Here is a 72,089-nt window from a genome sequence, read left to right as displayed (position 1 = left end):
TCAGTCCTGTCAGACTCTTTGTGACCCCATGGACTATAGCCTGCCAGGCTCTTCTGTCCATGGAATTCACAGGGCAAGAATACTGGAGTGGGTGACCATTCCCTTATCCAGGGCATCTTCTGGACCCAGAGAATGAATCAGTGTCTCCTGCATTATAGACAGATTCTTTACCACCTGAGCCACCAGGAAAACCCTCAAAAGGCCAGAAGTTGTTACAAATATTCCTGGTTTCAGTCAGACTTTGGAGGGGATATGCTAATTTCTTCTTTCTTACAACCATTCACAGGTGAGCTGAGTCACAATGCTTCCTGTCACCTGAACAAAGGTATTTTAGGCAGGGGAGGCAGGGTCCCCTGTGACAGGCCATTATGTATACTTGAAGCTACATCCTCCAGTGATGCACTTGTAATGGAAGCAATAGGAAAAGAAAGTTAAAGTAAAGGAAACAGATCCAATATGGAGTCAGATTTGTTCTTCCCTGTTACAGTAAGTCAGTAAGATTTCTCTGCCAGAGCCATTGCTAACACCTTAGTTGGGACTTCCCTGGTGGCTCAGTGGTAAAGAATTTGCCTGCCAATGCAGGAGACACAGTTTCCATCCCTGATCTGGGGAGATCTCACGTGCCTTGGAGCATCTTAAGCCCGTGCGCCACAACTATAGAGCCTGTGCCCCAGAGCCTGTGCTCCCCAAGGGAAGCCGCCGCAAGGAGAAGCCCGCACGGCAACTGGACCGGAGCCTCCCCTCACCGCAACTAGAGGAGAGCCTCGCAGCAGGGAAGACAGCACAGCCAGAAATAAAAATGAAAATAAAAAGGAAGACAATACCACCGCAGTCACTAAATACAGAGGCTGTTTATTATTTTGTAGTCTGCTCCTTGAATTCTATTTTTTTAAATTAATTAATTTATTTTAATTGGAGGCTAATTACTTTACAATATTGTGGTGGTTTTGCCATACGTAGACATGAATCAGCCACGGGTGTACATGTGTCCCCCATCCTGAACCCCCCTCCCACCTCCCTCCCCACCCCATCCCTCAGGGTCAGCCCAGTGCACCGGCCCTGAGCGCCCTGTCTCATGCATCGAGCCTGGTCTGGCGATCTGTTTCACATGTGAGAATATACATGTTTCAAGGCTATTCTCTCAAATCATCCCACCCTCTCCCTCTCCCACAGAGTCCAAAAGACTGTTCTATACATCATTGTCTCTTTTGCTGTCTCACATATAGGGTCATCGTTACCATCTTTCTAATTTCCATATATACGCATTAATATACTGTATTGGTGTTTTTCTTTCTGGCTTACTTCACTCTGTGTAAGAGGCTCCAGTTTCACCACCTCATTAGCGCTGACTGAATTCTATGTTTAACCCTTGGGACACTGCACCATAGCCACTGCACGCTCCGTCTTTCTTCTCTTCTTCCCCCTGCCCTATGCCCTGCTCCACTGTCCTCTCCTGGGTCTCCCTCTCCGGTTCCTATCCCTTCCTCCGCTCATCTCCTAAACAGGGCCATTTAAGAACCTGCTGTTTTCCATGTTACCATTCTCCCTAAACTCTCTCCCTGGGCAATTTTACCTGATACAGAACTTCGGCTCGTGTCCAGGTGACTGACTCCCCACCTGCATCTCTAGCTTTGATGGATTGTATTATGAGCCTGAGTCCCAAGGCTGCTACCTCACAGGAGACTCACATTCATCACCCACTGAACCCTAAATGGTCCTCTGTCTTCTCCAGCCCTCATTCTTCCTAAGGCATCCTATTTTTGTTAAGGACACAGTAATTCTACGAGCTACCCAGAATTGAAGTTGTAGGGCCATCTCTGCCTCCTGCGGGTGACCGGCCATCCTGGCTTGCCCAGGAGCGAGAGATCACACAAGAGCAGGACTGTTTGTGCTGAAAATGCGAAAGCTCCTGGTAAACCCAGGTTGGTCATCTTACTTGCTCTTCTTTCATCCCCCAGAACTAATCAGCCATCCCTCTGCTCCATCTCCAGCTCCATTTCTGCTGTGATGCCCACGCCATGAATAATGGAAGCCATCACCCCTTTTTCTAGGAGCTATGGCCTTTTGAGAGCAGTGGAGCCACTAAGACAAACACAATGGCATGTTATTTTCTTCACCCCAGAAAGGTGAGAAAGGGGCATTGTTCAAGCCCAATGTAGGGAGAGCTTTTTAGAAAAATCGTGTAATTTTGCCAGTTGCCTCCCAAGTTTTCCATAACCGTGTAATTAAAAGAATTAGGAGAGAGTTCTGGTCCTTTCTCATCCAGAGGCATCACCTCATCCTCTGGTTTTCCACGATTTATAATGCCATGGACAGTTCTGAAAATCGGGTTATTGTGTTTATAGTTTAGTGGAGTTGTTTTCTATCCAGGAAGGCTGGAAAGAAATAATTGTCTTAGAATGCACCTCTCACCAGCCTTTCCTGGGTAGGATCCAGCTAGTTTCAAGATGGATGTCATCCCTCTCCTCTAAAGTTCACTTTGTTTATGCAGCTTTTACGGTGTCCCTCATTTCCTTATCTTGTGTATTCCACATTTTTCTGCTCACACATGTCTTTGGCGCTCTAAATCCCTTCTTGAATTTTTCCTTCTCTCTTCAGTGCTCCGGTTGGAACCCCCTGGGCTCAGTCCTGAGTCCCTGCCTCATTGCATTCTGCATGTCCTTTTCAGCAATGTTACCCTTGTCCTTAACTTCCATTAATGCTGATAAATGACAACACTCAAATTTATCTCTTCATTCCAGAGTCTTTTATGCTCAGACCTATATATCTCATGGCTTGTGTGACACAAGCCATCCTTAACTTGATATTCATCTTCACTTGAATATCATATGGCATCTCAAATTTCACAGCTATAATGTTGGATAATTCCTTCAGGATTTATTGCTATACCAGTGATCGCAGCTCAGCTAATGACCCCACCATTTACCCAGTTTCTTGTGCCAGATTCTGACCATCATCCTTTCTCCCCCAGTTTGTTTGAAGTCCTGTGGATTCTATCTCCTATAATGTATCTTAAGTCCTTATCTTCATCCCTACCATCACAATCATCATCTCCCATTTACTGAGAAACACTTTCTTTGATTACTCAATGGAAAGTAGACTTTCCATGCATATTCCTAATAGGAACTTCACTTTTTCTTCGTAGAATTTACCCTTATCTGTAGCCATAACCTGTGTGAGTGAGTGTTTTCTTTTCATTGTTGGTCCGTAAACTCTGCAAGCATAGGAGTTATGCCTGCTGTGCGCACAATTGCATCCTCAGCTCCAGCCCAGTGCCCACAACAAGCATTTGTTGAATGAGTGAATTAATGAATGAGCCATACAGGAAGTTCTTCCTATTAGTATTTGCCTATCACTGACTCATTGTTGTTGTTTGGTCACTCAGTCACGTTCAACTCTTTGCAACCCCGTGGACCGTAGCCCACCAGGCTCTTCTGTCCATGGACTTTTCCAGGCAAGAATACTGGAGTGGGTTGTCATTTCCTTCCCCAGGGGATATTCCTGAGCCAGGGATCAAACCTACATCTCCTGCTTGGCAGGCGGATTCTTTACCACTGAGCCACCTGGGAAGCCCATCGCTGAATAAGCTTTGCCTCAAAACCTTTTGCCACAGGTAATAATCCATGAAAATCTAATTGTCAAATGCAGGAGAAAACAGTAATGTATTCATAAGGTTAATTGCACATGATCACTTCTACTTAATAATGTGTATGGAATGGTTTTGAGCTTTAGGGTATCTTTCCTTGTGTGTGTATGTGTGTTAGTTGCTCAGTTGTGTTCAACTCTTTTGCCTCTCGATGGACTGTAGCCTGCCAAGCTCCTCTGTCCATGGGATTCTCCAGGCAAGAATACTGGAGTGGGTTGTTATTCCCTTCTCCAGGGGATCTTCCCAATCCAGGAATTGATGAGTTCTCCCACATTGCAGGCAGTTTCTTTACCATCTGAGCCATCAGGGAAGCCATTCTTTCCTTAGTTAAATAATATTTAACTAGCCAAATAACCCAAATGAGAGAGCAAAAATCAGTTCTCAGTATGACATTGATTTGTCCTCTTAACTCGGACCCTTAGCTGGTGATACTCCCCAGCGCTTTGGCTAAAACACAGCAGTGAACAGATTGCTAGAATCTACTGAGGCTAGAAATGTCCACTGAGGACAGGTCGGATAGGGTCTCGGAACACATGCCTATGTGGTACTGTGTAAACAAGTCCATAAAAACCTGTTATCATGTTGGACTTAATCACATAGATGTAATTTCAGCCTGAAGCTCTTGTTAGAAAGGACTTGGGAGGCTCTCTATTTTGGTACACCACGTTACCTTGTTTTCAGCTGATGTTTCCTGACGCAGTTTCCTCTGATAGATCCAGGAGGCTGTAATTTATGCAGAATTCAGGAGTTTTGATTTTTGGCCTCCTTCAGGTACATGGGGAATAATAAGTCCATGATTCACTTTTTTACCTGTTAATAGCTGTGCACATGGATATGTTTATTTTAAACTCCCTATTGAGGGCAGGAGGAGAAGGGGGCGACAGAGGATGAGATGGTTGGATGGCATCACTGACTCAATGGATATGAGTTTGAGCAAACTCTGGGAGATAGTGAAGGACAGGGCAGCCTGATGTGCTGTGGTCCATGGGGTCGCAAAGAGTTGGATATGACTGAGCGACTGAAAAACAACACCCTCTGTCTCGGTCTCCTGAATCTTTTTTATTTACTGTTTATCGTAAGCTAATTTTTATTGGAGTATAGTCGCTTACAACACTGTGTTTGTTTCTGTGTGTGTGCTCAGTCGCGTCTGTCTCTTTGTGACTGCGTGGACTGTAGCCCGCCTGGCTCCTCTGTCCATGGGGTTTCCCAGGCAAGAATACTGGAGTGGGGTTCTATTTCCTTCTCCAGGTGACCTTCCTGACTCAGGGATCAAATTTGCATCTCCTGCTCTGCAGGAGAATTCCTTCGCCACCTGGGAAGCCTCTGTATCTGGCACATAGTATGTGCTAAATAAATATTAGTTATTATTCATTTACTCTTTCTGAAAAAAGTTTACTTGAAGACACATATGATCATCTATTCAATAGAGATACAATCAAAATAAGGAATTCTAGTTGGGAAGCTAAATACGTGTATGTGTAAATATCTTTTCTATTTTATACACGAAAACCAGTTATAAATGACAAAACTAAGAAAACATAATTAGGTATAATGTTTTTAAGCTTAGAAATTTAATTTCAATATAAAAATAATTCTTAAAATACAAAATATATAATATTTTCTATTAAAATTATGTAGGTCTTAGTTGCATTATAAATCAAAGGACATCAAAGATTTTTGCCTTGATTTTTTTTTTTAATAGAGAAAAGGAAAAAAATTAAAATTTAAGAAAAACAGTTATGTAGGTCTAAATTCCAGATAACATCAACAAAAATTGGAGGTTCCTGAAGTGGTGGTGTGGGAGAACCAAAATGACTTTAAATTTCTCATCTTACATATTTGACAATAATTAGAAATTAATGGATCCATTATTTTAGAAAAATATTCTCCATCCATAAATGAGAGATACATTCCTTCCCTACTCAAAGTGTATTCCTTCTACAAATGGGATAAATAAATATGTATTTCTTCTTATATACAGATATATTTCTCAGATGTCTAATTGTACCTTGCTCTTGTTTTTTTAAACAATGTTCCCAAAACTTTACTGGCACAAAAGCATGAATGAATGAACAATAAAGAATTTATTCAAGTAATGTAAATGAGAAGGGGAGTAGAATAACATCACATAGCAAACAATAAATACTGGTTAAATATCCTGGTGGTTTCTTCCTGTTTCTCCTTTCCAGTAAGTCCAATATATATTTCAGTAAATCTCCCCTTCCTTCGTCCACAGTGGAGAATGCTCAAGATGCACCTTAGACCATTCAGTGGGTTTGCCAAAACATCTTCTCCTTAAGGCTGCTCTCTTCCATAGGTCACCTGTTAAGAGTATATACGTCTCACATCACTGATATACATATACATACACATAGAATATGGGCTTCCCAGCTGGCGCTAGTGGTAAAGAACCCGCCTGCCAATGCAGGAGACATAAGAGTCTCTGGTTCCATCTCTAGGTCGGGAAGATCCCCTGGAGGAGGGCATGGCAACCCACTCCAGTATGCTTGCCTGGAGAATGTCATGGACAGAGGAGCCTCGTGGGGGACCGTCCATAGGGTTGCAAAGAGTCAGACATGACTGAGGACTTAGTGTGCACACAAGCACACACAGAATGTCTATGTGTATACATGGAAGAGTGTTAGGAAAAAGAGAACAATATTAGAACTTGTTGTCTCTGGCTGGTAAGATTACACATTATTTTATTTTCTATAATTTCTTGCAATTTCCAAATTTTCTACGATGCATATATAATGTTTTTCATCATAAAATGATATTAAGATTGAGAACAAGTTCTACATACATTTCCTGTGTCATATCCCCATTTGGAACTTCAGTGCCTGTAGAATCAAGTCTTGATGCTTTGTATGCGAACCCTCCCTTGCTTTATCCCTATCCCTCTCTGACTTGTAATTCATGTCTTAATCATGTCCCACCAGGCGTGTCCATGTCTCTCTGCTCACATGACTTCCACCCAGGATTTCGGTTCCCTTATCCTAGCTATTTCCGCCTTCTTCCACCCATCTGATCAGGCAGCAGCTCTTGGGAGCTTCACTGGGGCAGCTTCCCTGGGCCCAGCTGCATTTTACCCCCGGGAAGTAAAGCAATTGGTACGACAGTCTTGATCCTCCTCTAGTCTGTAAGGTCCCCAATATCAGCTGCATATCTTATTCATCTTCATATTAATAGCTTCCAGAATGCTCTTCAAACATGATTGAAGCTGCAAATGAAACTAAACTCCAGTGACCCTGGTAAAAGAGTTTTCAGTTTAGTTGAGTAGTTCAGTTGTGTCTGACTCTTTGCAGCCCCATGAACCGCAGCACACCAGGCCTCCCTGTCCATCACCCACTCCCGGAGTTCACCCAAACTCATGTCCATTGAGTCAGTGATGCCATCCAGCCATCTCATCCTCTGTTGTCCCCTTCTCCTTCTCCCCGCAATCTTTCCCAGCATCAGGGTCTTTTCCAATGAGTCAGCTCTTCACATCAGGTGGCCAAAGTATTGGAGTTTCAGCTTCAACATCAGTCCTTCCAATGAACATCCAGGACTGATCTCCTTTAGGATGGACTGGTTGGATCTCCTTGCAGTCTGAGGGACTCTCAAGAGTCTTCTCCAGCACCATAGTTCAAAAGCATCAATTCTTCGGCACTCAGCTTTCTTTATGGTCCAACTCTCATATCCATCCATGACTACTGGAAAAACCATAGCCTTGACTAGATGGACCTTTTTTGACAAAGTAATGTTTCTGTTTTTTAATATGCTATCTAGGTTGGTCATGACTTTCTTGCCAAGGAGTAGGGGTGTTTTAATTTCATGGCCACAATCACCATCTGCAGTGATTTTGGAGCCCAGAAAAATAAAGTCTGACACTGTTTCCACTGTTTCCCCATCTATTTGCCATGAAGTGATGGGACCAGATGCCATGATCTTTGTTTTCTGAATGTTGAGCTTTAAGCCAAACTTTTCACTCTCTTCTTTCACTTTCATCAAGAGGCTCTTTAGTTCTTCTTCACTTTCTGCCATAAGGGTGGTGTCATCTGCATATCTGAGGTTATTGATATTTCTCCCGGCAATCTTGATTCCAGCTTGTGCTTCTTCAAGCCCAGCGTTTCTCATGATGTACTCTGCATAGAAGTTAAATAAGCAGGGTGACAATATACAGCCTTGACGTACTCCTTTCCCTATTTGGAACCAGCCTGTTGTTCCATGCCCAGTTCTAACTGTTGCTTCCTGACCTGCATACAAATTTCTCAAGAGGCAGGTCAGGTGGTCTGGTGTTCCCATCTCTTTCAGAATTGTCCACAGTTTATTGTGATCCACACAGTCAAAGGCTTTGGCATAGTCAATAAAGCAGAAATAGATGTTTTCCTGGAACTCTCTTGCTTTTTCAATCATCCAGCAGATGTTGGCAATTTGATCTCTGGTTCCTCTAAAACCAGCTTGAACATCAGGAAGTTCATGGTTCATGTATTGCTGAAGCCTGGCTTGGAGAATTTTGAGCATTACTTTACTAGTATGTGAGATGAGTGCAATTGTGAAGTAGTTTGAATACTCTTTGGCATTGCCTTTCTTTGGGATTGGAATGAAAACTGACTTTTTCCAGTCCTGTGGCCACTGCTGAGTTTTCCAAATTTGCTGACATATTGAGTGCAGCACTTTCATAGCATCATCTTTTGAAATAGCGCAACTGGAATTCCATCACCTCCACTAGCTTTGCTCCTAGTGATGCTTCCTAAGGCCCTCTTGACTTCACATTCCAGGATGTCTGGCTATAGGTGAGTGATCACACCATTGTGATTATCTGGGTAGTGAAGATCTTTTTTGTACAGTTCTTCTGTGTATTCTTGCCACCTCTTCTTAATATCTTCTACTTCTGTCAGGTCCATACCATTTCTGTCTTTTATTGAGCCCATCTTTGCATGAAATTTTCCCTTGGTATCTATAATTTTCTTGAAGAGATCTCTAGTCTTTCCCATTCTATCGTTTTCCTGTATTTCTTTGCATTGATCACTAAGGAAGGCTTTCTTCTCTCTCCTTGCTATTCTTTGGAACTCTGCATTCAAATAGGTATATCTTTCCTTTTCTCCTTTGCTTTTCTCTCCCCTTCTTTTCACAGCTATTTGTAAGGCCTCCTCTGACAGCCATTTTGCTTTTTTGCATTTCTTGTCCATGGGGATGGTCTTGATCCCTGTCTCCTGTACAATGTCATGAACCTCCGTCCATAGTTCATCAGGCACTCTGTCTATCAGATCTAGTCCCTTAAATCTATTTCTCACTTCCACTGTATAATCATAAGGGATTTAATTTAGGTCATACCTGAATGGTCTAGTGGTTTTCCCTACTTTCTTCATTTTAAGTCTGAATTTGGCAATAAGGAGTTCATGATCTGAGCCACAGTCAGCTCCTGGTCTTGTTTTTGCTGACTGTATAGAGCTTCTCCATCTTTGGCTGCAAAGAATATGATTGCTCTGATTTTGGTATTGGCCATCTGGCGATGTCCATGGTAGAGTCTTTTCTTGTGTTGTTGGAAGAGGGTATTAGCTATGACCAGTGCGTTCTCTTGGCAAAACTCTATTAGCCTCTGCCCTGCTTCATTCTATAGTCCAAGGCCAAATTTGCCTGTTACTCCAGGTGTTTCTTGACTTCCTACTTTTGCATTCTAGTACCCTATAATGAAGTGAAGTGAAGTGGCTCAGTCGTGTCCAACTCTTTGTGACCCCATGGACTGTAGCCCACCAGGCTCCTTCATCCATGGGATTTTCCAGGCAAGAGTACTGGAGTGGGTTGCCATTTCCTTCTCCAGGGGATCTTCCCGACCCAGGAATTGAACCCGGGTCTTGCGCATTGTGGGCAGATGCCTTATCATCTGAGCCACCAGGGAATTGGGACATCTTTTTTGGGTGTTAGTTCCTAAAGGTCTTCTAGGTCTTTACAGAACCGTTTTACTTCAGCTTCTTTAGCATTATTGGTCGGGGCATAGACTTGGATTACTGTGATATTGAATGGTTTGCCTTAGAAACGAACAGAGATGATTCTGAAAGAGTTTTAGCCATCTGTGAATAGAGGATAAAGGACAGAAATTGTATGGACCTAACAGAAGCAGTAGATATTAAGAAGAGGTGGCAAGAATACACAGAAGAACTGTACAAAAAAGATCTTCACTACCCAGATAATCATGATGGTGTGATCACTCACCTATAGCCAGACATCCTGGAATGGGAAGTCAAGTGGGCCTTAGAAAGCATCACTATGAAAAAAGCTAGTGGAGGTGATGGAATTCCAGTTGAGCTATTTCAAATCCTGAAAGATGATGCTGTGAAAGTGTTGCACTCAATATGCCAACAAATTTGGAAAACTCAGCAGTGGCCACAGGACTGGAAAAGGTCAGTTTTCATTCCAATCCCAAAGAAAGGCAATGCCAAAGAATGCTCAAACTACCGCACAATTGCACTCATCTCACATACTAGTAAAGTAATGCTCAAAATTCTCCAAGCCAGGCTTCAGCAATACGTGAATCGTGAACTTCAGTTGTTCAAGCTGGTTTTAGAAAAGGCAGAGGAACCAGAGATCAAATTGCCAACATCTGCTGGATGATTGAAAAAGCAAGAGAGTTCCAGGAAAACATCTATTTCTGCTTTATTGACTATGCCAAAGCCTTTGACTGTGTGGATCACAATAAACTGTGGACAATTCTGAAAGAGATGGGAACACCAGACCACCTGACCTGCCTCTTGAGAAATTTGTATGCAGGTCAGGAAGCAACAGTTAGAACTGGGCATGGAACAACAGACTGGTTCCAAATAGGAAAAGGAGTACATCAAGGCTGTATATTGTCACCCTGCTTATTTAACTTCTATGCAGAATACATCATGAGAAATGCTGGGCTGGAAGAAGCACAAGCTGGAATCAAGATTGCCGGGAGAAATATCAATAACCTCAGATATGCAGATGACACCACCCTTATGGCAGAAAGTGAAGAAGAACTAAAAAGCCTCTTGATGAAGGTGAAAGAGGAGAGTGAAAAAGTAGGCTTAAAACTCAACATTCAGAAAACGAAGATCATGGCATCTGCTCCCATCACTTCATGGCAAATAGATGGGGAAACAGTGGAAACAGTGTCAGACTTTATTTTTCTGGGCTCCAAAATCACTGCGGATGGTGACTGCAGCCATGAAATTAAAAGATGCTTACTCCTTGGAAGAAAAGTCATGACCAACCTAGATAGCTTATTGAAAAGCAGAGACATTACCTTGCCAACAAAGGTCCATCTAGTAAAGGCTATGGTTTTTCCAGTGGTCATGTATGGATGTGAGAGTTGGACTGTGAAGAAAGCTGAGTGTTGAAGAATTGATGCTTTTGAACTGTGGTGTTGGAGAAGACTCTTGAGAGTCCCTTGGACTGCAAGGAGGTCCAACCAGTCCATTCTGAAGGAGATCAGCCCTGGGATTTCTTTGGAAGGAATGATGCTAAAGCTGAAACTTGAGTACTTTGGCCACCTCATGCAAAGAGTTGACTCATTGGAAAAGACTATGATGCTGGGGGTGATTGGGTGCAGGAGGAAAAGGGGACAACAGAGGATGAGATGGCTGGATGGCATCACTGACTCGACGGCCGTGAGTCTGAGTGAACTCCGGGAGTGGGTGATGGACAGGGAGGCCTGGCGTGCTGGGATTCATGGGGTTGCAAAGAGTCGGACAAGACTGAGCGACTGAACTGAACTGAACTGAGCTGGGAGAATCCTTAGAATAAAGGATGTTCTTCTCTATTCTCTGTGTGTTCAAGAAACTGTTTCAGTTATTCAAAGAACTGGAGCGGCAAGCACCAAGGCCTAAAAACATCAGTCTCTTGAGAGATGAAGAGGCTATATTGGTTGACGATACTACCCTGCGCTGTAGTTCTGAAGTACCGGGACTCCTGCCATTAGCTCTGTTAACGGCAAATATGGGGGAAAGTTGAGAAGTATGTAATATGTGAACGGACAGAATTTTAAACTTCTTTTCCTAGGTTGCTTGGGAGAATATCCTTTACTAAAACTGCTGAGTACAGATAAAATTCTTTGCTGCTCTTTAAATCACCCTAATCTTGAAAGCAATTAACCACGCTTTGATAATTGAATTGATTTTTCCTTCCTCATTGAGGAGCACTGACACCGACTAGGGAACCAAAGGAAAATCTCTTGAATATCATGAAAAATGAGCTTTATTGAACAGCTTAGTGCATATTTCAGATACATTTTTAAAGTGAAATTATAAAACTAAATCAAAAAGTTACACATGGTCATGCGTGTTCCTACCTTATAATATTGAGTTAAAAAGGAATGAATAATTCTGGACACTTCAAAAATAATTTTTGTTTTATATTGGAGTACAGTTGGTTAACGATGTTGTTAAGGTGAAAGTGTGAGAGGCCCCTGTAAGTTAATGATTACTTAAGAAAGTAGGTTTTCTTAACCACAGAACCAGGCAGGCTTGGTTAGCAACAAAACCATTTAACTGAAGCACGAGAGCTGCCCCCAAACAATAGAACTATGAGGGACTGACGCCCACATCCTGCCCAGTGAGCTCAGTAAGTTAGTGATTCCTAGGATAGCCTCCTCTACGCACCCTCAAAAGAAAATACAAGGAAAAGGTGATATTATACAAAAGCCTGACATGATTGACCTATTTTAGTATGTGTTAGCCGCTTTTTGCTCATTTCCATTGCTCCATGACAGTTTCAGTTTGACCATGTGGGAACAAGAAAACTCCCCCTCCCAACGTGGAGGAGGAACGGATCATGGAAGCATGACGTCTGCTCAAGAAGGAGGAAGAAGGTGGTCGTCTCTCCTTTCCTACTTTTCCTTTGATTATAAAGCCGTAGCCCACTCAGTTCTCAGCATGATACTCCCTTGCCCACCCACTTGTAAGCCTCACAAGCGTCCTAGTCTAGTAAACCACTTTTTACTTTTTGCTGTTCCACGTGGCATGCAGGATCTTAGTTCTCCAACCAGGTGTCAAACCCGACACCCCTGCAGTGGAAGGGCAGAGTTTTAACCACTGGGCCATCAGGGAAGTCCTAGGAAATCACTTCTTATCTATCACTTTGCCTCTCTCTGAATTTTTTTCTGCATGGAGCTCCTCGGAGTACCCCGAGACACGTTTCTGCATGTTCAGCACGGCAATGACTTTCTCATTGTGGGAGGTACCAAAAGCAGAAGTTGAACAACCACTAACTAATGATAACATAGAGAAGACTCATGTACTACAGGAGGACTGACCAGGTGACCTACTCTTGGTCCCTTTAATGCTGGGATAAAGTTCCAGCCACCAGCAAGGGGTCATTGCATGGACGTTAATCATCCAGCTCTGTGAAGGAGAAGATGAGCCTAAGGGAGAGTCAGAAGGCAGCCCTCTATTGCTAAGATGTCAACAGCACCAAAAGCTATCTGTACCTTTGAGGCGATCCCTATGAAGATTCCAATGACATTTTTTACAAAAGTACAAAAACTAATCCTAAAAATCTATATGTAATCCCAAAAGGCCCTGGATAACCAGTGCAACTTGAGAAAGGACAAAGCTGGAAGCATCACAGTTCTTGATTTTAAGCTATACTACAAAGCAATAGTAATTAAAGCCGTGGGACTGGCATAAAAATAGACACACAGACCAATGGAACAGTCAGGATCTCCAAAATCAACCAAAGCATATATGGTCAACTAATGTTTGCCTAGGGAGCCAAGAATCTGCCTTAGGGAAAAGATAGTCTCTTCAGAGAATGATGCTGAGAAAATGAGATATTCACAGATTAAAAAAATGACACTAGGCCCCTCTGTTACACCACTCACAAAAAGTAGCATAAAATGGATTAGGGATTTAAATGTAACACCTGAAACCATAAAACTCTTAGAAGAAAACATGAGAAAAATTTCCCTGACCTGGTCCTTGGCAATAATTTTTCGGACATGACACCTAGAGCACACACAATAAAATAAAAAATGAACAATGATACAACATAAAACTTAAAAGCCTCTGCACAGCCAAAAAAAAATCAGACCTTCTAGGGCCCATATTTAAATGCTGTGAGTGTTGCCAATAGGGAAGCAGAATCAATTTTTCGTCTTCTGATCAGGATGTGGAACCAAGAAGTAAGTGTCTTGACCAGGTTAGTTTAGGAGAGGAAAGCTAAATATCCTGAAATCATCCCTTTTACTGAGACTGCCTGCTGCTGGGCTAGCCGGAGAAGCATGTCCACTTGGCTTCCAGAATGGCGAGATCAGCCTGTTGTTGCTGTTTGGTTGCCAAGCTGTGTCCTACTCTTTATGACTCCATAGACGGCAGCCTGCCAGGCTCCTCTGTCCATGGGATTTCCCAGGGTAAGTCAGATACCGAGTGTTAATTATTGTACGGCTGTCCTGGACGACAGATGGGCAGGAAGAGCTAGTACCCAGGTTTATGAGGATGGGGAAGGTGCGTCATGGAGTTTCAGTCTGGAGAAACCTCCGTCCCACAAAAGGGCGTGCCTGGGCTATCCAATTTGAAAATGAAATGAAGTTCAGTTCCCCTCCCCAGGTACCCTACCATGGAATGCTGCTTTATTCATTCTGCTTTCCTAACAATGGGAGGTGTCAAAATGAATGATGTGAAAGTGGTTATTGGAAAAGTGCCATGTACTACATTTGTGTGATATTGTTAAAATGGAAATCAAGTCAGATTCATTAGAATGCTTAGTACTTACAAAATGAGGCCAGAGTTCTTTCCTAGGCTCAGTTCCAGCTGGAAGGGTACCTTCCCTGGCACAGCTGGCCATGCTCCTAACTGTTTCAGGCAAGATGGAATGTGAATATAGATTTGAATATATTGGACGACTGACAGATGCTCTCAGGACATGTTAGACGTCGGTTTTCCCTCCTTAGGAAATAAGTTCTGTTCATTCGACTGACCTTGATAAAATACGAACCCTGGCAGCATGGGGTGCTATGGAAACATGAAATGCCATTGCTGTGCTCACCAATTGTGGTTGTATAGCCACGGCCCTGGGTTTCAATTAGGTGGAGGGTGAACCCTGGGTCAGGCAAGTGCCTGCTGCAGTGGGGGAATTCTTCCTACTCTGCAGTAACACAGTTTGAGGGGCGCTGTCTACATGAGGAGCAGTTGGCCTGCCTGCGTCAGGCTCCAGTGGTTAGGGCACAACTTGATTAAAAAAGTACCTTTCCAGGTGACTCACAACGCGACCACAAAAGCAGCTTGGGACACACACACAGGTACACACGGATAACACAGGAGCTGGCGCAAGGGTCAGAGAAAACCAGGATGGAAGTCGGATAAATAAGGGACTTCCCTGGTGGCTCAGCGGTAAAGAATCCACCTGCCACTGCAGGAGACACGGGCGACCAGGGTCCAGTCCCCGGGCTGGGAGGATCCCCTTGAGAAGGGCATGGCGACCCTCTCCAGTATTCTTGCCTGGGCCCACGGACAGAGGAACCTTGTGGGCTGCGTGCAACGGGGTCGCAAAGAGTCGTCCGCAACTAAGCAAGTAAACAACAGCAACAACGAAGGACAACATGAAAGCCAAGCCTTGAAGAGGGAGGTGGTGATGGTATCAAGGGCCACACGAAGATCAATTCATGAAAACAGTTCAAAAACGCCCCTTGTATTTGTCGATGAGATCATCAGGGACTCTAAAACAGGGGCTGGCCAGCTATGGCCACTGTTTGTCTTTGTGTGACCCACAAGCCAGCTGTGTTTTTTTCATTTTTAGATATAAAATATACTTTACAGATTTCATTTATTTTGGCTGTAACGGGTCTTTGTTGCTGTGCATGTGAGCTTTCTCTAATTGCAACAAGCGAGGGCTCTTCTCCAATTGTGATGCTCGGGCTTCTCATTGTGGTGGCTTCTCTTGCCGCACGGCCTCTAGGGAGTGTGGGCTGCAGTAGTTGTAACGCATGGGCTTACCTGTTGCAAAGCATGTGGAATCTTCTTGGACCAGGGATTGAACCCATGTCTCCTGTTAACCACTGGACCAGCAGGGAAATCCTAGACATAAAATATTTAACTGTGATCATGGCTGCTTGGGCTTCCCTGGTGGCTCAGCTGGTAAAGAATCTGCCTGCCATGTGGGAGACCTGGGTTCGATCCCTGGGTTGGGAAGATGCCCTGGCAAAGGGAAAGGCTACCCACCCAGTATTCTGGCCTGGAGAATTCCATGGACTGTGTAGTCCATGGGGTCGCAAAGATTCAGACACGACTGAGTGACTTTCACTTTCACTATGGCTGCTTGATGAGTTGAGGACATTGTCTCTTGCGCTGAAAGCCTAAAATGTTTGCTATCTGGCCCTTGACAGAAAAAATTTGCTTACTCCTGCTTTGAAAAGATATTCTAGGAGATTGAAAGGGAAAATTGAAGGAACATGTACCAGATGTCTTCCATCATCTCAGCAGCACGGGAGGAACTTATCCTGGTCCTCTCATAACTCAGGTGAGGAAGATGGGAAGCGGAGGGAGCTTCTGGACTCTGACTGCACATGAAAATCCCCTAGAGAGATTCTTTGGTCCTGACCTCAAGATATTCTGGTCTAATAATTGGCCTGGAATGGAGCCTAGTATTTTTAAAAGGCAGGAAGGATTGAACGTGAAAGTGTCATACTCCTGTTGCAGTGTCAGTATAACTCATCTGGAGTTGAACTGGAAGATTTTGAAGCAAGCTTAGCTGATGCTAAATTTCAGCAGGTTTTAATGGATTCAGTCAAGACAGCTGTCTTATTTTCTTCAGCAGCAGGTAGTGGCAAGATGGGAAGTCAGTCAACAAATATTTATTGAGTGCCTCAATTGTGCAGGGCACAGCAGAAAGATGACGGGATGGGATGGGGTGTCTTAGGGTACTGGCCAAGACACGCTAAAATGGTTAATTCTGTGGTCCACAGTATAATGGGAACCAAGTGAGGTTAGGATAGAATGGACAGAAAAGATGGACTGATGGATGGATAGTACATTGGATGGATGGATGGAAGGATGGATTGATGGATGTGGAATTCAACAGGACTAAGGGTCTGGAGATGACTGAGGGAGAAAGGGAAGATTCAGTGTATGTGAGAAAATAAAAACATGTGAGATGCTAATAACCCAGAGAACACTCATGATCAAGCATTTCGGTGGACATGTTTCCATTTCTCTTAGGAAATAAGAAATTCCTAGGAGTGAAATTGCTGATTGATGATGAATTTATATTAACTTTTAAAGAAGTTGCTGAACTGCTTTCCAAAGTGATTTCATCATTTTACATTCCCACCAATAATATATGGGAGTCTTGTAGACTTAATTTTAAAAGGTTAAACAAGAAAGAAGATCTACCAATATATAAATTTCAAGGTTGAAATTCCATTTCCTGGCATGTATAATCTTCAGTCTCCCTGTTTAATGGAAGGAAAATTGATGGATTGAGTGTGCCTTGCCTTTTCTGGAGTCTCACTTCCCACATTTTGCTGTTTGGCTGGAAAAACAGTTTTCTGAGCCCATTCAGTGCTGTAGGTTTAGGGAAAGAAACCCTGGGCTCCTCCACTCCTAGCAACCTTAAGAGACCATCTGCAGAGCAAAGAACGTTGAATGACTGAGAAATCTCTCCTAGGCTACAGCGAGAAAAGAGTTAATGCAGTTTGTAACAATTATTGACTACAAGATCTGCAATGATTGCATAAAATTTCTGAAATATGCCTGCAAGCTTCTGTTATTGATGCGGTGCCCCCCAGGGATGCACATGCGGGTTTAAGTGTCTAAGCTGTTTTATTAATTAAATTGCTATGATTTACCTCTCCCATGTTAGCATTTACAGGTTATGAAACAGCCCTGTAATTAGAAAATGACGAGTGTGGCTTGTTTACTTTGTGGGTGAAATATTATATACATAAACACTTATATATGTGTACACACACACATACACAAAACTCTGTTTTCCCCGGCCAACCCTCACAGGCTACTTTATTTCTAGTCCAATTAATAGGCAACCTCCAGTGGTGCATTAAATTGCTTTTTAGGGGGAGGAGGGAGATAGCTGGGAAGTTCATTGTTCCTGCTGAGGTGTGTGATGGCATCCATGAATGTTTATTTGTTTTCCCTCTATAGACAGAACACTGAAATCTTGAGATTGTAAGAAATACGTCTAGAATGGCCCCAAGATACCTAGAGGATTCTAAAACTGTAGAGCTATTTTTAAAAGTTTTTATTGAAATACAGTTGATTTACAATGTTATGTGAGTTTTGGGTGTACAGCAATGTGATTTGGTTACACGTACACACACTGACACATACGTATGTACACATCATAGGGTATTACAGGACGCTGAGCGTGGGGCCCTGTGCTTTACAGTAGGTCCTTGTTGATTATGTATTTTATATATACTAGTGTGTGTATTTTAATCCCAAAGTCCTAATTTTCCCCTCCCCTTGCTCCTCTTTGGTAACTATAAAGCTGGTTTTCTATGTCCATGAGTCTGTTTATGTTTTGTAAATAAGTTCATTTGTATTTTGTTAGGATTCTACATATGTGATATCATATGATATTTGTCTTTCCCTATTTGGCTTGACTCACTTAGTATGACCATCTCTATTTTAATTGTACAATGTCTATAATCTCCACTCTCCATTTGAAGGTATTTCTAGGAATATACAATACATATCCTATGCTAAAAGACAATAAAGTTGTTGTTGAAGCACTTTTTGCTGACCTTTATTTTATATGTATTTATCCATGCCTTCTGGAGAAGGCAATGGCACCCCACTCCAGTACTGTTGCCTGGAAAATCCCATGGACGGAGGAACCTCGTAGGCTGCAGTCCATGGGGGTCGCTAAGAGTTGGGCACGACTGAGCGACTTCACTTTCACTTTTCACTTTCACACCTTGGAGAAGGAAATGGCAACCCACTCCAGTATTCTTGCCTGGAGAATCCCAGGGACAGAGGAGCCTAGTGGGCTGCTGTCTATAGGGTCGCAGAGTCAGACACAACTGAAGCGACTTAGCAGCAGCATGCTTTTTTACTGTTATCGGGGGAAAGTGGGATGGGAAGGAGAGATAACCTGGGAGACTGGGATTGACGAATACTCACTGTGGGTCTCCCTGGTGGCTCTGATGGTAATGCGGGAGACTGGGGCTTGACTTCTGGGTCAAGAAGATCCCCTGGAGAAGGTAATGGCTACTCACTTTCACGCCAGCATTCTTGCCTGGAGAATTCCATGGATAGAGGAGCCTGGAGGGCTATAATCCATGGGGTCTACAAAGAGTCAGACACTCCTGAGCAACTAACACATGTATAAAATAGATAACTGTAAAGACCTACTGTGTAGCAAAGGAACTCTACTAAACATTCTGCAATGACCTTTATGGGAAATAAATCTGAAAAAGAGTAGATATATGAACATATTCCGAGAATGTTCCTTTGAATGTAATTGTTCTTTAAAAGTCTTTTGAGATTAAGCGAGGTTCTAGTAGGAATTGGGGACTTTCCGATGGCTCAGCAGGTAAAGAATCTGCCTGAAATGAGAAGACACAGGAGATGCGGGTTTGCTTGGTTCAATCCCTGGGTGAGGAACATCCCCTGGAGGAGGAAATGGCAACCTGCTCCAGTATTTTTGCCTGAAAAATCCCATGGTCCATGGTGTCACAAAGAGTAAGACACGATTGAGCGACTAAACACCTTTGTGGGAATAGGCTCAGTTTTTGTATTGGCTTTCCTGATTTCATTTAAAAAAAAGTCTTGGATGATGACATCAGCTTAACCAGTGTCTGGCAATGGCAGGATGCGGGTCATTAAGGTGAAAGAGTGTAAATGCTTCCCAGCTTCTAGTCCACGACACTGACAAATCTGCGTAGGGAGGAGAGAAAGAGCGATAGAACCCCGGGAAGCGCAGGATTTATAGCCAATCACCTTTAAACATGAAAAGAGGAGCACTGAATTCTTTAAAAACAGTTTAAGTAAGTAAAAAATACAAGATTTGTAACAGCAATTAACAACAAGCTAACATTTGTGGGGAAACGTGAGAAATACGCATATCTTTGTGTTTGCTTACATTTACAAAAAGAAATGTTGGAAAGAAAAGCAAAACCAGCGGGACTTCCTGGTGGTCCATTGGTTAAGGCGCCTTGCTTCAGATGCAGGGGCGCGGGCTCAGTCCCTAGTTGGGGAACTAAGATCCTACAAGCTGCACAGTGTGGTCAAAAAAAGAGAAAGAAAACAAAAAGGGAAAACAAAACTAGTAACAGTAGTTATTTGTGTGTGTGTGTGTGTTTGTGCATGCCTGTGTGTGTAGAGTACTTGTGTAGGAGTGTGACTGCAGATGGTGACTGCAGCCAGGAAATTAAAAGACGCTTACTCCTTGGAAGGAAAGTTATGTCCAACCTGACAACATATTGAAAAGCAGAGACATTACTTTGCCAACAAAGGTCCGTATAGTCAAGGCTATGGTTTTTCCTGTGGTCATGTATGGATGTGAGAGTTGGACTGTGAAGAAGGCTGAGCGCCGAAGAATTGATGCTTTTGAATTGTGGTGTTGGAGAAGACTCTTGAGAGTCCCTTGGACTGCAAAGAGATCCAACCAGTCCATCATAAAGGAGATCAGCCCTGGGATTTCTTTGGAAGGAATGATGCTAAAGCTGAAACTCCAGTACTTTGGCCACCTCATGCGAAGAGTTAACTCATTGGAAAAGACTCTGATGCTGGGAGGGATTGGGGGCAGGAGGAAAAGGGGATGACAGAGAATGAGATGGCTGGATGGCATCACTGACTCGATGGACGTGAGTCTGAGTGAACTCAGGGAGTTGGTGATGGACAGGGAGGCCTGGCGTGCTGCGATTCATGGGGTCGCAAAGAGTCAGAGACGACTGAGTGACTGCACTGAACTGAACTGAGGAGTGTGACTTGCAAAAAGAACAGGTGTAGAGAGAGCGCCTCTTCACTGTAGGCATACACGAGGAGTTTCATGGCATATGAACCACTTGGGGATGCTGTGAAATTCAGGTTCTGATTCGGTCAGTCTGGAATGTGGCCTGAGATGCTGCATTTCCAACAAGCTCCCAGGCAATGCCTGTGCTGCTGTTCTATGGACCACACTTGCCTACAACGACAGAAATTTGTATGTGACCTTATACTGAGTGGTATTGAAGCGTTAATACTCCTTTGGCTGGTGTGGTAATGACATAATGCTTCCAGAGAACCTACAAAGATGTGCAATACAGGTTAAAAGACCCGAGTCTGGGACTTTTTAAAATACTTCGGAAATAAGAGGCACAAACAGCTACAAGAGGATAGATGAAGCATGTCTGGCAAAATCTCGATCTTTACTGAATCTGGGTTCTGGGTGTGATGGAGTTCATTATACTATTCTCCACTTTTGTAGGTTTGAAATTTTTCTTGATAAAATATTTTAAATTGTGTGCAATTTCTGTTTCCTACAAAAATAGCCCTCCTTAAGAAAGTGTTAGTCACTCAGTCGTGTCCAACTCTTTTCGACCCCATGGACTGTAGCCCACCAGGCTCCCCTGTCCATGAAATTCTCTGAGGAAGAATACTTAGAGATGTATTGGTAGGTTGCCATTTCCTCCTCCAGGGGATCTTCCTGACCCAGGGATCAAACCCAGGTCTCCTGAATTGCAGGCAGATTCTTGACCATCTGAGCCACCTTCAGTACTGAGTTGATCCTATTGCAAAATCTAAATTAAAACCTGGTCTTCATTTTACTCGATTTTCAAGAAGCCTTGGCACATTTGACCACTTCAACTTTCTCAAAACATTTCTCCTCTGGTTTGCTGACACCACTCAGGTATTCTTGGGCTTCCCTTGTGGCTCAGCTGGTAAAGAATCCGCCTGCCATGTGGGAGACCTGGGTTCGATCCCTGGGTTGGGAAGATCCCCTGGAGAAGGGAAAGGCTACCCACGCCAGTATTCTGGCCTGGAGAAAGAGTCAGACAAGACTGAGTGATTTTCACTTTCGTTCTAGCTTCTTATGGTGGAACAAGGGAGCACTCAGGAAAGGGTCTTGCTGTTGGAAGAATCTGAAAGCACATTTCTTAGCTTCCAGCTAAGATGTGTTTAGGACACACTTTGTGAAGATGAGCACGATGGAACATGTGACAGTCCCGGGTTATCGTCCCAGGGTGCATCTCTTTAGAATTTTCGTTTCTTAGTCACTGGAAGGGTGTCTCACGTTTTCTGTTTGTTCTGCAGACCGCATGTCAGTGGGAGCAGAGACACAGATATAGTACCCCCAGTTCTCCCCTGGAGAGTTAGCAGGAGCCTGTCAAATGTGCCAAAGGGCTTCTTGGAGGTGGTGACGGGAGAGTTGGGAAAAGGTAGGTGATCTGCTTAATGGATTGAGGCCTGTGAAAACTAGACCTCAGATCTTCAGGTCTCAGGCTGCTGAGAGGATGTAGAAAGCTTCTAATGAGAATGCTTCACTTTTGAAATTCAGAAAGGTAAATTTCCCAAGGGACTGTAAAATGACTCACGTCTCCTATATTGATATTTTTCTCTGCGAAATAAATGTCTTTTTGCATTATTTAAATAGCACATAATTAAGTACTGAGGGCTCTCCATTCCTTGTAACCAAAGCACAGCCAGCGAGGTATGGAGGCCTAGAGGCCTGGGGAGAGGCATCATCTCTTTGAGCGGAGAGAGAGGAAAAAACAATAGGGAGAGAGACAGACAGAGACCAGGGGCAGGAGGAAGAGAAAGGAAGTGTTTAACATTCAGAATTTGTCCACCGCCGATAATTTATTGGAACTCATCTGTAACAAGGCCTGGCACTGATTTATAAGTTGATTTGAAAAATAAATAAAAGTGATAGAAACCTGCATTTGGTTTTAATGATAGACTGTTGCAGCGTGAAAAGTAAGGATATGAAACATTGCAAGGAAATTAGATAGTGTGCCCTGAAGACAATTGCAGCCACCAGCCCATTAATTGTTAGATATTTATTATTAAAAATTTCTTTTCATGAGTGACTGCAGAATATTTGTGCTACTCAAGCTGTTGAGTTCTGACATGAATGAAGTGTGGGGAGCTCATTTGCTTGTGTGTGCGTGTGTGCACATGTGTAACCAACAAGGAAACTGGCCAAACTGGGTGGTCGATCTTCACGGCGAAAACACAAACAGAGGGGCTGCTTTTTAAACAATGCAGAACAGAGCAGGGGACGCTGGAGCACTTGCCTTTCCTGAAGCTGCTGCCATCATCAGTAGCATCCTCAACATCACTGTTGTCAGCCTCAGCATCAGCAGCATCACCAGCCTCAGCATCAGCAGCATCACCAGCCTCAGCATCAGCAGCATCACCAGCCTCAGCATCACCAGCATCACCAGCCTCAGCATCAGCAGCATCACCAGCCTCAGCATCACCACCATCACTCTCATCATCACCAGCCTCAGCGTCACCACCATCACCACCATCATCATCCCAATTATCATTTTTAACCCTGGTAGAAACCCAGGTATACACACAAATTAGACCTCTCCAACTCAGAAGATGTAATTCTAAAGTCACTGGCAATAGTACCCCAAGAGGACTCAACCTATGAATATAAAAAACCATTTTGCTATCTCAGCAGCATTTACCTTATAATGTTTTATTTTCATCTGAGCAGAATCAGAAGGATTGCTACTTGAACATGTCAGGGTTTACATGATTATACACAATGGGGGAACTGAAGACAATCATAGTCTTACCCTCCAAGTTACAAGGCGTCTGAAACTGCTGTCTTTAAAAACGTAGCTAACATTTGTTTTCTCATTGAGAAAAAAAAGAGAGCAGGTCTTTGATTAACTGGAAATTACTCATCATTATAGACTAATATCGTAATGCTTTTCACTCCCTCTTTTATTCATATTTAAAATTTTGTGTTTGTAATTATCATTTGCCTGATATTTTTAGGAAAAGAATATGTTTGGACAGATTTCCATTTATCTTAGACATGTGATTAACTGACCCTGATACATTTTCTTTTTAAATCAGAAGGCATTTTATAGCCAGTCTTAACTCATGATTCATTCTAGGGATGTTTTCAGTTTAATTTTTCTGCTCTACAATGAGGAAGCACATGGAGAGATAATTTACAGTGGAGAAAGTTGACATAGCAAAGATATCATGGTTTATGCAAATGCTATGTTTAAAAAATAGCTGTGATGAGTTGTAATGCAAATAATAAATTTAATTTGCCATTATTTAATATCTAATAAAAATATGGTTCAAAAAATACTGCCCAGGTGGCCCATATACTCCAATGTCAAGCTTTGCCATCCAGTGACTGACAGATGCCATTGCTGCACACTTTGTTTTACTGATGGCTCTTGTCTGCTGCTGCTGCTAAGTCGCTTCAGTCATGTCCGACTCTATGCGACCCCATAGACAGCAGCCCACCAGGCTCCCCTGTCCCTGGGATTCTCCAGGCAAGAACACTGGAGTGGATTACCATTTCCTTCTCCAATGCATGACAGTGAAAAGTGAAAGTGAAGTCGCTCAGTCGTGTCCAACTCTTAGCAACTCCATGGACTGCAGGCTCTTGTCTAGAGTGTTCCAATTTCTTGAGTCAACCACTGAAGACTCAAGCACATGCTGGATTCAGACTTTGGCTAGATCGTAGGCTTCCTGAGGATAGACTGTGTATTTCCTTATTTGTGACTTCAGAGCTCAGCCTCGTGTCTGCTGCTGATGGACTGATGAAGATCTCTCAGCCTACAGGCTTCATTTTGATGAGTTTGAGATATGCAATCAATAATCACTTGTTGCTTCCCATCCCTTGTCCTCCCCGCAGTGAGGAGGTTATTACACAAATGTTGCCCGCTTGGTCGAGAACCAGGCTTACATCCTGGAGTGAATGCTGTTGTTGGGTTCAGTCTCTAAGTTGTGTCTGACTCTGTGACCCCATGGACTGCAGCATGCCAGGCTTCCTTGTCCTTCACCATTTTCTGGAGTTTGCTCAGACTCATGTCCACTGAGTTGGTGATGCCATTCAACCATCTCATCTTCTCCTTTTGTCTTCAATATTTCCCAACATCAGGGTCTTTTCCAATGTGTTGTCTTCAGACTGTGAAGGAGTAAATGTCTGTAGTTGAAGCTGTCCAGTGTGGTCTCGGTTAGGGAAACTAATTCACGGTCTTTCCTGGTTTTATCTCAAGCAGTTTCTCCTCCAGTGTGCTGAGGAGGAGATTGGCCCCTGGCCCCACCCCTGCACAACTACCTTGGTGGATTTTTATTAATTGTTCATATGCTAATATACATGACATATGTCTTCAAGCATGCGCTCTGATTCTGGAGACTGGGCAAACTCCAGACAGTGCCCATCTTATTTTCTTGTCACCTAATCAATATATACTTATTGATTGATTGGTTGTAGGAAGAATGCATTTCAGGACTTCATATTCTCTGCCAAGTGTGTTAGATGTGCGTGCATGCTAAGTCCCTTCAGTCACGTCTGACTCTTTGCAACCCTATGCACTATAACCCGCCAGGCTCCTCTGTCCATGGGATCCTCCAGGCAGGAATACTGGGGTGGGTTGCCATACCTTCCTCCAGGGGATCTTCCTGATTCAGAGACTGAAGCTGTGTCTTTTGTGTCTCCTGCATTGGGAGGCATATTTTTTTTTTACCACCATCACCACCCGGTTGTTGGTTATGTTAGGTAGCCCAACAATAATTTTTCTCCTTAGATAAGCAAAGCAGGTTTCACTGTAAGCCTGCATTAGGCATATAGTGGTGCTAAGGCTCATGGTTTAATACGGATGTTTGTAAATTCCATTTTGGGGATCCCAAACTGTGGCAACAAGTGAACCTTAAAGTCTTGCCTTTAGATTTGCTTTGAAAATGTTGAACTGCTTATTTTATTTGATCTCTCAGCCCCCTTCCATCCCAGTGGGGTAAGCAAAGATTCTGTTTTTCCTATTTGAAAGATTAAAAAATGAGGTTCAGAAAAGCCCTTAAACAGCTAGAAAAGCACATAGGAAGCTCCTGGGACACTGACCACTAAATTGGCAACCCACTCCAATATGCTTGTCTGGAAAATTCCATGGACAGAGGAACCTGGTAGCCTACAGTCCATGGCGTTGCAAATAGTCAGCCACGACTGAGCACTCATGCACACACAGGTCCTGTGATGAAATCACCCCTGAGTAGTTTTCATAGGAGGAACACTTTTTTCTCTTACATTTCTCTTCACCCCTTAACAAAAGTCCCCACTGCAACATGCGTGTGAACAAGCCAGAAACTTTTTCAGCTCTCTATGCCACAACTTCTTAGCTTTAAAACCAAAACTTGAATGTAATCTCCGTAGAATTTCTCTGGGGAGAAATGACCTACTTCATTTCCTATGCTCTTCCTTGTAGTCACTCTGAGTCTTGGGAATTACCTTGTCCATGTATTTTCATTCAGAATGAATGCTTTAATATATTTCTTTAATCATCTGTTGCATCCGAGAATATTGTTTCATGCATATTAAAGACTTGGGCATGTAATAGACCAGGGCTCTGACTAATAAAAGCACTCAAAGCATGTCACCAGTTCTTATTGCTTTTCTTGGCTTCAGGATAGATGTGTTTTATTTGGCAAATCAAAATAATAATAATGAAAACAATAATGATGATAATCATGCTTATATTAAACAAAAGGAATCATTTTATTTTGTAAGAGTGCTATGGCCTTGTATAGATCATTATTCTTTTGAAGGGATTGACCTTCCATCATATTTTCAGAGTGGGAATCAAGCAATGAGTATTAGGAACCTCCTATGGCTATATAGAGAGGCTTCTCAGGTGCTACAGTGGTAAAGAATCTGCCTGCCAATGCAGGAGATGCAAGAGACATGGATTTGATCCCTGGGTCAGAAAGATTCCTTGGAGAAGGAAATGGAAACCCACTTCAGTATTCTTGCCTGCAAAATTCCATGGACAGAGGAGCTTAGAGGGGTACACGACTGAGCATGCACACACACACACACACACACACACCCCTCTACTAGAAGTAGAAAGTCTTCTAGTCTGGTTTGTGCCTATGGGACTTTCACAAAATAAATAGTTAAATGTACAAACCACATGCTCTACGAAAATAGAGAAGGGAAAGTGTTTCCCAGGGGATGAGGTTTAAGTGTGATTTTGGAGAGAGGAGAAAGAGCAAGATGACTGAGCAAAGGGAGAAGGGGATTTGGGGCAAGGGATGAGAATTTAAAGATAAACACAAAGTTGGAATCACTGAATAAACGTTTACTAGGTGAGGCGGCCCCAGGACCATGAAAGATGGGGTCCTGGTTCTAGGCTTATGAGTAGAGAAGACCCTCGGAGGTGTTGGAGGCAGAGTGGGAAGTACCATGTTGGGTCTGAGCCAGGGATGCTCCCTGACCTCAGAGGAGGCTGCACCACACAGCTGGGGGAGAAAAGAGAGGACATAGAAACCTTTCTCAGAGTTGGCAATGGCCAAGAAGAAACTTAAGGCATGAAGGAATTAGCCAGAGGAAGGATATTCCAGGCAGACGGAATCGTTTGGTGAGAGCAGGAGGAAAGAGAGAAGAGAGAGCTCATCATGTGTCTTAGTTTGGCTGGAGGGGGCATGTGTGCCAGGAGAATAAATAGGCTGGGGGACCAGGGAGATTATAGTAAAGAATCCTGACTTTACCCTGAGAGCAGTCAGAACAAATGCCATATTGGTAGAACAGCTGGAAGAAAGAAGGTCTGATTAGCGCACAGAATTCTGCAGAGGTTAAAAAAAAAAAAGAAGGAAGAAAGAGCGTGGAAAGGGAATGAGAAGGAAGACTTCACTGTCTTTCAAGAGATCAGGATTAGAGCCAGGAGGTTGCGTGGTCACTGCAGGTTCATGTTCTTGCTCTGGCGTTTATTTCTGAGACCCATTTGCTGTGACTTTCATGCATGTGATAACACACAGTCAAAATAATCAGACCAGGTTGTGTGAACAGGGGCCATCAACGTTGTGCGGTCTGATTTAGCTAACGTCATCTAATGACAACAGGTGGAAGATTAGTGTTGTGCCCTCCATAATCTCAGTGAGTGCCAGTCTTTCTCGAATCATGTTTTGTCCCAGTTTCTGATGTGTTGAAACTCCTCGTAGGAAAGGACATGTGCTACAGTGGCTCTGAACATCACGGATGGTATGTATTTCTTTCTTTATTCTTAATTCCTATTTGTAGATTCAAAAATCTTTGGGAGCAGGTTTACCTGGTGGTGGTTTAGTTGCTAAGTTATGTCTGACTCTTGAAACCCCACAGAGTCCGCCAGGTTCCTCTGTCCATGGGATTTCCCAGGCAAGAATAGGAGAGTGGGTTGTCATTTCCTCTCCGGGGGATCTTCCCGACCCAGAGATGGAACCTGGTCTCCTGCATTCCAGCCAGATTCTTTACTGACTGAGGGCAGACATAGTCTTCTTTCCTTGATCTCAGTCAATCAAGTACATTTGAATTGTCTTTTAACATTCAGATAATGGAAAATTGAAAAGTACAAGAGAGACTAATAATGGAGTGTTTCACCATGATCCTTTAGTAGGATTCTGAAAATAAATTCACACAATCTTGCTATTCAGTTTACCAGCCAGTAAAATGTCCTTAACAGCTTTCCTACACAAATGCCCTGGGGATGGATGATGCAACTAATGGCAAATTTCTGTATGACTTCAGGATTTATCGCTGAAAAAGGAATGTACTGTGATTCAGAGTCTTCTGGAGTAAGTGACTATTGTCAGTATGTATCCGCCTGTAATTTAGAAGTGGGGTCTTGATATGAGATGAGAGAGGTAGTATAGCTCTATAGTCCAACAGGCTTATGCAACAGACAGAAAAGAGCATTTTCAAGGAATATTAAAGGATCAAGGTTAAAAGGAAATTAAACTGCTAAAAGTTTGGTGTAATGAAAATATAGGGTTTTATAAAACATAGAGGCCAATTTGAAGGAACTCTGAGATGTAATCTGGGAACTGCTGTAAACTGAGAAGCCATGAAAAAGAAGAAAACCCCCCCATAGGTCAGGATTCAAGTCAATGGCCTTATTTCCATGGCCCTGTTATGTAGTCAGTTCATTTATTTAAAAGTAATTGAATTTTAATTACCCCAGTACTGTTTCTGCAATGCTCCCGTTAAAAAGGACAGACTAAATTTCAACTGTGTTGAGAACAGAATGTTTTCTTTAAAAGCATCAGTTTTATTTAGCAAATGCAGTTCTTCATTTATTAGAGAATTCAAAATAGGTACACTTCTATGGGACATGTGTCATCACAGAATGACACAGTATATGGCTAAAATTTGTACTTTTTAGGACATGCATGACATCCAAATATGGCAGATGTCAATCAAATTGCATGCCTTACTCAATTTTTTTCTCAAAGGATCATGTCCCATAGGCACCATCAGTCAGTATTAAGAGATGGTCACATCGACTGATTAGAGCCCGTCTCCTAATCTGACCTGAGAACTGCTTAGTCTGGCATTGATTTGAGCTCTGGTGTCATGCGGATGTAGTGCCTGGATCTCCTTGAGGGATCTTCTTGGGAGGGCCTGAGAAAGCTGCTCCGCAGGAAGAAAACCACACACACACACAGAGAAGCCGGAAACAGCCATGTGGGCAGAAGGGACGGAGGAACTGCCTGGGATCCTGGTGACTTCCTTTATCCTTCTCCCATCCAGTGGGAGGCCAGTTTGCATTTCCTGCTCTCGGGTTCTTCTAAGAGATATCGTGATGCCCTGGTAATAAATCCACTCCCACACTCTCGACAGACTATTTAAAGATGACTTTTTAGCACTTGTACTCACCAATCCCTCTATCATCAAACTTTATCTTGGCGAACCAATCTAGAATTAACCACATTTTTATTATTTTTTCAGCCAGTGTCCCCTTGTTTGCTCCTCCCCTAAGCAATTGTATATAAGTTGTTTAAATACTGTGCTAATCTGGCCAAGCATGGCCATACACTGGATTTTAAGGAGCTTCTAAGCCCAATTAGTGCTTTCCAGGTGGCTCAGGTGGTAAAGAATCAGCCTGCCATTGCAAGAGATGCAGAAGACGTGGGTTCCACCCCTGGGGAAGATCCCCTGGAGAACCCACTCCAGTATTCTTGCCTGTAAAATCCCACGGACAGAGAAGCATGGTGGGCTACAGTCCATGAGGTCGCAGAGTCAGACACGACTGAGCACAAACACACACACAAACGCAGGTAGTAAATTTGGTACAATTTCCAACAAACATATACCATCGGTTAAAAAGAAGTGGTTACGTTTCAGAAAAGACATATCATTGCAAATCTATCAGTTGGAAATCCAACAGAAGATGCCCAATGAGTGTAAGTTAGTGTCAGTATGGGAAATGAATGATGTTCTTACCACGTCTGTCTTATCTATGAAATCATTTACATCCATAAATGCTTTATGATTGATTCCTAAACCTCTCCAAGGTTAGAATTACCTGGGAACACTTTGCAAACATTAATTCCTAGGTCTGTCCCAAAACTATAGAGTAAGAACGTAAGGGACATGTGATCTGGAAATCTGTGTATTTATAGCTCTGTAGGTGATTCTAAGGCTCAGCCAGCTTTTAGGATCATTGTTCTAGAGTACATATAATGTCTAGGGAGAAGCTTGCCATTGAAAATAAAACACCAATCAATACAGAAAAAAATCAATTATATTTCTAGATATCAGCATGGAACAATTGGAAACTGAAATTTTAAAAAGTGTAGTTCATAAGAGCACCCAAAACATTAAATACTTGGGTATAAATCTACTGACAAGTGCAAGATATATATATTCTGAAAGTTATCAAATACTCACAAAAGAAATCAAAGATCTAAATATATGAAAATAAATACAATATTTATAGGCTGGAAAATTTAATATGGTTAAGATGTCAATTCTTCTAAATGGATCTGTTGTTCCTACCGAACACCAATTGAATCCTAGCAGCAACTGTAAGTTTCAGATGTGCATGTGTGCTAAGTTGATTCAGTTGTGTTCGATTCTCCAGGCAAGAACACTGGAGTGGGTTGCCATGCCCTCCTCCAGGGGATCTTCTCCACCCAGGGACTGAACCACTGTCTCCTTTATCTCCTGCAATTCTTTTTATTCTCTTTGCTTATCTCTTTTGTTACAAATTAGTGTATATACGTTGATCCCAGTCCCCTAACTTATCCCACCTTCCCTTTCCCACCTTGGGTTCATATGTTTGTTCTTTATGTCTGTGTCTCTAGTTTTGAATTTTTTGTCAGCTGTAGAATTTTTTTGCAAGAACCAGGTTGAATTCCTACTCCCATAATGTACCGTGAATACATCGTGGGTCAACCCAAGCCATAGGTGGGAAAAAGGTCCTTGAGAATAAATGAGGGTCTAGACACACCCAGAAAGGCCAAAGAGGGTCACTTGGTTGTCTAGAACCAAGTTGCGACCAGCTATAGTGTCCCTTGACCACATTCTCAACATTTGATGAAAAATAATGTTCCATCAGGGAAGGATAAGGAGTCCACATGGGATAAGACCAAAGTTAAAAGAGAAATTTCTGTTTAATGGATGAAAGCAAGATGTTTTGGCCGACTTTTTTCTTTTAATGGTAAACAAAAAGAGGAGTTGATGTTAGAAGCAGAGTGAATTGTGTGACCCATGGTTTGGAAGAGTTTAGCCAGCTGAAACCTTAAGAAAATAAATGCTTTGAGAGTGCTTTCCAGTTTTTTGCTTCCTGTCATCATAGCTCCTTTTTTAAAATGTATTTTTTAATTGGAGGAAAATTGCTTTACAATGTTGTGATGCTTTCTGCCATACAGCAATACAAATCAGCCATAATTATATCACCTCAATCTTGAGCCTACTCATTCTTATCAGATGTGTCGGTACTATAACTGTTTTAAGAGTGTTTTAAGATTTTGAAAGTATATTTCTGAGGGTAATAGAGTGATCAGAAAAGATCTTATGGTGAATATATAATGGCTTTCTTCTTCTTTGCTTTAGTGAAATGCTTGAAAGCCTACTCTTTGTGCTGAAAGGATGATTTGCTATTTTAAAACTATTATAGACTCAGTGAGATGGAGTTTGCGCATGCATTTTAAATAACCAGGGCCGATTCCCATGGGACGAGGGTGGTGGGTAAAATGCATGATTCATGATAAGAAGCTGCTGCCTTGAAATCACTTCTTACCATAACACTGGCCACTTCATTAGAGTGGTAATTAGAAAGAAAGAAGGAAGGAAGGGAAAAAACAGACAAGGCCATTTGAGGGGGAAATTAGCGCTTAATTTCCAAGACTGTTTTATTTTAATGAATGCAACCCTGGCAGGATTTGGTACTTAAACTGCAAACTGAAGAATGATAAGGCTAGTGTTTTAGATCTGTCTTCTAAATGGAAAACGCTTAATGAAGAATGTGATGAAAACGTGTCTAATGAGTGAATTCATCCCTACAGTCAAATATAGTGTCTTTGAAGAAGGATTTAAGAAATAGATGTATGTAGGTAGGCATGTGTGTGTAAGTCACATCCATTTAATCAGTTGCTACTGTCATTAAGCAAAGAAGGACTCTTTCGGCATGCATCCTTAGCTTGCTAAAGGTACTGGTAGGTCCAACCTTGTGTGTTTCTTTTGGCTGTGCTGTGTGGCGTGCGGGATCTTCTCCACAACCGCTGCTTTGGGAGCACAGGGTCCTAACCACTGGACCACCACGGAATTCCTAGATCAAGTCTTCTTAAGAGAAGACATTTCATTTGACTTCTTTACTGACAGGTGTCAACATCAAGACAGTCCTGAGATTTTATCATTTTGTGCTGCTTAGCAGAGAGATTGCAGAGAAACATTCTATCAATTAGAATATAGTTAGAAACTAGAGAAAAATGATTACCTACCTTTATGAATCTTTTCTGAATATATGTACAAAATATATTCTTAACAGTTAGGATACGTATTGATAGTAATGGACATTTTCAGAAGGTACCAAAAAAATCAGTCCCCAAATGGTCATACTCTGTTGAGTCAGAGATGAAACCCAATATACACTTGGTGGCTCAGATGGTAAAGTCTGCCTGCAATGCAGGAGACCCGGGTTCAGTCCCTGGGTCAGGAAGATCCCCTGGAGAAAGAAATGGCTACCCACTCCAGCATTCTTGCCCGGAGAATTCTGTGGACAGAGGAGCCTGGCGGGCTACAGTCCATGGAGTTGCAGAGTTGGGCACGACTGAGGGACTAACACTTCTACACACTTGGTCGTTCATTCCTTTCACTGTAACTGGCATTAGGAGGGGAAAAGAAAAAGAGAGGGCAGTGAGACCTGAAGGAAATCCATAGACCTTCAGACCGCGAGGTCTCATTCTGTCATTCTCTACCGTGAATAATTATCCACGTTTTACTTATTTCATCTATTTAAATCTTATCAATCATGTCAAACTGATTAAAACGGTCTAATTAATTATGTTTTAGAAATTTTGGGGGGTATCATAGGATTAAGGCATTTAATAAAACACGTTTTGTGATTAAAGTCTCCGAAGAATCCCATAGTGTTAAGCCCTACTTCCTGAGCCCTCTGTAATATACAGTTCATTCTGAAGCAGTGGTAAATCATTGCAGTGAATGTTTTCTTCATAATGTCACTGCAAAATAGCATAAAGAGTATTCTAACTACATGCCATGAAATTAAAACAACAGACCATGACTGGTAGGAAATTATGGGTTTATCTTAACTTTTGTGAAGATTTAAAAAAAGCAATGTTTATGGAAAAAGTAATGAATATTAAATCTTTCATACACCTGCCATGATTAAAGAATTCTTTTCACTTATAACAGCAGTGACTTTGCAACATGGTAAGATTTCCATTCGGTTTGAACAAAGAGACCCAGACAAGTTAAACAGGCTCAGGCCACAGAGAACAGTGAGTCTGAAAAGCAAGCAGAAGTCTATCGGGTGAAAAGTATTCAAGTAATTCCAGATGTCCTGATAGTGAAAACATCCCGAGTCTGTAGCTAAGACCTCCACACTGGCGTGTGGTCCATGGACCAGCATAACCAACGCCTCGTTGGTAAAATTTCAGGCCCCAAGCTAATCTTACTGAATTAAAGTCCTGTTTTCAAAGAAGATGCTCAGGTGATTCATCTGCATACTCAAGTTTTGTAAGAGCTACCATTGTGGGGAATTATCAATTATCATTCAAGGCTAGCAAGATCTTCCTGGAAGGAAATCAACGTAAGTTTATATATTTTTATGTAGACATTACAGCAAATCTTCTCTAGAATGGGTGTACCTTAAGAGGTTCTTTATGTGTGGAATCTAAAAAGAAATGATACAAATGAACTTCCAAAACAGAGAGAGACTCAGATTTAGACAATGAGCTTAAGGTTGCAGTGGGCAGAAGGATGAGGGGAAGGGGAGTTTGGGATGGACACGTTCACTCTGCTGTATTTAAAACGGATAACCAACAAGATCTACTGTGTAGCACATGGAACTCAGCTCAATGTTATGTGGCAGTCTGGATGGGAGGGGAGTCTGGCGGAGAATGGATACATGTATATATGTGTGGCTGGGGCTTCCCTGGTGGCTCAGATGGTAAAGCATCCGCCGGCAATGCAGGAGACTCGGGTTCAGTCCCTGGGTTGGGAAGAAACCCTGGAGAAGGAAATGGTTAGCCATTCCAGCATTTTGCCTGGAGAATTCCATAGACAAAGGAGCCTGATGAGCTGCAGTCCACGGGGTCGGATACCACTGAGCGACTAACACCTTCACTTTGTCACTTTCACAAGTATGACCGAGTCCCTCTGCTGTTCACCTGAGACTATCACAACATTGTTAGTCGGCTACACCCCAAAATAAAATACACAGTGTTTTCCTAAAAAAATGAGGGCTGTATTTGATTCTTTTTGTGCATGAAAAAAGTGAAAGTGAAAGTTGCTCAATCATGTACGACTCTTTGCAACCCCATGGACTAAACAGTCCACAGAATTCTCCAGGCCAGAATACTGGAGTGGCTAGCCTATCCCTTCTCCAGCGGATCTTCCTGACCCAGGAATCGAACCGGGGTCTCCTGCATTACAGGCAAATTGTTTACCAACTGAGCTATTTTTTGTGTGTGCATGCTCAGCATCTAATATAATGCTTGGCTCACATTTGGTTCCGTGAGAGTGAATGAACGAATGCTGTTAAAATAAAAATAGAGCAGCCAAGGGATTTCCTTGGTGGTTTCCAGTGGTTATGACTCCGTGCTTCCACTACAGGGGGCACAGGTTCAATCCCTGGTCAGGGAACTAAGATCCCTAAGATCACTCTGAGGTGTGGCCAAAAAAAAAAAAAAAAATAGAGCAGTCAAGTCAGTGATGTTACAGCATTTGTTACAAAGGTTAGGACGGTTGGTTCAATGGACAAGTATTGATACAAGGACATCCCATGGGCATACGAGAAAAGCAGAATGTGTACAAATGAGACAGTTTTGCTCAAATGAATAAGGGAAGCAGACTGTTATTTAATTAGTTAGGAAGGAAGCACACAAGTTTTGAGCATCACTCTGCTTCACCTGATAATTTGAAAACCATGTCATTTAAAGAGCAGTTGTGACGCGAGGATGCATAAATATTTTCATCATGCCAAGTCATACTGTTGGTTCATAATCTAAGTCAAATTTTACTAGAATTCTGTGTTCTCTGACCAAGGAAAATCTAGAATATAAAATGGGTTAAAGATAAAAGTCACTACAGGAGGGAGTTCAAACCTGGTTCTCTGTGGCAACCAAGAGGGAGCAGACATATGTATACTTAAAGCTGATTCATCTTGACGTATGGTAGAAACTAACACATTATTTTAAAGTGATTATCCTCCAGTGGGAAAAAAAAAAGACACACACAAAATCACTGTAGGAAATTAAGAGACTTAGATAACAGTCCAGCGAATGCCAGAAGTTATTTTAAAACATCTGTTAAGCCTGAAACCTGCAGGGTAGTCCTATCTATCTGCAGCAGGGTAAGTGTCACAGGTTAGGGCCACGGTCCCCTCAAGACTGCCCTTGTTTCAGAACCAGCTGCAAGCCCTGAGGACCCCAGGCCACCAAGCGGTAATAAATGTGGGGTGTCCCCACTTCCCCCTCAGGTTCCACACTTTGCTAGAACAACTCACAGATTCCGGGAAGCACCGTAATTCCACTGCATTTTATCACGTGTGTGCTGTTCTGCGCTCAGTCGTGTCCGACCCTTCGTGACCCCAAGGCTTGTAGCCCGCCAGGCTCCTCTGTCCATGGGATACTCCAGGTAAGAATACTGGAGTGAGCAGCCAGGCACTCTTCCAGGGCAATCTTCCCAACCCAAGGATTGAATCTGAGTCTCTTATGTCTCTTGCACAGGCAGGCGGATTCTTTACCACTAGCACCACTTAATCATAAAGGGTACAAAATCAGGAACAGACAAGAGACCCGTGGAGTGAGGTCTGGCAGGATTACAAACACTAAGCTTCAGTGTCTACAGGAGCATCACCCTCCTGGCACATCCATGGGTACCTCCAACCAGGAAGCAATCCCGAGCCTCAGTGTCTAGGGGTTCTACTGGGTCTCATTACATAGCCACGATTTGTTGAATCACTGACCATACAATTGAACTCAATCTCCAAACCTCTTACTTTCCACAAAATTGAGCTGATGTCCTGAGGCTCAAAACCCTGAATTGTAGTCACATGGTTAGTCTTTCCAGCATGGCCAGCCCCCACCCTGGAAGCACCACGACTGGACCGCCAGGGAATTCCCGTAGTTAATTTTTTAAATTCCCTTATTGTTAATTTTTGGTAGTGAGGCTATATATCTGAAAGATCATGTTTTAAGTCTGGCACAAAGTACACATTCAAATGTTGATTTCCTTTCCTATAGAAATGAGTATTTTACACTACTACTATTCCATGGATACAAGTAAGTGAGATAAAGTTTATGTCCTTCTGATGGCAGGTCAAAAAAGATGGGAATAGAGTTAGCCTGACAAACTGACTTTTAAATAAAATGCTTTACTGTTTAAAATTGGGGGTAGGGTGGGTGGGATGGGGAGTTTGTAACAGGCAGACAGTAAAAAAAAATTAGAGAAGTATGGGGATAAAAGGATGGATAAGTTAAAACTAGTATTTCATCAAGGATTTAGAAAAATGTTTTGTTTTTTTTTTAAAGCACAAATCCTTATTGTCTTAGAATTTAAGGCAGTAGTATAAAAAGCAACAAATTAACTTTTCCCTTTAAAATATGAAAAGTTTCAAAATGATTACCATTTGGGGAAAAAGAGACCCACATTATTTTATTTAACATATGATACATAAGCCAACTCATTGGAAAAGACCTTGATGCCGGGAAAGATTGAAGGCAGGTGGAGAAGGGGATGACAGAGGATGAGACGGCTGGATGGCATCACCGACTTGACGGACATGAGTTTGAGCAAGCTCCAGGAGTTGGTGGTGGACAGGGAAGCCTGGCATGCTCCAGTCCATGGGGTCACAGAGTTGAACATGATTGAGCGACTGAACTGAACTGAGGGAAGCCTGGCGTGTTGCAGTCCACGGGGTCACAAAGAGTCAAATGCGACTGAGCAACTGAACATGAAAATCAGGCAGAATTTCTTGGGCTAGATCCTTAATTATCATGGGTTCTGTTGTACCCATGTATGCACATAACAGGTTAAGGTCACCATCAGAATATGATGTAATTTTAAAAATGAAATTAAATATTCCAAGTATACTATACTCACAAAATGTAAATGATATTACTAAGAGCGTGGATATCAAGCTGTTTTAGCCAGTATTACTTACAGTGAAAATGAAGATTAATAGGATTTAATACAGTTAAAGCAATTCCAAAACTCAAGTGCTAAAAAATCAGGGCCCAAATCTTTCTGAACTTAAGACTCAAAACTGTGCATGCAACATACTGTGCAAATCTGCTAAATTTACTTGTGCTCTTAAATTTATCTCATTTCATCTTCAAGCTGCCAAATTAAATTTCACTTTAAGAGAAACTATGATAATTTTATTATTATTTAAAAAAACAATTATTTTCCCTTCGGGATTCCCTGGTGGCTCAGTGGTAAAGAAACCTGCCAATGCAGGAGACATAGGTTTGAACCCTGGGTCAGGAAGATCCCCTGGAGCAGGAAATGGCAACCCACTCCAGTACCCTTGCCTGGAGAGTCTCATGGACAGTGAAGCTGGGAGGCTACACTCCACAGGGTTGCAAAAGAGTTGGACGTGACTTAAGAGACTAAACAACATTTTCCCTTCAACTTAAAATTCAGATCATGACGTTTCCTAGCACCTCTGATGAGTAGTAGGAAATGTGTCTTGTGATATATATACTTATAGGACGCAGGATGACAACTCTTCTTCCTCTATCCCGTATATTCCACAGAAAAATTAAAGCACATTTTATGTATACTTTTAAATGATCAGAGAAAAGCCTAAGATTTAAAGTTTAAGTATACTTTACTTTCCCTCTTCATAACAAAATCCAACCTTTATTTCCCCTCTTTATAAAAAAACTTCATCAAACACATTCTTTAAAAAAAAAAAATCACAGAATAATTTTTATTTATAATGAAGTTATTCTCTCTGGACTTTAAATCATCAGTTCACTCTTACAACAGAGATTCAGTTTAAATAAGACCACCACAATGGAATGGAAAGAGGACAGCAGTCTGTTTTTACATATCAATCTCTCTGATATGTCTTAACGATACACTCAGTCCTACCCCATGGTCCATCTCCAGCGAAGTTCTCAACAGACCGCAAGCATTCAGGGTCCTTCATGCTGACGTACCGGGCGTGCCGGGCGAGGCCCTCGATTGCTCTGGAGGTTAGACAAACAGGGTTCTGAACAAAGGCCGACTTCACACGTGATCCATCCACAAATGGACAGCATGCCTTCAGAGCCTTTGGTTTTTATAAGTCCCTTTGGAAAGTTAAGTGATTGATGAATTAATTCTATTTTACAAATAGAATTTTACAAAACGAGCCACTGCCTATACAGTTTGTGCCAACGTCCTTGACTTCCTTAGGTCCATCACTCTGTTTATCAGATCATATGCTGATGGCAGTCTCATTTTATCCATATTTTTGCTGTAAACATTGAGAAATATACCAAGGACAACTAGGAAACCAGACCACACATACCTAAGAGAAAAAAATAAGGAAAAAAAAGATTAATGTCAGAGTAACAATTTATCATTAACCATAGAGTTTGATGGATTTCACAAAAATTCTTCAATATTTTGCTACTGGATACCTAATCTAAAATAGCACTAAAATAGTATTTGTTTTATTTTACAAATAATATTTAGGTCATAGTAGATGGAATTCTGTATTTTTAATGTTTAGTATGTATGTCAGAAAAGTATTTTACAGAATTTTAAATATAGTGCACTTGAATTTTGAGGATAATAGTAAATTCAAAGTCCAACATCTACCAGAAGTCTCATAAGTATGTTTAAAGCACTGGATACATACATCTGTCAGGGAATTTGACACAGCGGCCCAACTAGTTACCCCAGAGCGGGTAGAATATACCCAGGCAGACAGGGGCGCATCCTGAGAAAGCGGAACGGGCATGGGCAGCACAGTGAGCGCCTGCCCCACGCAGAAGGAGAGGCGCTGACAGAGAACCAGCCCCACAGCCGCCCCTGCCGTCAGCTGGGCGCTGGTTCCAGACTCACCCCTCCACCCAGAGGACACTAAAATCTGTGGAGGCTAAGGTCGTTTATATAAAATGGCAAAGTATTTGCATATGTGCACAGCCTGGTGTGTACTGTAAATCATCTCTAAATTACTGTAAGACCTGACACGATGAATCTGCCATGCAAGTTCAAACTGCACCTTTTTCAACGTTCTGGACTTTCTCTTTTCTTGAATATTTTTGCCCTGCCGTTGGTTGAGCCTGCAGATGCAGATACCTGTGGGTACAGAAGACCGACTGTACAGGGATGATGATTTATCGTGTGGTTACCTTTACGCTTGTACACCTGACACTTTGAGGTTTGAAAAGCACAGGTCCACTTATACGTGGTTTTTTAAAAAATAAATACACAGTCGGTCCTCTGAGTGCATATGTGGAATCTGGATGCAAAGGGCTGACTGAAAGGGACTCCAGCATCCTTGGATTTTAGTCTATCGTGTCCTGGACTGGTACTCTGTGGTTTCTGAGGGATGACTGTACAATGACCATGTCTAAGTCTGAATCTTCTCAATTACCAACCAGTATAAGTTTAAATGATGCTAATTTCAAATACATAATAGACAGTAAAGAAAACAGTCAGTGTTTCTACCAGAAGCCAGAAATTGATAAAACCATTAGGGCACAATTTACAGAATATTTCTCTACCTCAAATCCTTTGTAGGAAAAGGCAGCAAATAACCTTAAGAACCATCTATGTAGATATTTATAATTTATATATCTGTACCAGGGCAAGGGGAATCCCTTAATCTCACCACATCATTCACATTCATTTATATGAGAAACAGGGTCACAAGTGCATTGGGACTGGTTAGGCAATTTAAGTGTACAAAATGATTTCTTCAAAATAATTACATACATTTCTGAAACAGGAGAAGACACATCCATAAATGTGGGTCAAGATGAAAAGGTTTCTTTATAAAGAAATTAAGGCTGTTTAAGAAGAAATGTGAAAGTACCCAAAGGTAGAGAGACTTGTTGAATTGACAAGTACTTACTGGAATGTGAATGGTTTGGCAAAGAATATAAATGAAAGAACAATGGTCATTGCTTTTCTCCCTGTTGTCACTGTAGGGAGAAAAAGGTAGGTTTTAGAATGTGCCTACTATTGGTAATACTTTGGAAATCATATATTTGACAAATCTTTACAGAGCCTACTGTGCACCAAGATCTACATGAGGTGTCAAGGAAACAAATTAAAAAAACAACAACAGAAAGTCACTGCTCCTGCAACCGTGGAGTTCACAATTGAGCAGGGTTACAGACATTAAATAATAAGGCTAAATTTTACAGTACAACTGTAGTAAGTACTTGATGGAGGCCATGTTGCTATGGAGCTTCACCATCTTTTAGAGGACATTCTTAGTCTGGCAAGAAACATTTTTCCAAGGAAGATAGGATTAGGTAGAATGGGGGATATTCTTTGAAAGCGACAATCTATAGGTCATCCTAACACTCTAACGGTGGGCACAGCTGGATAAAACCATGAACATCTTTCCTGTCCTCTGTTCACTGTCCTTCAGGGGTTATGGCCAGAAACCCTCCTCCCCGGTCCCACCCGGGGGGGACAGGAACTCCGCATGCGGCTCCAGGACACCTTCCTCCCCTGGACCGTGTGCTGCTCAGCTCTCTCTCTTACTGGTCCTCCATTCCCAGACTCTACGTTCAAAGCATGAATGAATGAATACCAGAACTATTTTGGAAACACATGTCAGAGCCTGACTCCCCAAATCTATTTTTCCTTCTACCTTAGTAAAAGGATCCCATTTTTTAACCAGGACACCTGCCCAGCCTCTCCTACAGTTGCTGTGGTCATGGAACTGGGTTTAGTCAACCAAGTGTCAATTCAAGTGTCAGCAGAAGTGCTGTCTCTAGTGTAAACACTAGGGAGTTTACAGAAACAGACAGGATGTGGGCAGAGAGACAGAGGGACTGGATTCCCAAGGAGCTGGAGCCACCACGCCAGCTTGGGCGGCGCTGGGCATACGGTTAAAAGGACAGGTCTGGAGTCACATGCTTATTACATAATCTAATTAAGTACGTCATTCTTACCTGTTACAGCAAGAAGTGCACCAAAAATTTTAATCAAAGCCAGAACAAAAGAGATTCCAAAATACCCAGTGAGGGAAAAAAGGAAAGCATAACCATAGGTCCGAATTGGATCCTGTAACATATAAAAAAGCCTTTTCTAACGAAAAATGCAAAACAAACTCTGAGGTATTATAAATGAAATAAAATTACAGATTTTAATCAACTTCTTGAGCAATCATAAGCCATTCAACAATGCAATCAAGCAAAGATTCTTATTTAGTTCTGATTTAATGGAAAAATAATAATGAAATTAAAAATCCCCAACTTATACATTATGAATAGTTTAAAAATTAACTTATAGAAAAGAGCAAGGATAAAATAAATTTAAATATAAATCATTTCATTTCTAATTTCTGATCTATATATATTGTATTAAAGGAGTCATCAAGTTAAATGAAATACAGTCTTTTTGAACAAGGAGAATCAGAAATACAGAGGAAACTATTTAATGGAAGATGTTTATTTTACAAAATGTGATTAGTGTTTACCTTTGAACAAAATGTTACTGCAGGGCCTAATCCACTAGTGCATGTCAATCCCAGTAAAATGTACACAAAACCGATTGAATACGAATACAAAACCTAGAGAAGAGAAAAATAAAGTGGAAAAGTGGTATTGAACCAAAGGCGGAAATGAGTAGTTTTCAATATGCAGCTCAATTAATCTATTCAATTAAATTTGCAGAAGAAACCACTTTAACAGTAACATCATTGTTTGGACATGGCCTAATTTTCTGGAAATGATGGTTGATCCTGTTTGTAAGTTTTAGGTACAACATAACCTGTACAACAGAGAAGGCAATGGCACCCCACTCCAGTACTCTTGCCTGGAAAATCCCATGGACGGAGGAGCCTGGTAGGTTGCAGTCCATGGGGTCACTGAGGGTCGGACACAACTGAGCGACTTCACTTTCACTTTTCACTTTCATGCACTGGAGAAGGAAATGGCAACCCACTCCAGTGTTCTTGCCTGGAGAATCCCAGGGACAGGGGAGCCTCGTGGGCTGCCGTCTATGGGGTCCCACAGAGTTGGACACGACTGAAGCGACTTAGCAGCAGCAGCAGCAACTTGTATAACAGAACTCAGCAGTTCTAATCCTTTCATATATGACTACCTAATTATTCATTTTTTGTTTAGCTTAATTACTGAATTCAAACCAGATTTTAGTGTTGGGATCCTAAAAACATACACAAGACAAAGATACTCTGAAAACTACATATTAGATATGAAAAATCCAAACATTAAGCTTGCAAAGACTATTAAAATATAATGAAAATAAGCAGTATATGGCATATTTATTAATTTCTCAACTTTCCTACCAATCTTTCTATCCTGGTTTATTATACTCCTTATAAGCAGAATCAGCATTATTGTCAAACTTCAAAACCTGCTATGTGTCAGGTACTGTGCTAATGATGCTCTATATAAATTAATCCTTTTTATTTCTCACAACCAGCTGAAGAGACAGGCACGTTTTTTATTTCAGGCTATATATATATTTTTTCTTAACCTTTTAATTTTGCATTGGGGTATAGCCGATTAACAAACTGTGATAGCTTCAGGTGAGCAGTGAAGGGACGTGGCCATACGTACACAGGTGTCCACTCCCCCCTCATCCAGGCTGCCACATAGTACTGAGTAGAGTTCTTTGCGCTGTCCAGTAGGTGAGTCAGGCACTCCTGACCATCATTTCCTACCAGTGTGTGGATGGGAAAACTAAAACTTAAGAGATGGTAAGTCATCTTCCCGAAAGAGGAGAGCTAGTACAGGAGGATATAAACCGAGGCTACCTCGGATCACAGTGCACGTTGTAACCACCGTACTGCACTAACTTTCTAGTTACCCACAGTCCCTTAATTCTCGGCTCTTTCCCTTATCTAGGAAGAGCGGTGATGATCAAGAAAACTCCTGACCAAGATTAAGGTTCCTGTGTTCTCAGAGACTCTGCAGAGATGCCCCACCCTGCTCCCAAGGTAACCAGCCCTACATATCCTTAATGCAGTGAGCTCTGTCTGTCTAGCAAGGTGGTTGGCTGTAAAACTAATGCAAACACACACATGACGTATTTACTGCATACAAATACCAACCAGTTAGAAGACACATGGGAAGAAAAGATAATATTTGCAGTAATAAGGGCAAAAAGATGAAACACCTAACAATAGCTTCAGTTAAAAAAATAACTGGATTTATACAAAGAAAATTGTACAAAGTCTAAGGGACATTTAAAGGAAACACTTGAATAAAAGGAAAGTCATACCTCATTCTTGGACTGAAAGAATCAAGTGTATAGATGCCATTCTCCCTAAATTAATTTATAATTCAATGCCATAGCAATCACAATACCAACGGGATTTCTAGTTTATCTGGGGATATGGACACCCAAGAGTAACTACTGGTAGTAAAATTCTGAAAAACAAAAGGAATGACAGTGGCTAGTCCTAACAGATGGTAAACGTCTGGGGATAAAGCTTCTGTCGTATAGTTCCGGAGCAGAAATAAACTGGAAAGGATAAAATTCTAAACTCTGCATCAGAACATGAGAGGATGGAAGAAGATATTTAAAATAAAAGTTGGAAAAGTGAACTATTCAATAAGTGATACTAGTGCAAGTGGATAGTCATATGGAAGAAAATTTTTAGAAAGCTATGGCTGGATCAAAGATTTCATAAATAAGGAGATTATAAAACTAGGAGGCAACTGGCATAAAATTCTTAAAATTTGAGAGTTGGAAAAGCCCTTTTCAATAATAATGCACAGCCAGAAGCCATGAAGCAAAAGATAAGCTAAACTACATGCAAATTACAAACTGCTAGATGGAAGATAATACCAGATACAAAGAGAGAATAAAAATGATGCAACAGAGAAAATTTTTTAACATGCCCCAAACTCCTTGAATCAGAGAGGAAAAAATGATCAAATGCTTATCATACGGTATTAGTGGTGGTGATGATATTTTACTTTTTACCTTCGTATGACACTTGAATATGCTACTTTTATGAAAATAGTGATGATAAACCAGTTTAAAAATGCAATGCAAAAATGCAAGTCTTCAGTACTATAATTATGTCATAAAACTAAGGACATCATCATTTTTGAGTCTGTCTGATGTGATGAAAAAGCACGAGAGCATTTACCATTTCTGAATTAGAAGCATTATGCAGCTTCATAGCTTTCTCTTGGACATTCCCAATTACAGCATCTGCGCACAGGGCCAGCGAAATGAGGACCACACCTTCAAGAAGGCATAAGAAAAAATAACCTCCTCATTCAAATGCATGAACAGTAATCAAGACTTAGCAGAAATTTAATTGGGCTAAAAAAACAGCAGACCTTAAATTACACTTGCTCAGTAGAATACTTTTATCCACATTCAGTTGTAACAGGCATGTAGATATTATTTAAGAAAACAAAACTAATACTAATAAATTGCATTAATGCCATCACCTTATTGTGTTTAATAATCACATCAAATAATAGTTTTATGTTTAAAGTACTGATTTTTAATAGGACTTGAGATCATTATTTTGAACAGTTATCCTGGATTTTATATGTGAAGTAGTTGACATACACATTTTTGTTTTAAAAGGCTCTTTTGGAAAGGCTCATAACACACAGAAGTGAAGTCAGGCTGTTTAAGAACTTTAGTGATTAGGTTACAAGTCTCAAAGAAACACTGTACTAAACGAACATGGTGAGAAGTTAGAGCTGCTGACACCGCCTCTCCTTGTCGTCATCACCCACACCCCACGGGCAGGTGCTTTCACATCCACTCCTCCAGCATCTCACTTCTATGCTCCCACTACCTTCGTGTGAGGCGAGCTATTATCTCTTTTTATGTGAACCACTCCTACCCCTGGTGGCTCAGACGGTATAGTCTGCAATGCAGGAGACACAGGTTTGATCCCAGGGTTGGGAAGATCTCCTGGAGGAGGAAATGGTAATCCACTTCAGTATTCTTCCCTGAGATATTGCATGGATGGAGGAGCCTGGCGGGCTATAATCCACGGGGTTGTAAAAGAGTCAGACACGACGTAGCAACTAAGCGTGCACACGCCTCTAAAGTCACTTTTCCCCTCAGACTCCAAATATAATTTTCCTTTTGTGGGTGCGGACACAATGAAGCTAACAGTGAAAAGTAAGTGTGCACGTTTCTTTTTTCTTTCTTAAGAAAATAACCATTACTACTGTGGTTCTGTAACTTGTGTGTATGGTTCCGACTTAGTCCTTTAAAGATTGACCTACCAAGTACTAGAAAACAGGAGATTCTCACCAGGCAAACAGCCTCCTGTCATGCCCAAATACAAGAGGACTGAAGACAATGGTTATGTTTCAGAGTTGTAACCTTTTCACTACATCTTATATAACAGTCCAGAAACTTTATGCTAGATATGAGAACCACAGATGTCACACCATCATGTAAGACCCTAATGAAACTGTAAAAATTCTTACTCTGAACTGAAACACTGACAAAATCCAAGAAGACAAATAATTCCTTACCTGTCAGGTTGAAATTTGGCGCAACCGTGCTGTCCGCTAGGGTAAACCATATCAGGCCGAGGCTCATACATAAGGCAGCAGACACGTCTGCAACATTATAACGCTTTCCTGTGTATAACAAAGGGTAAGTCAACCTCGTCATGCAATCATCCATTCAGCACAGTGTTGGATCTGTGTGTCTAACAAGCTCAGCAGGGATTGCTTTTTATATACAATGTCAGAAATGATCAAGAACATTTTAATCAAGGCATGGGATGGTCACAGAAGGGTTTCTGAAAATTAAATTATCCTGTGAGCACCAAAATGTCCTTTAAATTAGACACGAAATCCTCCTTTCATCTGCTATGATAGTGATTAAATCAGAACATTTAAAAGTTTGTGGAATTAGTGCCTCTTTTATTTTATAACATAAGCCTACGAAGTCTCTTACAGTTCATAAGTTTACAAAACAACCAGAGTAGTTATTCAGGCTATATGTAAGTTTGCAAATACCACAGTCAGATAACTTCTAAATTGGTGAGGTTTAACTTATTTCAGTACATCTACATTTAAATAAGGAAATTACACAGTGTAACTTTTTAGAAGGGTTGTAATGAAATATTCTTATACAGGTTAAGTCATTTACAAAGTTAAATGTGATTTTTAATAGGAATTGAGATCATCATTTTTTCCTATGTGAACAATTATCCTGAAATTATACGTTACAGTTGACATACATATTTTCATTTTAAAAGGCTCTTTTGGGAAGGCTTATAATACATGAAATGAAGTCAGGGCTGTATGAGAAATCTAGTGTTATCCAAACAGGAATATTCCTCGTGACAGTCATAGGAACTTGCTCCATGGCTTGTCACTATCACTGCTTCCTCTTTTACTCCTGCTTTCATAGGCCTGTAACTTAGTTGGGGCTCAGCACAGTGGGTTAAAGAACACTTTTGCTCAGCTTAAGCTTTACTTCATCATGAGAATTATCCATTTGCACAAGTGGAGCCGTGGAGAGTAGGAAAATCAAAGAGTTGAAAACAGAGCTTTCTGGGTACTTCTGAGCTAAGCCTTCAATATGTGAGTATGGCCTTTCAGCAATGTAGTGGACTCCAGGCAAAAAGAATAAAACAAAATACTATTTTGGTGTTCCCCAAGTCCAAAGATTTTAGATCCTGAGGTATATCAGCGAAGTATCAGTGTTTTTATAATATCTTATTTATATTAGATTATCACTCAAAATTGTTACAATACCTAGAATGTTCATTAAAGATGTGAATCAGAGTTTAATGTTTTTCCTAATGCTAGATGTCACAGCATATCCTGTTAGCTTCAAACAGTATGAAAACATATCATTACTATACCTTGAATAAAAACTCCTCCTAGCATAACAGGAATCAATTTGCAGCACTTGAAGATGACTTGGGTAGGATAATTCAGGTAGCCCAAGGAAGTGTTTGATAACCCCATAGTACCCACAGTTAGAAAAGCTATTATCATGTAGGTTTTTCCTGGTATTCTGTAAAAGACAATTTTCAAAATCTTCATTTTGGGACCCAATTATACTACTGTAAGAGAATGTGCTTACAATGTGTAAATTCCTAATTACTCTTCTAATTTCTGTTTAATACTTCTAGAAATATTGGTAAAATATCACTATTCTTAAAGGTATAGCACTGCTTACTTGTATAAGAGAATGCTGGTAAAAATAACAGTTTACGCTTATTTAATGGACTGTAAGTGAGGACTCCCAACTGTGTGAAAAAGTAGTACATTAGACAGTTACTTAGATTCTTACAAAAAGTATAAATGTTTGTTACATTTAAGGTTTTTTTAACAGTAGTTACAGTTACATACAAAAACCATCTTGACTAAATGCAGAAAATAAGAATTGATTTTTAAGAAACATTGGTTTCTAAAATGACAAAAAAGCACCTTGCTGTTGCTCAGTCACTAAGTTGTATCCAAGTCTTTTGCGACCCCATAGACTGTAGCCCACCAGGATCCTGAGTCCATGGGATTCTCCAGGCAAGAATACGGGAGTGATTGCCATTTCCTTCTCCAGGGGATCTTCCCGACCCTGGGATCCCACCTGGGTCGCCTGCACTGCAGGTAGATTCTTTACCGTCTCAGCCACCAGGGCTGCCTTAGTTAACTTTCAGCTCCTTTTAACTCCTAACTGCTGTTCTGTTTCCTGATGTTTCCATCTAGCATTAGGAAAAATATATCTGTCCATTCTGCTCGAATAATCAGAGCAGAATTTCTTTAGGAAGTCCACGGTGGTTTAAAACCGTAGATGATTTTTTATTACCATAATGTCTTATGCCTTATATCTAATGCTATTAATTCTATAAATTGTTAAAACAACCAACTTTCAGATGAGGAATCCGACTCTCTCATGATCCCAGATGTTCTACTTTGGATTCTAACTGGACTTCCTAAAGGAGATTCTCAATATGGCACCTTCAGAATTTTGAGCTATTCTTGGGAGCATATGCTTACTTTGAAGAGATACTCAATGGTCTAAAATAATAACCTTGTACATTCACATAATTCTATTATGTTGCATTTTTAGATTTATGTTGCAGATTTAGATCTAGTTTTCATTTTGGGATTTGGGCTCATGTTTAAATCAAGACAACAAAATTCCACATTTTTTTTTTTACATGGCTATGCATAAGGCAAAATAATTTACTAGAAAAGTTCAATTAAAATGTATCATTTCCAATTCAATTTTGAGACCTTTGCTTATATTTAACTATGAACACAGTGGTCAATATTCAGAACCCACGAGGAAATAACTGGGCATGCCCATATGCATCAGTGTACACAGACGCTGGTTTCTACATTGTCCGTGGGGTTTAACCCTCAGTGGGGGTTACCAGTGAAGGAGGCACAACACGACTTCTCCAGGAGATGACAGGAGTCAGAAGGGGCAAATTTCCTCACTCATAAATTGCAAACAGTGGCCAGAAAATTCAAGTCAGAAGAATCACAAGATTAGAAAAGCAGTGCAGTAAAGGAGAAGGAAAACCAGCCTGCCACTTAGGAAACCTAAATTCAAAAGGTTCCAGCGTGGGGCATGAGCTCATGGAAATCCCAGCTCTCCTCCAGGTCTGCTTTCTCACTGGTGAAATGAGGCTAGATTTCACCATCTTGCCTCTAGGACTCTCAGCTGTGTCTACTTGAATACCCCAACTACTTACTACTTTAGATATGATGGGAAAGCTGTAACTTTGAAAAGTCCTTTGAAAAGCAATTTGACAGATCTCCTTTACTGAAAACTCTCACAGAGTAACTAGCACTAAAGCTACAAGGTCATCTTGGCTGAAACAACAAGGCGCATACTTAGGGTACGCTAGACTGTGACGCGCGACCGCACATCGCGGTGGTTCATCCTCAACATGAAGCGATGTAAGAAGCTCCCCGAGGAACCGACAGAACTAAGGGGGGCTCAGACCCACATTTTCTAACTCCAGACTCTGTGCTCGTATAAGCTCATGGGTATTCATATGAATACAGCAAGGGAGAAAAACTAAGCCAAGAATTCAACTAATCAGAGGTCTAAAGAGCAGTGCCACTTAAATAAATTCATAGATAGATACATATACTTGCAAATACATTCAAAAATATGCGATTGGGCATGTTTTCACTGTAATACATCTTTAAAGATCTTTTTTTTTTTCTAAAAAGGGTTTTGAGGTGCCTTGGAATGAAAAGTTTTCAATTCATAATTACATTTTATTATAGGCCTATAAATTCTTCTACCTAATTTCTTCACCTGTGTTTACATCAAACACAAACGACTTTATCTTTAAATATGTTATGGGCATGTGATGTGAAGGCTGGGAAAAACATGACTGATGGCTCACTCTCCATCTTTTGGTAGCTGAGAAGGAGCTGTATCTTTTTAAAATTTACCACTTAAGAGGATGCGTCATCTCGTGTTTTTTCATCTAATAAATACAGCATTGTGATTTTTTACTTTAAAGCAATCAGTGGTCCAGCAGTTTGCAATACATAACAACTCATCAAGCTTCCACGTATATTAGTCTTGACAGATGCATTTACTTACTTTCTGTTCTATCTCCTATGGCTGAGCTAAGTCTTGTGGAGTTTCAGAGCACGAAAATAATAAAGATGATCTTGGAATCAAACATTTTTAAAATTGCTGCCATAATAATTTATTGGCAATATAGAGGTTGAGAAGTAAAATTAGACCAATGATACTGATGTTGCTCATTTAAATATTTAAAATCCTATAGTTATCTTCATACAAACATCAAAAACACTTATTTAAGAAAAAAAAGTAGCTATGAGGATTTTTTATTTTTACTTAAAGATTAAACATGTATATCAATGAAAACAATGTCAACACTGCTATCTCCTTGGTACACTTAAACTATCCAATATATGCATGAAATAATCACATTTTAGGGTCTGACATGACAGGATAACCACACCTAAACTTACCCAGAAAATGTTATATTCAAATTCCCCACCCCCTTCTGATGTAAGAGACAAGGTTTTCACTGCATATTGTTCAATATGCCAGGAAAAGTATTTCAAGATATTACTCAAACCTAACTGGTCATTAATTTAAAAGATACTATCATATAAACTCTTAAGTTTTGATGGGAAGGAATATTATGAAATTTCTCTAATGTCCATGAATATAATCCCTACTGCTGGTCATTACAAATGTGATAAGTGGAACATATCCCACAAAACAAAGCATTAACTATCCATTTCAAAAAACCAGTATAAAAATAGGTACTGACACTTCACATAATCACACCTATTTCCATTTTAAGAACATATATGTACATCTGAATACATTCTGTTTTAAGAAAATCTATTTTATTATTGAGTCTAAACAACATTTTGTTTTTGGCTGCACTGTGTGGCTTGTGGGATTTCAGTTCCCTGACCAGGGATTGCACCAGGGCCCCTGCAGTTAAGTGCAGAGTCCTGACCACCGGACCATCAGGAAATTTCTTCAACAATTTTTTGGTAACGTTACACTTCAGGGGATATTACTTTTTTCAACATATAATGGAAATATCAAATTTATTATTTTTAATACGTTAACAACACTGATGAAAATTCTTGGGTATTAAATGTTTTATTAACGTAAAACATATTTCACATATAACATACTTCATGAGCTCAAAATAATAAAACAAAAAAATTAACTACTAGTCATGTACTTAACTGCCAAAAAAAAACAAGCAATCCACATACCTCCTCCTTTTGTCCTGAATTAGCTGAAGTTCTATGAGGCCAAATATGGAGTAAAATGCAAACTGTACTAAAGTAAGATACCAGCCATAGGGCTTAAAACCCTCCACTGAAAATATTAATTCCTGTCAAGAGATACATGAACACTGTTAAGTTCAGCGGCGGACCAATCTCCTCACAATGAATTCATGTAAGCACAGCATTTTAATAGAAACCAAGCTTCACCCCTCAAAACAGCAAAATGAACCAAAAAACATCCAAATGTAAGGCTTCTGAGAGGTAAAACTGGAGAAGCTCTGCGAAGTCACTTCAGTCGTGTCCGAGTCTGTGCAACCCCAGAGACGGCAGCCCACCAGGCTTCCCCTGTCCCTGAGATTCTCCAGGCAAGAACACTGGAGTGGGTTGCCATTTCCTTCTCCAAGCTCAGAAGACTTTAAAAAGACGTGATGGCAGACATCCAGCACAACAGGAGAGGGGGAGGAAGAACTAGGAAGTAACCCCATCACCTGCTTTTCTCTTTTTTTTAAAAGATCAAAATTAAGAGAGTTGCCCAAAACAATGAGGGAGGCAGCTGACTGAAGAACTCATGTACTTTTAAAAAAGCAAGTCTCGTTAGAGGTCTACTACCTCAAGCCTGTTTTCCTGTATTAACATAGTCATTCAACTCACTGATTAATGGTTTTTTTAAGAAATCCTGCGCCATGGATTACATAAAAAACTTTCCCTTATAGAAGAATGGTTACTCTTCCTAAACATAATGTTATTATCATGAAAAAAAATTTGTTAAATTGTTAATAAGCCATTCTTAATCTCATTAAGAAGTAGTCTAATAAAGTTATCTGGCTTAACTGAATAAATCATCTACCACATATATAAATATTATATAAATTGCATAATATATAGTATAAATAATATATATTTCAGCTATACTTAAAATTTAAAAACATGAAATTGATGGATAAATTCATGTTCAAAGAAAAACTAAACATATGCTCTAAAAAGATCCTAAACTGATTTTGTCCATTTAGGATTCTGTGCAATTTGCCAAATTTAGATTTCATGTTTAAATAAGTCTGTGAGTTATTTAGTAGGAGTTATCTGGTTTATAAAAACATAAAAAATATCTTTATTAATATCCTGACACTAGGTAAATATTTCATTTTCTATATTGCTAAATTAATACAAAACCCCATTTTCTTTAAACTATTTTAATACGGAGTTTTATGTAAGAGTTAGTAGCAATGTCAGTTCTCACAAAAGTAATGTTACAATTTAATCAGTTTATCTAATTTTAAAAGAAACTTCGAACATATTAGTTTTTAGTTAAAATCCCTGATCATTTATCAAATAGAAAAAAATTTAATGAAATTTGTAAATTTCTAATTCATTTTCCATTACAATGGCTAACTCTGCTCCCAAGCTATTTGGTAACAATGGTATTTCAAAGGAGAAAAAAATGCTTCTCAACAAAAAATTCCAACATCTGATAAAAGTTACTATTTTGTGTTGTTCTTCATTGTTATACCTGAATTTTTATATCATCTTCTAGGAGAAAAATCAGTTACCAATATAAACATTAAGATTTTAAAATTCATGTTGTTTTACACTAAGACATCCTATAGAGCACTTTTAGAAGCAAAGGAATAGTCACAATTCTATTTTCTATTTTTAAACTTACTTTTATATTTTATTTATATAAGATAAAGGAAAAGCAAAGAATAATTTTTAAGATCACTGATTATAAAGAATATCAGAAATATTATCTACATTTAAGAAAACGCATCACTTTTCTTTTCTTGAATTATAAAGATTTCTCATGTTAGGGAATTGCAAAGAAAAAGTAAGTTGACAAAGGCTGAAAATACCCACTACTGAACTGATAATTGAGAATATGTCTGCTGTTTACACTAGTCTGGACTGTCACCCATCCAACTCATGTCTTTGAAGGTCGGGACTTTGCTGGTCAGATGTATACACTATCCCATAAAACAACACAAATATAAGACAAACTGTGGCAATGCCAGACATTTTTTGCTGAGGCAAAAATCACAGAAAAATAAGATTCTGGCAAAGTTGGCTTCCCTTGTAGCTCAGCCAGTAAAGAGTCTGCCTGCAATGTAGGAGACTCGGGTGCGATTCCTGGGTAGGGAAGATGCCCTGGAGAAGCCACTGGCAACCCACTCCAGTATTCTTGCCTGGAGAATCCCATGGACAGAGGAGCCTGGCGGGCTACAGTCTATGGGACTGCAAGAGTTGGACACGACTGAGTAGTAAGCACAAAGTTAGTTTACAACAGGAAACCAACAAGGATGAGAACACAACAGATGCTTAAAGAATGATTCAAACAGTATAGGATTAAAGACACCCTTGGAAAAATATTAAACATCCAGATATACTCTTGCAAAATGACCTCTTACTGACCTCTAGGAATTTAAAAATGAATGGGAATATGGGTTTTGTGCTGTTGTTCAATTTTATGTGAAAACTGTGTTCCAAAATACTAATCAATACTTGAGTCATTTTCTTTAAAAAAACACATGGTTATAATTACTTATTACACATCTTCCAAAACACTTCATATTTTTTCATAATTTTAGTTTTTAAAAATTGTCTCCGGCTTCCCTTCCCCCATGTAAAACTCTTCACTGTAAAATTTGGATCCCTGTTTCCAGCCAATTTTATCTTAAGTAGCCCTTTTCTACTAGTATACTAAGAAACTCAAATTTGTGAATCAACTTGCTATCCTATGAGGGGAAGTCTCTTGAACAAAACTGTTGGTAGTGCCCATAATGAGCTCAACTATTACAAATAATTAACATATTATAACAAATAATTTTTTACCTGTAAATATCCATAAATTAGGTAAAATACAAAAACTCCAGCAACACATATAAAAAACTGAGTCAGTTTGTTGAATCTGCTGAGATTTATGCCAAGCACGACAATGTCATCTATAGACTTGATGTGTGGTGACATTGCTTGGGTTTTGGATGGGACAGTGATAGAAATGTATTTCCTGGAGCTGTTGAACTTGAGATCCATTGTTCTTGTTTTGCCGCATTCAGTGCTACCAAAGTTCTCTTTGTTGGTTTCCTCTCCTTTGTTCAGGCCTCCTTCTGCCTGCTGAGCCAAGTCCTAAAGAAGGAAACAAACAATTCAAGCAAAACATTTAGACCATCAAGTAAAGTGCTATGCTCCAAATACTATCTCAGATCGCATTTTGAAATTTATATAGGTAAGAGTCATTCTCTCTGGATTTTAATACATTAATTCTCTTCTTCAAGCTTCCAATTGACCAAAATAGGTTTACTCTCCAAACAATGTACCTTCACCTGATAAAAACCAATACATCACTAAATATACACCATTCTTATCTCCACAGCAACACATCAAAAGCTAACCTTGTATTTATTTCAAAGAAGGGTGCCTTTATTATGCTTCTATTTGTAGTGAGGATATAATTTTTAAAGCCCACAACAGTATATGCAGAACGTCTTCAACATTAAAGTCAATTTCTAATTGTAGAAAAGAGTAAAGAACAGCCCAAACTCCTACAGCTGCTAAGCCAACTGTAAAATTTATTTGCTAATGACACTGCAAAATAAAGTCAAACTTATGTAAGTTATGTAAAAATCCAGATTTATCTGAGATTATAGAAAAGATACTACGCTTTAGCAACAGCATCTCTTGAGTTAAAAGGAAATGTTTTCTTCCTTTGGAGAACATTACTGTTATTTAAAAAGTCTTTGGTATAGTTGTTCAGTGGGTATAAAGCTTCAATTACACCAGATAACTCTGGTCCTAGACATCACCTGTTGCAGAGACCCTATAACACAGTGCCTATGGTTAACTATGTGGAGCTGTGCACTCAATCATTTGTTAAGTGGGTAGATCTTATGTAAAGCATTCTTTTTTTTAAAATTTTTTTATTTATTTTTTATTTTATTTTTAAACTTTACAAATTGTATTAGTTTTGCCAAATATCAAAATGAATCTGCCACAGGTATACCTGTGTTCCCCATCCTGAACCCTCCACCCTCCTCCCTCCCCTACCATCCCTCTGGGTCGTCCCAGTGCACTAGCCCCAAGCATCCAGTATCGTGCATCGAACCTGGACTGGCAACTCATTTCATACATGATATTATACATGTTTCAATGCCATTCTCCCAAATCTTCCCACCCTCTCCCTCTGCAACAGAGTCCATAAGACTGTTCTATACATCAGTGTCTCTTTTGCTGTCTCGTACACAGGGTTATTGTTAGCATCTTTCTAAATTCCATATATATGCGTTAGTATACTGTATTGGTGTTTTTCTTTCTGGCTTACTTCACTCTGTATAATAGGCTCCAGTTTCATCCACCTCATTAGAACTGATTCAAATGTATTCTTTTTAATGGCTGAGTAATACTCCATTGTGTATATGTACCACAGCTTTCTTATCCATTCATCTGCTGATGGACATCTAGGTTGCTTCCATGTCCTGGCTATTATAAACAGTGCTGTGATGAACATTGGGGTACACGTGTCTCTTTCCCTTCTGGTTTCCTCAGTGTGTATGCCCAGCAGTGGGATTGCTGGATCATAAGGCAGTTCTATTTCCAGTTTTTTAAGGAATCTCCACACTGTTCTCCATAGTGACTGTACTAGTTTGCATTCCCACCAACAGTGTAAGAGGGTTCCCTTTTCTCCACACCCTCTCCAGCATTTCTTGCTTGTAGACTTTTGGATCGCAGCCATTCTGACTGGTGTGAAATGGTACCTCATAGTGGTTTTGATTTGCATTTCTCTGATAATGAGTGATGTTGAGCATCTTTTTATGTGTTTGTTAGCCATCTGTATGTCTTCTTTGAAGAAATGTCTATTTAGTTCTTTGCATTCTTAATAGCAACACACACTCACACCCAGGGGACACAAGGCACTTCTGGTGGGGACAGATATGTCTATTACCTTGCATATGGAGATGGCATCGCAGGTGTATGCAAATGCCCAAACTCATCCAATTCTAACTATTAAACATGTGTATTTCTTGTATGTATCAATTATACCCTAATAAAGCTGTTTAGAAAAAAGAAATAAAAAATAAAAAAGTTCTTGGGTTTGTAAAAAGTGAAAAAATGTAACTTTTTGTTAGTTTGTGAAAAAAAAAAAAAAATCATGAAAGCTCCACAGATGACTGTCAATTTCTCCTTGGATTAATAGAAACTGGAAAATAAATTCATGTAAAAGTTGACGAGAGAGTGTAGAAGTATGACAAAGAACAGAACGAACTTATTAAGAAAAAATTACTTTCCTACAAGAGACTGTTACAATCCCAGAGGGAACTAAAACACAGACTCTATGTGAAGGAAGAGGATAGTAATAATTTTGACAGTGAATTATCCGAAAATCTTAAAAGAAAAAACAAAACAAAACACACCACCCCCCAGCGATATGGAAGTTTAAAACGGCGATAATTAATTCCTTCTTCAAGATTCCTTTTAATCTGCTGAGTTAGAGATTAAGTAGGCCCCTTTCTGCAATTTAAACTTGGGGTCAAGGCTCTGAATACAACTTGTCACTAACAGTAATACACAGGCATCAAAGAATGTTTGTTGAACAAGCTACCCACCATGTTTCTAGACAGAAAAATGTGTAATTTTAAGAAAAAATGTGTAATTTAAAAAAGTTTTTACTGTATTTTCTTTCCGTGTTCCTTCTTTTACACACGTTCTTATTTCCCACAAGCTTAATCAATGTCATTTCTGTTTAGACTTTTAAAGTCATCTTGCAGGATCCCCTTGAGATATGACTTTCATTATAAAGCATGCCTTAAAAGACCTTACCTAAACGTTGTGTTTGAATGTAGAAGAAACAAAAAAGTTAGCAACTATTTTCCATACGTTTTGGCCTGGGTGTAGAGCACCATTCAAATAATTTGTTCTTGTGTAGGTTTTTAAACTTCATCTCCCTTCCTGGAATTGAGAATGCAATGTTTTATTAAACAGAACTTCGCTGGTTTAGATTATGTGACTGATGGAGGAGGACAGAGCTCTGATCACCAGTAACTGTGATCCTGACAGTCATATTCCTTCCATTTCAGGCATTAGTGACTGATATTAATCATTATTTGGAATAAAAAAGTAGCATTTCCAGCACATATTGAAATTTAAAAATAAATGAATGGTGAAAACATTGATTTGAAATGATCTACTGAAATAAAATTTAATTTCTTAATCTACTCTTTCTTAACCTTTAGAAGAAAAGTCTCCCACTACAAAAATGTAGACTATGAAGAAAATACGCTACTATGATGTGAATAACCTAAAAAAGAAAACCCCGATTTTGTATTTTGTCACACTATGCTTTACAATTAAAAGAATCTTGCCATTTACAGCTAGATTAACTGGACTCTGGATATTAATCATGACCTGTGGGGTATAATTATAAAACAGAGAAAAACAAGATTCTGTGCTATTTCTTAGAACACACTTCACTGCACAAAGTTCAAGAAACCGTGTGCTGATTTTTAAAGGTTACTGTTTTTCAGATTGCTGGGAGAAATATCAATAACCTCAGATACGCAGATGACACCATCCTTATTGCAGAAGGTGAAGAGGAACTGAAGAGCCTCTTGATGAAAGTGAGAGAGGAGAGTGAAAAAGTTGGCTTAAAATTCAACATACAAAAAACTAAGATCATGGCATCCGGTCCCATCACTTCATGGCAAATAGATGGGGAAACAATGGAAACAGTGAGAAGCTTTATTTTCTTGGGCTCCAAAATCATTGTAGATGGTGACTGCAGCCGTGAAATTAAAAGATGCTTGCTTCTTGGAAAGAAAGCTATGACCAACCTAGACAGCATATTAAAAAGCAGACATTACTTTGCCAACAAAATAACTTTACAAAGTAAAGTTGACATTACTTTGCCAACAAAGGTCCGTCTAGTCAAAGCTATGGTTTTTCCAGTAGTCATGTATGGATATGAGAGTTGGACTATAAAGAAAGCTGAGCGCCAAAGAATTGATGCTTTTGAAGTGTGGTGTTGGAGAGTCCCTTGGACTGCAAGGAGATCCAGCCAGTCAATCCTAAAGGAAATCAGTCCTGAATATTCACTGGAAGGACTGATGCTGAAGCTGAAGCTCCAATACTGTGGCCACCTGATGTGAAGAACTAACTCATTGGAAAAGACCCTGATGCTGGGAAAGATTAAAGGCAGGAAGAGAAGGGGGTGACAGAGAATGAGATGGTTGGATGGCATCACCAACTTGATGGACATGAGTCTGAGCAAGCTGCAGGAGTTGGTGATGGACAGGGAGGCCTCGTGTGCTCCAGTCCATGGAGTCGCAAAGAGACACGACTGAGCAACTGAACTGACTGACTCTTTTTTCCCCAAAGGAGAAAACTAAAATTAGGATTGAACAGGTATATTAAGAAATTAAGTACAAATAAAAGTGTTAGTTGCTCAGTCCTCTTGGACTGCAGCCTGAGAGGTTCCTCTGTCCATGGGATTCGCCAAGCAAGAATACTGGAGTGGGTCGCCATTTCCTCCTCCAGGGGATTTTCCTGACCTAGGGATCGACCCTTTGTCACCTGCAGTGCAACTGGATTCTTAACGCTGACCCACCTGGGAAGCCCTAAGTACAAATAACACCTATCTAAATTATTTTCAAAAGCTGTATCTCTCTTCCGAATCCCAAACTATGTCAATTAGAAAAACGTCCATCCAATAAACAGTTCTAGACGTCTGATATCTTACTGCAGAAGAAATGCATATGCTCAATACTTGAAAAAAAAAAAAAAAAGAACACCGAACCCTTTCTCCTCCTTTCAACTTCTCAGAAAACAAAAAGGTGGTGGGAGAGAGTGAAACTGCAAAGCCTGGAGGAGTGTGCAGAGCCACGAGTGGAAGGTCATGACACGAACTTGACACCCCGATGAGGACAATCACCTCGCACTGCAGGTGGACAGCAGAGTGCCACACAGTGCCCAGTTGAACGCAGAACCGGGAAGTAGCTGTCAACTCTATACGCTGTCGCGGTAGGAGGCCAGGAAGTGGCTGACAGGGGTCCAGAGGCCCGGGGGAATAGCCTAGCAGACCAGACCCTCCCAGAGGTGGTCTCGGGCCTGCGGGGCCACACACCGGCCCGAGCGAGCTCTCGCCGGCCGGAGGGCACAAGGGGAGACCGTGCCAGCAGGTTTCCGTTAAGCCGGGCCCCGGCGCCCTGTCTCCCGACCTCGTCCCGCTCCCTCACGAGGACGCAGGTGGGCCGTGTCACGGTTCTCAGCGGGGAAGGGGATGGCTGGGTCCCAAACACGGCGAAAGGCCCGGGGGTTGAGGAGGGGGCCCTGGGTCACCTGGAAGGGGGACCCCAGCCCAGGGGCCGCCAAGCCAGACGCAGCGTCTCCCCCTCCCCAGGTCCGTCGCCATCACCTCCTGCGTCTCCTCCTCGCCCACTCCGGCACTTGCCACCTCAGCCTCAGCCGCCGCTGCTGCCGCCGCCTCCTCTCCAGGTGCTCTCATCCCCAGCGTCCGCGCGCCACTTCCGCTTATGTGTCCGCCTGCGCGTGCGCAGTCGCGAGGCCCCGCCCCCTCGCCAGCCCCGAGGCTCCGCCGGCAGGGGCGCGACTACGTCTCGCGCATGCGCCCTCTGCCCCGGCGCTCGCTGGCCCAGCGCGGGTGTGGTCCAGAGATGATGCTGCGAGTGCGCTCCTCTGCCCGTTAGATGTAGCGTCCCTGCGGCAAGTGACGGTCGGATGGAGAGCTCTCCTCCTCCGAGCTGTGCTGCTAGTGTTTCTAATTTTCGAGCCTCTGAGCCCGTGCAGCTCCTTTGGCTGCAGGGCCGGGGACTCTGGGCCCCGTGGGCGCCCACGCAGGTGGCCTTGCCCTGGAATTTGAGAAGGAAGCCGACTGGAGAATGTTGAACCCCATACAGACACCCCAGGGGTTCCCTCTTACCTCTGCTCGATCCAAATGAGATGGGGTAAAGTCACAATACCTTTCTCTACTTCCATGTTCTACCTGCTTTCTGGGTGAACCCAAGTAATGTTTGGGTTGCCTCTGACGGAATAATTCAGCTTTTGGCTACGGCAACCCCGGTCCTTTTCGCGAAAATTAGCGTTGTTGTGACGGTGCCACTTACTGCTCAGAATGTGGAAATCCCACAGCTCTGCCAGCCCCTAAACGTTTACAGGAAATGGCAACCCGCTCCAGTGTTCTTGCCTGGAGAATCCCAGGGACGGGGGAGCTTGGTGGGCTGCCCTGTATGAGGTCGCACAGAGTCGGACACGACTGAAGCGACTTAGCAGCAGCAGCAGGGCTGCAGGTGCAGTGATGATTGGTTTGGGGGTAACGCTAAAATGATACAGATTACTGTACGGAAGGAACATTTTTGAGAGCATGCTTTAGATACCCAGGAAAGGAATGAATTGGGTTAATATATAGGTTGCAATCCAGTTGTGTGCAGCTTTCAGAACTTCACAGGCATTGTTCAAGGAGCAGCGTTTGAATTTTGTATAGGGCGGGCAGTGAAGGTTTATACTGAAGGACAGAGGGCATCTCGTGTTGTAAGTGGTGGGTCTGCTAGGCATTTCCATTTAATACGTGTTAGGTTGAATTTTCCACAGTTTGGAAAATTCTGAAAGAGATGGGAATACCAGACCACCTGACCTGCCTCTTGAGAAACCTATATGCAGGTCAGGAAGCAACAGTTAGAACTGGACATGGAACAACAGACTGGTTCCAAATAGGAAAAGGAGTACGTCAAGGCTGTATATTGTCACCCTGCTTATTTAATTTATATGCAGAGTACATCATGAGAAACGCTGGGCTGGAAGAAGCACAAGCTGGAATCAAGATTGCCGGGAGAAATATCAATAACCTCAGATATGCAGATGACACCACCCTTACGGCAGAAAGTGAAGAGGAACTCAAAAGCCTCTTGATGAAAGTGAAAGAGGAGAGTAAAAAAGTTGGCTTAAAGCTCAACATTCAGAAAACGAAGATCATGGCATCTGGTCCCATCACTTCATGGGAAATAGATGGGGAAACAGTGGAAACAGTGTCAGGCTTTAGTTTTTTGGGCTCCAAAATCACTGCAGATGGTGACTGCAGCCATGAAATTAAAAGACACTTACTCCTTGGAAGGAAAGTTACGACCAACCTAGATAGCATATTCAAAAGCAGAGACATTACTTTGCTAACAAAGGTCCGTCTAGTCAAGGCTATGGTTTTTCCAGTGGTCATGTATGGATGTGAGAGTTGGACTGTGAAGAAAGCTGAGCACCGAAGAATTGATGCTTTTGAACTGTGGTGTTGGTGAAGACTCTTGAGAGTCCCTTGGACTGCAAGGAGATCCAACCAGTCCATCCTAAAGGAGATCAGTCCTGGTGTTCATTGGAAGGACTGATGTTGAAGCTGAAACTCCAATACTTTGGCCACCTCATGCAAAGAGTTGACTCATTGGAAAAGACTCTGATGCTGGGAGGGATTGGGGGCAGGAGAAGGGGACGACAGAGGGTGAGATGGCTGGATGGCATCACCGACTTGATGGACATGAGTCTGAGTGAACTCCGGGAGTTGGTGATGGACAGGGAGGCCTGGCGTGCTGTGATTCATGGAGTCGCAAAGAGTTCGGACACGACTGAACGACTGAACTGACCGACTGACTGAGGTTGAATTTTACAAATGTTGACTGTGGCTTAGACAATTTAAATGTCTTCAAGAAGTAGTAAATGATAGGCTTGCAATGATGCCATTCTGTTACTTGGATAATGTGGATTTAAGTCTGCTGTTAGGCATGTATACGGCATGGGTCATGCACATAATCCTTAAATTAGAAATGTAAGCTCTCTGACCTCAAAGAGTTAGAGAGACACAGGAAAGGGTAAATGTTGGCATGAAACAATTTACAAGAGATGTCCTGAGTTACTATCTACTTGTACCTGGACAATTGCAGTAGTCTTCTAGCCTGTCTTTCTGCTTCCCCTTTATTTCTCTATATCCCAGTTCCCTTCAGCAGTGGAATGATCCTTTTAGAACCTGTGACAGAATATACCATTCCTGTGCTCAGAACCCATTTTACTCAGATTCAAATTCAAAAGCTTTACCTTCCAAGTTCAAAAGTTCCTCCTAAGAAGAAAATTCGATCTGGATGAACCACATCCACAGCTGCTATTTAAAGCCCATCTCACTCTGTCCAGCCACCCTGGGCAGGAGCCCTCAGGACTCACTGTTCCTTCTTAATGGACCACTGCCCTCCCAGCTACCCACAGAATGAGTGCCCTCACTTTCCAACGTAGCTGCTCAAATGTACCTTGGTCTGAGTGTTCTTCCCTGACTGCTCCATCCAGGAGAGCTAACCGCCACCTGCCCCATCCACCCACACCCACACCCACTCACACACTGTCCTCACTCAGCTTCACGGGACTGCATAGCACTTGAGATGACTCCCCACACGTGTGTCATTTGTATCTCCCTCACCTCTTTCACTTCAGTTCAGTTCAGTTCAGTCGCTCAGTTGTGTCCGACTCTGCGATCCCATGGACTGCAGCACTCCAGGCCTCCCTGTCCATCACCAGTTCCCAGAGTTTGCTTAAACTCATGTCCATTGAGTCGGTGATGCCATCCAACTGTCTCATCCTCTCTCGTCCCCTTCTCCTCCCACCTTCAGTCTTTCCCAGCATCAGGGTCTTTTCATATGAGTCAGTTCTTCACATCAGGTGGCCAAAGTATTGGAGTTTCAGCTTCAGCATCAGTCCTTCCAATGAATATTCAGGACTGCTTTCCTTTAGGATGGACTGGTTGGATCTCACCTCTTTGGCTCTGCTGAAACATCCCATGAGAGCAGGACTTTGGTCTGATTTATTCACAGCGCTGATGCCATCATCTAGAACTGAGTGCTCAGCCCACAGGCTGCACTCAGTAATTACGTGGTGAGCGAATGACTCAGTGCCAAACGAGTGTGAGGATAGTAATAAGGAAATTCAGGAGAAATAAAATATTGGCTGGAGTGGTCTGTGAAAGCTTCCTTTAGAAGGCAGAATCTAAAGGATGAGGAGGATTCCCATTGGGTGAAAGGGGGATTTTTAGAAAGCGGGAAAGGGGAGTGAGGGGTAGTCAGAACAGAGTCAACCAAAACAAAGACACTGGACAAGGCAGTGTGAGTCTGCAGTCATTGTTAGTGCCAGCCTCTAAAAGCATAACCAAAATGGGGAACTGCTAATGGCACATCTGTGAAAATTCACCTTGCCTCATCAGGGCCGGTTTATCTTTCCCTCTTTACTGGCAAATCCTAGCCTTCCTAGATTGTATCCATCAGATACTGTCAATTCCAGACTGACAAGGAAATATACTTAGAGAATAGTTGAATTGAAGTCATGAAAAAGAAAATACTGAAAATAACATAGAATTAAATGTTTAAATAAAGCATCAGTGATGCACACACATTTAAAAATTTCTCCTGTACCTGAAAGACAAAGAAAATAATATGGCACAAAATAACCAGCTGGATTAAATGTCCCTGTAATTCTCTCTGGAAGTCCAAAGGTATTTCTTATATATGAAGAAAGAAGAAAACCAAACAGTTTCATTTTCTAAAATTGTCCCAATTTCAACTATGATGCTGCTTCATTATAAAGTTATGTTTATTGAATTCTTTGCCATAAGGTTTTAAATCACTTTATATCTATCAATCAAACAAGAAGTAAATTATATAAATACGTAAGTGTGTGCTGCTGCTGCTGCTAAGTTGCTTCAGTTGTGTGCGACCCCATCCATAGACGGCAGCCCACCAGGCTCCCCCGTCCCTGGGATTCTCCAGGCAAGAACACTGGAGTGGGTTGCCATTTCCTTCTCCAATGCATGAAAGTGAAAAGAGAAAGTGAAGTCGCTCAGTCGTGTCCGACCCTTAGCGACTCCATGGACTGCAGCCTACCAGGCTCCTCCGTCCATGAGATTTTCCAGGCAACTAGTCATCAGTAATTTTAATAATCCTAGTCATGAAGATAAGCATGACTTTGCCTTTTTGATAATTAGAGAATCAGATTACCAGAGATTCCTACTCTTTAGGAATCCAGGGTAGCTTTTATATTAAATCAAATGAGCAGTACTTTAATTAAATATTATAAATACTTTTTTAATATAAAAGTCAATGTCACAGGCCATGTCGCATCTCCCACAAAATTCCTGTGTTCAAGTCCTAGCCTCTAGTATCCTAGAATGGGACTGTATTTGAAGATATGGTCTTTAAAGATGTAAATAAGTTAAAATGAAGTCAAGAGGGTGGACTCTAATCCAGTTTGACTGGTCACCCCGTAAAAAGAGGAAATGTGGATACAGACACAGAGGGAAGACCATGTGAAGACACAGCACTTGAACTTCTAGCTTCCGCAAATGTGAGGAAATAAATTCTGTTGTCTAAGCTATCGATCTGTGGTATTTTGTTAAGGCAGTCTTGGCAGAGTAAGACAGTCAGTGACGTATCTTTACAGGTCAAATGTGAGCTGTGTGAGAAGCAGTCTGGAGTCGTTACAGAGGAGGCACTTAACCAATACTGACTGCAGAACGCTGCCGCCCATTTAACCTGTGAGAACCCTTGTGGTCCCACAAAATTAAAGATGTGCAGCTATGAGTTGGTTATAACGTCTAAGAAATTGACTGTCCTGTGTGTCAAAAGCCTTCAGTGTCCTGACCCGTATTCTCGGCGTCCCTTCTAGCATCTGGCTCGCTGGGGAACAGTCTTACGCAAGCTTCCACTCTTCTCCCTGACGGCTTCTCTGCGTTGGCCAGGCTGCCTGAAGCTCTTCTGACTTTGCCAGCCCCTGAGGCCAGTGCTAGCTGTCTCAGCTCATGCCCTGCACGCCTCTGAAGCTTTGGGGAGTTAACACTCCTGGGTCTGCCTTCAACCAGGCAACGGTAGCCAGTGGATAAAGGTTCTTGTCTCTCCCCCTTTAGCAAGATAGGTTGGTAAGACCGTTCTCTGAGCTTCTCAAGAGGTCCTGGGGAAATGGAGCTTCGATTGCTTACAGCACCAACTTCAGTAATACACGCTTGTATCATGTTCTGTATGTTTCTCCTTATCCTCTTTCTAACTAGAATCACCTTCCCAAGTGACCTGGCCACACACAAGTAGTCTTAGGTGATGCTTTGTGGGGGAAACCAAGTAGGAAGTTTTGTGTAAGAAGTCTCAGATGAAGCCTCTCGGGTCTCTAGAATTGCTGTTGCTCACCAGTCAGATGACAACAGGGCTATCTCCCGGTGTGCTTGGCATCAGGGCTACTAAGGCGCTTCCTACCTGTCGTGGGTAGAAGGTGAATCATTCATCTTCCTGGTCGCTCTGGCATTTAGATGGGAATGGGGCAGTGGTACTTCTAAGGATGGGGGATTTTATTTTTTAATCATCACGATCACCCAGCTGTCAATTCAGGGCTCACCATGAGACCTGGTTGTGGACCCCATATCAATATTTAACTATGGATATGTATGATTAATATTGGAATTGCAGTGCCTGTTAGTATTAAAAATTTAGTTAGTATTAAAAATTCATGTTAGTATTTTTAAAATTTAGCCCAAACATACTGTTGACAAAATATAAAAAGGGACAAAATTGGGTCATTCGTAGTGATGTGGGAGTCTGCATACAGAGTGAAGTAAGTCAGAAAGAGAAAAGTGGGCATTGTGTATTAACACACACACATATATATATATATATATATATATATAGAAGCTAGAAAAATGGTACAGGTGAGCCTATTTGCAGGGCAGGAATAGACACAGTCGTAGAGAATGGACTTATGGACACGGGGGGCACGGGAGGAGAGGGCGGATGAAGTGAGAGAGGAGCACTGTTTGTATATACTTTGTTGTTGTGTTGTGAAGTCATGTCTGACTCTTGCCACCCTCTGGACTGTAACCCAGCAGGCTCCTCTGTTTACAGGATTTCCCAGACAAGAATACTGGAGTGGGCAGTGATTTCCTTCTTCAGGGGATCTTCCTGACCCAGGAATGGAACCCGGGTCTCCGACATTGCAGGTGGATTCTTTACTACTGAGCCACAGAGGAAGCACGTGTGTGCACCACCACGTGTAAACAGATGGCTAGTGGGGAGGCGCTGTACAGTACAGGGCGCCAGCACGGAGCGTCGTGAGGACCTAGACGGGGGGATGGGGCGGCTGGGGGCTCGTGAGGGAGGGGCTGTATGTATACTTAGAGCTGATTCATGCTTTTCTACAGCAGAAACTAACACGACATGGTACAACAGTCATCCTGCAACTAAAAACCATTAAAAATAGGTGTTGGCACAGAAGAAGGAGGAGATAGGAATACCAAGCAGTCTTGTAGAGAGGTCATATTGTGTGATTAAAGGTTCATGGTATGTGAACAATAGTGATGAATCAGAAAACTGACATTTCATAATGTGAAATAAATGTCATTTTTTCTAGAATGTTAATTCCTTTAACCAACATTTATTGACTAGATCAGGAAAAATATATCATTTCTGGAATTAAAAAAGTATCATACAGAGTAGCTTCACTGCCCTAAAAGCCCCCTGCACTCCACCTAGTCATCCGTCCCCTTCCCCCCGTATCCCTGGCAACCACTGCTCTTCACTGCTGTCCTTTTTCCAGAAGTCCTATGGCTGAAATGCACATTATGTAGCCTTTTCAGATTGACTTATTTTGTTTAGCAGTATGCATTTAAAGTTCTTTCAGACCTCTTCATGTCTTGATAACTCACTTCTTTTTATTGCTGAATCATATTCTACTGTATGAATTACCACAGTTTATTCACAGTTTGAAGGTCATTGATGCTATTTTCTAAAGATTATTTTTTACTTTATATGAGGTTTAAAAGATTAATTAAATGCAGAAATTTATTATTTCCAGAACAAAAGATATTAGAAAATATACCTCATGGTAAAGCATTCAATTAAAACCTCTTTAGCTCTGAAATCAGTATTTCATCAATATAGAACAAAATTTAGATTCTGAAAATAGACACGCTCTTTTTGTAATCATAAAAACAGTCATTTAAAAATTTCATCTTCTTCATAATCAAATCTCCAACAGCATGAGAGGGTAGACAGAAATCTTTTCTTATGAATGTTTATCACATTATTATGTCTCAAAAATCTTTTTAGTAGGAAAGTTTTTAATGTATATTTTGTTAAGGCTTATATTATAGAGAATTCTTCTATACTATGGAAAATTCTTCAAGAGATAGGAATACCAAACGACCTTACAAGCCTCCTGAGAAATCTCTATGTAGGTCAAATAGCAAGTTAGAACTGGACGTGAAACAACAGATTGGTTCCAAATCGGGAAAGGAGTATGTCAAGGCTGTATATTGTCACCCTGTTTATTTAACTTACATGCAGAGTACATCATGCGAAATGCTGGGCTGAATGAAGCACAAGCTGAAATCGAGATTGCCAAGAAAAATATCAATAACCTCAGATATGCAGATGACACCACCCTTATGGCAGAAAGTGAAGAGGAACTAAAGAGCCTCTTGATGAAAGTGAAAGAGGAGAGTGAAAAAGCTGGCTTAAAACTCAGCATTCAAAAAACCAAGATTATGGCATCTGGTACCATCACTTCATGTCAAATAGATGGGGAAACAGTGGAAACAGCAACAGACTTTATTTTCGGGGGCTGCAAAATCACTGCAGATGGTGACTGCAGCCATGAAATCCAAAGATTTCAAATGAAATTAAATCTTTGCTGCTTGGAAGTAAAGCTCTGACCAACCTAGACAGCATATTAAAAAGCAGAGACATTACTTTGCCAACAAAGGCAAAGCTATTGTTTATTCAGTAGTCATGTATGGATGTAAGAGTTGGAGTATAAAGAAAGCTGAACCCTGAAGAATTGATGCTTTTGAACTATGGTGTTGGAGCAGACTCTGGAGAGTCCTTTGGGCTGCTAGGAGATCCAGCCAGTCAATCCTAAAGGAAATCAGTCCTGAATATTCATTGGAAGGACTGATGTTGAAGCTGAATTCCAAGACTTTGGCCACCTGATGTGAAGAGCTAACTCACTGGAAAAGACCCTTATGCTGGGCAGGATTGAGGGCAGGAGGAGAAGGGAATGACAGAGGATGAGATGGTTGGATGGCATCACTGACTTGATGGACAAGAGTTTGAGTAAGCTCTGGGAATAGGTGATGGACAGGGAATCCTGATGTGCTGCAGCCCACAGGGTCGCAAAGAGTCGGAGACGACTGAGCAACTGAACTGAACTGATACTATAGAGTCCTAGAATGTACAGAGGGAGTTTAGAGTCATCTGGTCCAGTTTGAATTTCTTCTTTGACATTGAGGGCAGGTAGTCTCAGAGCATATATTTAAATGATAGGAAGGTTACTCTTATAGATCAGTGGGTTTTAGTTTTTTAGATAACTCTAAACATCACTTCATGGCAAATAGAAGGGGAAAAAGTGGAAAAAACGTGCAAGCAGTGACAGATTTTATTTTCTTGGGCTCCATAATCACTGTGGATGGTTACTGCAGCCATGAAATTAAGAGATGCTTGCTCCTTGGAAGGAAAGCTATGACAAACCTAGACGGTATATTAAAAAGCAAAGTCATCACTTTGCTGACAAAGGTGTGTCTAGTCAAAGTTATGGTTTTTTCAGTAGTCATGTTTGGATGTGAGACTTGGACCATAGAGAAGGCTGAGCACTGAAGAACTGATGCTTTCAGACTGTTGTGTTGGAGAAGACTTGAGAGTCTCTTGGACTGCAAGGTGATCACACCAGTCAGTCCTAAAGGAAATCAGCCCTGAATATTCATTGGAAGGACTCATGCTGAAGCTGAAGCTTTAATTATTTGGTCACTTGATACGAAGAGCTGACTCATTGGAACAGACCCTGATGCTGGGAAAGATTGAAGGCGGGAGTGTTGTGGCCACGCATTCCGGGAAACAAACTCACTCAGAAGGACAGTGCAGACAGCGGAGTGCAGTTTATTACAGCGGCGGGCCCAAGGCAGAGTCTCCTCTTAGCCAAGAACCCCGACCAGTTTTTGTGAAAACCTTATATACCCTAAGTGTACGTGCCCAAACCCACCTCCTCAAATTCCCTGAAATTAGTCTGAACAAAGGAAGAGAAAGATACAATCAAAGTTAACCCGTGATTCATATGCCTTAAGCCTAGGTAGTTAACAGTGGACAATTAATAGGCCTGTGGTCATACCCCAATAAGCATAATAGAATTTATGATTCTATTTGGTTACACAGATAATTAGGGTATTCTTTTAGGCAATGGAGAGTCTAGGTATGAGCCCTGGGGTTCTTCCATCCGGGGGGCCTGGTTTTCCAGTTGGTATGTCGTTTCCATAGATACTGGGCATATAGCTCAAAGTCCACAGTCTGGCCCAAGACAGAGTCCTGCTTTCAAGATGGAGCCTATTCTGTCTGTTTCCTCCTTCAGGAGGAGAAGGGGACGACAGAGGATGAGATGGTTGGATGGCATCACCGACTCAATGGACATGAGTTTGAGCAAACCCCAGGACATAGTGACGGACAGGGAAGCCTGGAGTGCTACAGTCTTTGGGATCACAGAGTCGAACGTGACTTAGCGACTGAACAACAGCAACAATCATTAGAAGAGCCTTCCTTTTATTGAACTAAAGTGTGTTTTACCATAATTTCTACCCATTCATTCTAATTCTACTCCATGAATCATAAAGAAGAGATTTAATCTTCTTTTCCAATGATAGTCCTTTGAATATTCCAAAAGCAGCTATGAGATCTTTGCATATTGAACTTCCTGAGCTTCTTTATCACCTGACATATCGCCCTCTGCATTGTTGTGCTAATGCTGTTGTTCAAAAACATTTTGTGGACGCATCGCCCAAGTTTTTCTTGTTTATTCATTTGCTGTATCTTGAGTGCCTGCTTCCTGATAGACTCTGTTAGACTCTGCGAATGTAATGGTAAACAAGACGAAAGATGAAACCTACTTCTGGACTTCCCTGGTGGTCCAGTGGCTAAACCTCTGCTTTCGTACTGCGGAGGCTGCGGTTTCAGTTGGGGCCAGGAAGCGAAGATTCTACATGCTGCACAGCATGGCCAAAAAAAGAAAAAAAAAGATGAGATATACTTCCTAGGGCTGAATTGTGGTGTTGTTTTTAGTCGCTAAAACAAAGTCATGTGACTCTTATGTGACCCCCATGGACTGCAGCCCGCCAGGCTCCTCTGTCCATGGGATTCTCCAGGCAAGAACACTGGAGTGGGTTGCCATTTCCTTCTACAGGGGATCTTCCCCACCCAGGGACTGGACCTATGTCTCCTGCATTGGCAGGCGGATTCTTTACCACTGACCCACTAGGGAAGCCCAAGGGGTGAATGCAGACCAACAAAAGAGAAAAGGAAGTGAAGTGAAATCAAACAACGATAAATTGTGAACAGTGTAATGAAGGGGAGAGTCGAGGAGTCAAGAAAGAAAAGGGTGGGGTTGGGGGAAGCGACTGTGGAAGGTGTTTGGGGAAGACTCACCTGAAGGAGAGATGAAACGCAAAGGAGGAACGTTCTAGGTAGTCGTGGTCATATGTGCTAGAGCTCTGAGGTGGAGAGGACTTCAAATTCTCGAAGATGAAGGGCCACTGGGACTAGAATGCACTGAGAAAAGGTGCACTTGGTGGTTTTAAAATACATCAGTGTATCTTTTCCCAAGATGGAGACTCATTTCTGCCCATAAACCTGGGCTGGACTTGGTGGCTCTCTTTTGATGAATGGAAGAGGGCTGATGCTCTGTGACTTCTGATGCATGGTCATTGGAAAAAAATGGGTTCCACTAGGTTCGCTCAGTCTTGGTTCCTCATTCAGAGAGAGGTCGGTGCCACGTGGTGCCCTAGAAGCCTGTGGAAAAGCCCACGTGGGAGGGACCTGAGGACCCACCGATGGCAGGCAGCAGGCCTGTGGATGGCCCGTGAGGATGAGCCATTTGGGAAGTGGGTCTACCTGTCCCATCAAGTCTCCCAATACATCATATTGACAACCTCCCGAGAGACCCCAAACCAGGACCACCCAGCTAAGCCACTTCTGAGTTCATGGCCCATGGAACCTGCAGAACATACCGCATTTATTGCTGTTCTGCACCACTGAGTGTTGAGATAATTTGTTATGCAGAGAACTAGTTAGAGAAGGGGTGTGTCTGTCAGATTGCTTTTGACTTGAAATAACATAATGCCATAGTGCGCCAAGCTGCATCTGACTCTTTGGGACCCCATGGACTGTAGCCCGCCAGGCTCCTCTGTCCATGGGATTCTCCAGGCAAGAATACTGGAGTGGGTTGCCATGCTCTGCTCCAGGGGATCTTCCCAATCTGGGCATTGCACCCACGTCTCTTCCGTCTCCTGCATTGGCACATAGGTTCTTTACCACCAGCGCCACCTGGGAAGCCCGGAAATAACCCAAGACCGACAGAAAGCACTTTACGATGAGGAGTTTGTTGTAGACCTTACTAGGATGTCCAGAGGTGGGCAGCTCTGGGATTAGTCCGTTCTGAGGCACCACCACGCCCTGGTGCTGGCCATGTTCTGCTCTGTTGTCTGTATCTCACCAGTGATGTCCCCTCAGAGGACCACGAAATGGCAGCAGCCGTTTCAGCCACTGCTTGATGAGTGAGGCATTTCCTCCTGAGTGTGTTTGTACAGATAAGGAAAATCTTTCCCTCACAGTTGGTGGCCAGAACTGAATTAAAAAAAATCACGTGTGCACCAGAATCTGGCAGATGAGATGGAGAGAGCCAAGCAGGGGTTTTGAATGACGCTTGATTGCTGGCTTCCGCCGCTAACCAGAATGCCCTCTCTGTTGTTGCTGTTTTCCTTTTTATTTTGGTTGTGTGGGAAAATCAAGAGTTCCCTTTTGTATCTGTTAAATCTGAGATGCTATAGGACATATACGTTGCAACGTCAGGGAGCAGTGGGCTGTTTACTCTCGGAGTGAAAAGAGGAGATAAACATGTAAGCGTTCTTTGCCGAAAGATGGCTTTTGCCTCCGTGC

The 72,089-nt window shown here is 41.5% G+C and overlaps 1 protein-coding gene across 3 annotated transcripts; it reads right to left on the bottom strand.

The window, feature by feature from the left end:
* Nucleotides 1-38,063: 38,063 nt before the first annotated feature.
* Nucleotides 38,064-59,644, bottom strand: SLC35B3 (solute carrier family 35 member B3). Of its 3 annotated transcripts, XM_027524407.1 has the most exons (11): nucleotides 59,519-59,599; nucleotides 56,929-57,057; nucleotides 53,947-54,240; nucleotides 51,109-51,230; nucleotides 47,229-47,383; nucleotides 45,883-45,990; nucleotides 44,520-44,617; nucleotides 41,874-41,966; nucleotides 41,347-41,458; nucleotides 40,293-40,362; nucleotides 38,064-38,738 (listed from the first exon to the last, which is right to left on the bottom strand). In XM_027524407.1, the coding sequence occupies exons 3-11, from the start codon at nucleotides 54,145-54,147 to the stop codon at nucleotides 38,588-38,590; spliced, it is 1,110 nt and encodes a 369-aa protein (XP_027380208.1). In that variant the 5' UTR covers nucleotides 54,148-54,240; nucleotides 56,929-57,057; nucleotides 59,519-59,599; the 3' UTR covers nucleotides 38,064-38,587. The 3 variants fall into 3 exon arrangements, with proteins under 3 accessions (XP_027380208.1, XP_027380206.1, XP_027380207.1); XM_027524405.1 differs by lacking the exon at nucleotides 56,929-57,057 and having other exon boundaries at nucleotides 59,519-59,644; XM_027524406.1 differs by lacking the exon at nucleotides 56,929-57,057 and having other exon boundaries at nucleotides 59,443-59,616.
* Nucleotides 59,645-72,089: the final 12,445 nt, after the last annotated feature.

Source organism: Bos indicus x Bos taurus, chromosome 23 (genome assembly GCF_003369695.1).
Source record: "Bos indicus x Bos taurus breed Angus x Brahman F1 hybrid chromosome 23, Bos_hybrid_MaternalHap_v2.0, whole genome shotgun sequence".
NCBI classification, from domain to species: Eukaryota; Metazoa; Chordata; class Mammalia; order Artiodactyla; family Bovidae; genus Bos; species Bos indicus x Bos taurus.
The sequence above is the reverse complement of the archived record's forward strand: the minus strand, read 5'-3'. Positions and strand labels throughout refer to the sequence as shown.

Coding starts and splice junctions, on each gene's coding strand:
- SLC35B3 (XM_027524405.1), bottom strand. CDS start 59,608: ATGAGAGCACCTGGAGAGGAGGCGGCGGCAGCAGCGGCGGCTGAGGCT. Junction 44,618..45,882: donor GCCAAATTTCAACCTGACAG/GTAAGGAATTAT, acceptor GCCTTCTTGAAG/GTGTGGTCCTCATTTCGCTG. Junction 38,739..40,292: donor GCCAAACCATTCACATTCCA/GTAAGTACTTGT, acceptor TTTTTCTCTTAG/GTATGTGTGGTCTGGTTTCC.